We start from the raw sequence: 60,948 nt of genomic DNA on the forward strand, positions 1-60,948 counted from the left end.
TTCTTGAAAAATTGTTTGATTGTTTAGTTACTCCCATTCTAACATATTGTAGTGAAATTTGGGGGGTGGATTAACATTTTAAAGACTCTGATCCATTTGAAAAACTTCATGTTAAATTTATCATAGACATATTAGGGGTTCACTGTAAGGCATCTAATGATGGATGTCGAGCCAAACTTAATAGAATTTCCTTGAAAAATAAAATATTATATTCAATATTCAACTACCTGAACCATATAGTTTCTTCGAAAAATTCTTTGATATATGATATATTCACTAAATCTGTAGATTCAAACCCTTGGGTCATAAAGGTCAAGAGTCTTTTGAATGAACTTGGAATGTCTTATATCATCAATAACTTTAATTATGTTAAAGGCAATTTAAATTCTATTAAACAAAGAATTAATGACCAATGTTTGCAAGTTCAAAATGCAAATATATTAGAATCCAAAAAGTTATACTTTTTCAAGAGTGTCTACATAATGGGCAGAAGACCACCCTATGTTGATATATTGAAAAACAAAAGAGACAAAGCCGCAATATGTAAGATCCGTATAAGCGCCCATATACTGATGATTGAAAGAGGGAGACATCTAAATATTCCCAGAAATGAGAGATACTGCTATGTATGTAATTCTAGTCAAATTGAAAATGAAAAACATTTTCTTTTACATTGTGAAAAATACTCAACTAAAAGGGACATATTTTACCATAAAGTTTCAAATATAATCTTTGATCCGTCAAAATTTCAAAAACATGAAAATAATATAATCTTTTTATTAAATAATAATTCATACACAATCCTAAAATTGACTTCCTCTTTCATCTCAGACAGTTTGAACCTGCATAAAGCAGAACAAACTCTATAAAATTGTCAATATGTCTAATTCATAATCATTGTTTATAATATTACATATTAATATAGTTATTATTTCAATACTTATTTTGTTTGACCAACTATGTAATTGATATACCATGATTGTTGGTGAGTTTGTGCAAATAGAATATTTGTATTTGTATTTGTATTAATAGTAATTCTTTAAAAGTCCTGAAAGTGACTAGTTTTTATATATATATAAATGTCTGGTGTATAGAAACGAGATTTTGGCTTCTTAATTATAACATAATTAAATACTAGTAACTGTATGCTGTATTCATTGTTGTAATGCACTGTAATATGGGCCTTTGCCAATTATTGTAATTGTGTGTGTGCCAATAAAATATTTGTATTTGTATTTGTATAGTATTTCATCCTCAAGTTGTGACTGGCTTTTTTTTCTTATATTTAGATAGTTGTGACTGGCTATTCAGTCATTGCTCAACAGCTGTTCCATTTCATGTTTGTAATTAGAGTATAGTAAAATAAAGTTAAACAGTAAAAGGAAGTATAGATAAAAAAAAATCAACTTTTGTTTTATAATTGTAAGAAGGCATGAATTAAATGAAAAGTTATATTTCAATATGTATTGAAATTCTATTTGTAGTAGATTGATCTTTTTTACCCCAAAAAACGTAAATATAAGGAACAATTTTGAATGGTGACAAAAAAGGGGAAGTAACTCAGTTGAAAAATGTTTGTAAAACGTGACAACAGTAATTTTTTTTTATGTCCATAGCTAAGGTAATTGGTGTTAATTAACAGTGTGTGTTGACACCAAAGCTGTCAAGTGAAGCCATGCACTTGATGGGTCACTTAATTTGACAGTTTACATAGCTAGATAAACTTTCTGTTCATGGAAGAATTACGAATTTGTCGGTATTTCAAAGAAAAATCACTTATGAAAACATTCTCTAGGCTTAGAAATCCAGGTGAAAACGGGTCATTTTCAGAATTCCCGGGTTATTCAGTGACCTGGCGGGTGTCCCGGGTGATCCCTCAGAATTGTGAAAATTTGGGTCACACCCGCAAAATACGGGTCAGTTGACAGGTATGATACTTGAAGATCTTAATCATTAGTCATTTCAAACATTAATTTCTTTAAAAAAAATATCTTGTTTGTGAATTACCGCTTATACAGCATTCATCAAATAAGAAATTCTTTAACTGAAGATTTGTATTAAATATATTGATTAAAGTCAATTAAATCACACCAAAAAGCTTACTTTCTTAAGCTTTGACCTACTTTTTTATAACTAAAATCATACTCATGTTTATCAAAGAATTGTTTATACTCAGAATTTATGTACATTTGATGTTATCAGTTATGTAGCTAGATGGATAACTGCTTTATAGATATTAACTACAAAATTTGTATTTGTATTTCATCATGGTTCTTCAAATAATTCATTGCCTCTCATAATCATTAGACACAAATTTCATAAAACCTATATATATATTAGTGTTGTTTTTATATGATTATCATTGTAATTTTCCTTAATAAAATTTTAGATTTTTTTCTGTCTTATTAGTTTATAGATACATTAAATCACTAGAGAATTAAATGAGATGGAGATCAAGAAATATGACTGACAAGGTGTATTATATTATAAGATCATATATTATAAGATCAAATATTATAAGATTCCACCAAGTTATACCATGTATACATAAAATAATGTCTGTAAAAAGTCAGGGAAATGACAGTTGTTATCCATTCGTTTGATGTCTTTGAGCTTTTGATTTTGTCATTTGATAAAGGGTTTTCCTTTTTGAATTTTCCTTCGTGTTCAGTATTTTTTTTATTTACCTTTTTTTGCCATACAGCATGTACAGAAGTCAGTTGACAAAAGTGAATGAGAGAATAAGAAAAGAGAAGACAGTTGTTTACATCATGCAATAACTATGCCCACCCCAACAGACAAATGCTATGTAACTGTTCAGGGGAAGCAGGTCAAAAGTGTATTTTAAGTCATTAAATGGAATCTAAAAAAGACATCTCACAGCTCTACATGGTTATAGATTAAGACTGTCATTTTGTCATATTTTGAAATGTTATGGCCTTTTATAGCTGACATTACTGTAAAGTTTTTGCTGATTTTTGAAGACCATAAAGTAATCTATTGAAAAACCTGCCTTTTGAACTTTGGTCTATAGTTGCCTCATTGTCAATCATACCACATCTCTTCATTTCATATTGTATAAATCAAACTAGAAATATGTAAAATGCTATAATATCTACATAGAACAGAATATTCTATGCAAAATCTCCTTGGGTACCAGATAATGTTACAACAAGTCCTTTTACACTTAAAGGTGTACTTACAGTTTTGTGATGACCCTCTGATCTTTAATGACTTGAGGAATTCTGGTGTGTTAGGTACAAACTGAGCAGGGGAAGACTGAAACTGAAAATAAAATAAGCCAAATTGTATTTTATGTTATTACATTGGTTGCAATGAATTACATTGATTTCCCAGTTAAATAAAAACCGATAATTTCACATGTGAAATAAACGTGGTTATTTCACTCTCTGACGTCATACAACAAAAGGCGTTGTCAAGACGTCAATAACGACGGATCAAAACAAAATCTCAATGCGTAGGAATAACATATAGTTCCTTACATTTTCTTCATTAATCACATAAAAAAAAGCCATTTGCCAATGTAATAAAAAGAATAACTAATTGCCGTATTTGAATATCAAAAATAAGACAACTTGTGACCGAACGCCGCTGTGGATTAAACGCAGCACTCGGTTAATCCATGCGTCATTTGGTCACGCGTTGTCTTATTTTTTATATTCAAATACGGCGATTAGTTATACTATTATTACCTGTCCTTCAGTGGTCAATAAGTTCATATAATTGGTAAATGGTAAATATGTTTGTAAGTGGTTACTGTGGCCTTTTTGTCTCCCTCACCATGGAGTTATAAGTGATTCTTTAAAACATAAAGCTTTAACCCAATCTTAATGTTATCTGCACAGATATAATGATCATAATATTAAAAGTAACTGTATCAAAAGTATGTCATCTGCAGTCTGATTGATAGGAAAATCATAGGACAGAAGGAGTTAATTAGGGACATGTACTAGCATCATTTTGTTAATGGGTTAGTCATGACAGTGTTTCTCGTTCCTTGTTTTTATATAGATTACACCATTGGTTGTCTAGTTTAATTTCTTGACACTAGTCCCAATTATAGCTTTCTGTTCCTTGTAAGCCAAGGCTTCATGTCAAAAACCATACTTTGACATTATATAAAGGTTTACTTTTTTTATTATTGTGTCTTGGATGGAGAGATGTCTCATTGGCACTGCTACCACATCTTCTTATATCTATTCAATATAAACACTCTATGTTGACAAATGAACTATGGAAATAAGGTTAAGATTAGATGAACATTGTAAGAGGGAAATGTACAACTTTCTATCATTCTATACGTTTTTAACAGTTGACCTATTCTATATAACTTCATGGTTGACTTATTGCTTAAAGACTGAGAAATTGAACTAATTTTTTTCTTAAATATTTGACCAACGAACCATTCAATCTACGTCACAATAGCATCAGAGAAACAGATCTCATAGTAAACTAGAGGATTCAAATCGCGTGAATCATTCATCTTGTAAAAATATGCCATACTGATATTTTTATTGCACATGCTGAAATATATTTCTTATAATTGAGTTTATGTTGAAAATCTTTAATATGAAGGTTTAATACAAGAATCTCATAAACTTGACATAATCAATGCTATATGAAAATGAAGTCACGGTCTGATGAATCACGCCAGAAAGACAATGTACTCATACAACAAATAAAGTGGTTGTTTAGCAAACAGATGAAATCCCAAAATATTACTATTGACCAATGAACCACTAAAATAAGGTTCATATGAACCCTGTCAGTGAGACAAGTACACCTTACAATCATTCCATTCACCAAATATAATTTACCTAGTGCTTATAATATCTGAGAAATAGACCAAACCACAAAATCTATACAGTGTTCAAAGAAACCATGAAATTGATCCTATAACTTCTAAAAACTGTTTTTTTCAAGCTGTCACATAACCATAAAAATGAGGTCAAGTACAATTGATAATGACTATGATGACAGATGGAAACTTTGTACCAAAAGGTATCAGTATACAAGGTATGAAGCATCCAGATATTCTTCCTTCTAAAATATAAAGCATCATACAAATAATTTACATGGTTGCTGTATTTCCTATGTCTTTTGCCGAGACAATAAACATCAGGACAATATTTACATAAAAGCCCATTAATTTTGTATACACCTTATATTCCTGATCATTTGCTGTTGAAAGATTCTGTATAATTATAAATGTTATCAAAAAGATAGATTATAAATAAATGGAATGATTGCCAATGTGACAACTATACGCAAGAGACCAAATGACAGAGAAATAACAACTATAGGTCACCATACAGCGTTCAACAAAAACTCTTACATTAATTAAGTTGTGGTGATTTTGTAGTATAAATGAGTCAACAGATTACAGTATTGTTCTGTAAATACTAACAGACAATTTCCTGGATAATGATTGGATATTAAAGCCTTACCTGGAACATTATTGATGATGATGGTTGACTTTTTAATCTTGGTTTGTCATCGTTCAAATCTATGTAGAAACTTTCATCTTCTGTCATTGTTTCAGTTTCTGTAAAACAAATTGTACTTTAGTAATTATTTCCTAAATTCATGCCTTCATCTTAGCACTTTGACCACTACTAATACCTTAATTTTAATGTATTACACTATCAAGTATAAAAATAAAACAACAGAAATTGTACTAGCCAATACACAGTTACTTTTCTAAAAGTATCACACTGCAAGGTATTATTTTACTTAGTTCATACATACTTTTGAATTTTAGGAAAACACTAGCTACAAATTTTCATTTATTTTATAGAATCATTACCACACATTTCACAGAACTTGATGCAATTTGCCCAGGGGTGTTATTTCTTAATTCAGGAAAACATATTTAATTCAACATTTCATTTCACATTGTGATTGGAAGGTAATAAACTTCTAATGTTGACATTGAAGGCTTGTCTAGCAAATTATATATTGTATCACAATTTGAATTTTTAATTGAAATACCTTGGTGGCTATGGAAAAATCGTTCATAAGCTCTTAAATTCCTGGCAATATCAGGTCAGTTGACAGACCATATGAGTATCACAGAAAAAAAGTTTTATTAATATCTTGGCACATCAAAAAGGGGATTGTTATGCCCTTTACCAACAGACGTCAAAAGGTCATTTTCAGATACTGTTAGCGTCAAACTGGTTTAAATTTTACCTTGATTGGTCAACTGTCCTTATCATATTTTGTCAGAGGTCTCAAACAATTATAGCTACTGTCATTTTGGGGAAAAATTTAATGATTTGTCAAAATCAGTAACTTTTTTATCATCTAAAAGAAAGTGTTCATTTTATCATCATGTACCGAAAATTACTGTTAATGTCATTTGGTAATCTTGAAGGTATCCCTATTACCACCCTCTAAAAAGATTGATGTGTATACCTACCTTGATTGTCTTTCCTTCTGACTGCACCACTTGTTACACTCCCTCTCATTGTATAACTCTCTAGTTTCTCTCTGTCAGGGCTAGGATACCAGGACAGAAGGGGGAGGGGTTTATGTGTATATTTACCTTGATTGTCTTTCCTTCTGACTGCACCACTTGTTACACTCCCTTTCATTGTATAATCCCTAGTGTATGCCAGTCAGTGGAAAGGATACCAGGACAGAAGGGGGAGGGGTTAATGTGTATATTTACCTTGATTGTCTTTCCTTCTGACTGCACCACTTGTTACACTCCCTTTCATTGTATAATCCCTAGTGTATGCCAGTCAGTGGAAAGGATACCAGGACAGAAGGGGGAGGGGTTTATGTGTATATTTACCTTGATTGTCTTTCCTTCTGACTGCACCACTTGTTACACTCCCTTTCATTGTATAATCCCTAGTGTATCCCAGTTAGTGGTAGGATACCAGGACAGAAGGGGGAGGGGTTAATGTGTATATTTACCTTGATTGTCTTTCCTTCTGACTGCACCACTTGTTACACTCCCTTTCATTGTATAACTCTCCTGTGTCTCCCAGTCAGGGGGGGGGGGATACCAGGACAGAAGGGGGAGGGGTTTATGTGTATATTTACCTTGATTGTCTTTTCTTCTGACTGCACCACTTGTTACACTCCCTTTCATTGTATAACTCTCCTGTGTCTCCCAGTCTGGGGTAGGATACCAGGACAGAAGGGGGAGGGGTTTATGTGTATATTTACCTTGATTTTCTTTCCTTCTGACTGCACCACTTGTTACACTCCCTTTCATTGTATAACTCTCCTGTGTCTCCCAGTCTGGGGTAGGATACCAGGACAGAAGGGGGAGGGGTTTATGTGTATATTTACCTTGATTTTCTTTCCTTCTGACTGCACCACTTGTTACACTCCCTTTCATTGTATAACTCTCCTGTGTCTCCCAGTTAGGGGGGGATACCAGGACACAAGGGGGAGGGGTTTATGTGTATATTTACCTTGATTGTCTTTCCTTCTGACTGCACCACTTGTTACACTCCCTTTCATTGTATAACTCTCCTGTGTCTCCCAGTCTGGGGTAGGATACCAGGACAGAAGGGGGAGGGGTTTATGTGTATATTTACCTTGATTTTCTTTCCTTCTGACTGCACCACTTGTTACACTCCCTTTCATTGTATAACTCTCCTGTGTCTCCCAGTTAGGGGGGGATACCAGGACACAAGGGGGAGGGGTTTATGTGTATATTTACCTTGATTGTCTTTCCTTCTGACTGCACCACTTGTTACACTCCCTTTCATTGTATAACTCTCCAGTGTCTCCTAGTCTGGGGTAGGATACCAGAACATATGGGGGAGAGGTTTATGTGTATACTCACCTTGATTGTCTCTCCTTCTGACTGCACCACTTGTTACACTCCCTTTCATTGTATAACTCTCCAGTGTCTCCTAGTCTGGGGTAGGATACCAGAACATATGGGGGAGAGGTTTATGTGTATACTCACCTTGATTGTCTTTCCTTCTGACTGCACCACTTGTTACACTCCCTCTCATTGTATAACTCTCCAGTGTCTCCTAGTCTGGGGTAGGATACCAGGACAGAAGGGGGAGGGGTTTATGTGTATACTCACCTTGATTGTCTTTCCTTCTGACTGCACCACTTGTTACACTCCCTTTCATTGTATAACTCTCCTGTGTCTCCCAGTCTGGGGTAGGATACCAGGACAGAAGGGGGAGGGGTTTATGTGTATACTCACCTTGATTTTCTTTCCTTCTGACTGCACCACTTGTTACACTCCCTCTCATTGTATAACTCTCCAGTGTCTCCTAGTCTGGGGTAGGATACCAGGACACAAGGGGGAGGGGTTTATGTGTATATTTACCTTGATTGTCTCTCCTTCTGACTGCACCACTTGTTACAAGCCCTTTCATTGTATAACTCTCCAGTGTCTCCTAGTCTGGGGTAGGATACCAGGACAGAAGGGGGAGGGGTTTATGTGTATATTTACCTTGATTGTCTCTTCTTCTGACTGCACCACTTGTTACACTCCCTCTCATTGTATAACTCTCCTGTGTCTCCCAGTCTGGGGTAGGATACCAGAACATATGGGGGAGAGGTTTATGTGTATATTTACCTTGATTGTCTTTCCTTCTGACTGCACCACTTGTTACAAGCCCTTTCATTGTATAACTCTCCTGTGTCTCCCAGTCTGGGGGGGATACCAGAACATATGGGGGAGAGGTTTATGTGTATACTCACCTTGATTGTCTTTCCTTCTGACTGCACCACTTGTTACAAGCCCTTTCATTGTATAACTCTCTAGTGTCTCCCAGTCTGGGGTAGGATACCAGAACATATGGGGGAGAGGTTTATGTGTATACTCACCTTGATTGTCTTTCCTTCTGACTGCACCACTTGTTACAAGCCCTTTCATTGTATAACTCTCCTGTGTCTCCCAGTCTGGGGCTAGGATACCAGGACAGAAGGGGGAGGGGTTTATGTGTATATTTACCTTCATTGTCTCTCCTTCTGACTGCACCACTTGTTACACTCCCTCTCATTGTATAACTCTCCTGTGTCTCCTAGTCAGGGGGGGATACCAGGACAGAAGGGGGAGGGGTTTATGTGTATATTTACCTTGATTGTCTCTCCTTCTGACTGCACCACTTGTTACACTCCCTCTCATTGTATAACTCTCCTGTGTCTCCCAGTCTGGGGCTAGGATACTAGGACACAAGGGGGAGGGGTTTATGTGTATATTTACCTTGATTGTCTTTCCTTCTGACTGCACCACTTGTTACACTCCCTTTCATTGTATAACTCTCCTGTGTCTCCCAGTCTGGGGTAGGATACCAGGACAGAAGGGGAAGGGGTTAATGTGTATACTCACCTTGATTGTCTTTCCTTCTGACTGCACCACTTGTTACAAGCCCTTTCATTGTATAACTCTCCTGTGTCTCCCAGTCTGGGGGGGATACCAGAACATATGGGGGAGGGGTTTATGTGTATACTCACCTTCATTGTCTTTCCTTCTGACTGCACCACTTGTTACAAGCCCTTTCATTGTATAACTCTCTAGTGTCTCCCAGTCTGGGGGGGATACCAGAACATATGGGGGAGAGGTTTATGTGTATACTCACCTTCATTGTCTTTCCTTCTGACTGCACCACTTGTTACAAGCCCTTTCATTGTATAACTCTCCTGTGTCTCCTAGTCAGGGCAAGGATACCAGGACAGAAGAGGGAGGGGTTTATGTGTATACTCACCTTGATTGTCTCTCCTTCTGACTGCACCACTTGTTACACTCCCTCTCATTGTATAACTCTCTAGTGTCTCCCAGTCTGGGGCTAGGATACCAGGACAGAAGGGGGAGGGGTTTATGTGTATACTCACCTTGATTGTCTCTCCTTCTGACTGCACCTCTTGTTACATTCCCTTTCATGTATTACTCTCTAGTGTATCCCAGTCAGTGGCAAGGATACCAGGACACAAGGGGGAGGGGTTTATGTGTATACTCACCTTGATTGTCTCTCCTTCTGACTGCACCACTTGTTACAAGCCCTTTCATTGTATAACTCTCTAGTGTCTCCCAGTCTGGGGCTAGGATACCAGGACAGAAGGGGGAGGGGTTTATGTGTATATTTACCTTGATTGTCTCTCCTTCTGACTGCACCACTTGTTACACTCCCTCTCATTGTATAACTCTCTAGTGTCTCCCAGTCTGGGGGGGATACCAGAACATATGGGGGAGAGGTTTATGTGTATATTTACCTTGATTGTCTTTCCTTCTGACTGCACCACTTGTTACACTCCCTTTCATTGTATAACTCTCTAGTGTCTCCCAGTCTGGGGGGGATACAGAACATATGGGGGAGAGGTTTATGTGTATATTTACCTTGATTGTCTTTCCTTCTGACTGCACCACTTGTTACACTCCCTTTCATTGTATAACTCTCCTGTGTCTCCCAGTCTGGGGCTAGGATACCAGGACAGAAGGGGGAGGGGTTTATGTGTATATTTACCTTGATTGTCTCTCCTTCTGACTGCACCACTTGTTACACTCCCTCTCATTGTATAACTCTCTAGTGTCTCCCAGTCAGGGGGGGATACCAGGACAGAAGGGGGAGGGGTTTATGTGTATATTTACCTTGATTGTCTTTCCTTCTGACTGCACCACTTGTTACAAGCCCTTTCATTGTATAACTCTCAAGTTTCTATCAGTCAGGGCTAGAATACCAGGACAGATGGGGAAGGGGTTAATGTGTATACTTACCTTCATTGTCTTTCCTTCTGACTGCACCACTTGTTACACTCCCTTTCATTGTATAACTCTCTAGTGTCTCCCAGTCTGGGGGGGATACAGAACATATGGGGGAGAGGTTTATGTGTATATTTACCTTGATTGTCTTTCCTTCTGACTGCACCACTTGTTACACTCCCTTTCATTGTATAACTCTCCTGTGTCTCCCAGTCTGGGGCTAGGATACCAGGACAGAAGGGGGAGGGGTTTATGTGTATATTTACCTTGATTGTCTCTCCTTCTGACTGCACCACTTGTTACACTCCCTCTCATTGTATAACTCTCTAGTGTCTTCCAGTCAGGGGGGGATACCAGGACAGAAGGGGGAGGGGTTTATGTGTATATTTACCTTGATTGTCTTTCCTTCTGACTGCACCACTTGTTACAAGCCCTTTCATTGTATAACTCTCAAGTTTCTATCAGTCAGGGCTAGAATACCAGGACAGATGGGGAAGGGGTTAATGTGTATACTTACCTTCATTGTCTCTCCTTCTGACTGCACCACTTGTTACACTCCCTCTCATTGTATAACTCTCTAGTGTCTCCCAGTCAGGGGGGATACCAGGACAGAAGGGGGAGGGGTTTATGTGTATATTTACCTTGATTGTCTTTCCTTCTGACTGCACCACTTGTTACAAGCCCTTTCATTGTATAACTCTCAAGTTTCTATCAGTCAGGGCTAGAATACCAGGACAGATGGGGAAGGGGTTAATGTGTATACTTACCTTCATTGTCTCTCCTTCTGACCAGGGATGGGGTAATTGAAAATGTAATGGTAATTAAGTGTAATGCATTACAATTTTCCATGTAATTGAATGTAATGTGTAATTGAGCATTTTTTTAATTACATGTAATGGTAATTTAATTAATTACATTGAAAAAAAGCATGTAATGCTCAATTACTTTTGAATTACATTTCAATTACATATACTTTTATGGTGTTAAAGATAAGGATTTGTGTTTTATAATATAAATTGTAAAATAATACTTTTTTTTCAAATATTGATATCACATACTTTTTCAATATATGAAGTCTATAATTTATACTGAAATCACAATGTATATTAATATTTATTTGACCTACAGATGGGTTTTTTAATAATTATTATTTAATTTTAAATTTAAAACTAGAGGCTCCAAAGAGCCTGTGTCGCTCACCTTGGTCTATGAATATTAAACAAAGGAAGCAGATGGATTCATGACAAAATTGTGTTTTGGTGATGGTGATGTGTTTGTAAATCTTACTTTACTAGTCTTGCTGCTTACATTAACTCTATCTATAATGAACTTGGCCCAGTAGTTTCAGTGGAAAATGTTAATACAAATTTACAAATTTTATGAAAATTGTTAAAAATTGACTATAAAGGACAATAACTCCTTAGGGGGTCAATTGACCATTTCGGTCATGTTGACTTATTTGTAAATCTTACTTTGCTGAACATAATTGCTGTTTACAGTTTATCTCTATCTATAATAAAATTTAAGATAATAACCAAAAACAGCAAAATTTCCTTAAAATTACCGATTCAGGGGCAGCAACCCAACAATGGATTGTCAGATTCATCTGAAAATTATAGGGCAGATAGATCTTGATCTGATTAATAAATTAACCCCATGTTGGATTTGCTCTAAATGCTTTGGTTTTTGAGTTATAAGTCAAAAACTGCATTTAACCCCTATGTTCTATTTTTAGCTGTGGCAGCCATCTTGATTTGATAGTCTGGTCACCGGACACATTTTTAAAACTAGATACCCCAAAGATGATTATTGCCAAGTCTGGATTAATTTGGCCCAGTAGTTTCAGAGGAGAAGATTTTTGTAAAAGATAACTAAGATTTACGAAAAATGGTTAAAAATTGACTATAAAGGGCAATAACTCCTAAACGGGTCAACTGACCATTTCGGTCATGTTGACTTATTTGTAAATCCTACTTTGCTAAACATTATTGCTGTTCACAGTTTATCTCTATCTATAATAATATTCAAGATAATAACCAAAAACTGCAAAATTTCCACAAAATTACCAATTCAGGGGCAGCAACCCAACAATGGGTTGACCGATTCATCTGAAAATTTCAGGGCAGATAGATTTTGACCTGATAAACATTTTTACCCCATGTCAGATTTCCTCTAAATGCTTTGGTTTTTGAGTTATAAGCCAAAAACTGCATTTTACCCCTATGTTCTATTTTTAGCCGTGGCAGCCATCTTGATTGGTTGACCGGGTCACGCCACACATTTTTAAAACTAGATACCCTAATGATGATTGTGGCCAAGTCTGGATTAATTTGGCCCAGTAGTTTCAGAGGAGAAGATTTTTGTAAAAGATAACTAAGATTTACGAAAAATGGTTAAAAATTGACTATAAAGGGCAATAACTCCTAAACGGGTCAACTGACCATTTTGGTCATGTTGACTTATTTGTAAATCCTACTTTGCTAAACATTATTGCTGTTTACAGTTTATCTCTATCTATAATAATATTCAAGATAATAACCAAAAACTGCAAAATTTCCACAAAATTACCAATTCAGGGGCAGCAACCCAACAATGGGTTGACCGATTCATCTGAAAATTTCAGGGCAGATAGATCTTGACCTGATAAACATTTTTACCCCATGTCAGATTTCCTCTAAATGCTTTGGTTTTTGAGTTATAAGCCAAAAACTGCATTTTACCCCTATGTTCTATTTTTAGCCGTGGCGGCCATCTTGGTTGATTGACCGGGTCACGCCACACATTTTTTAAACTAGATACCCCAATGATGATTGTGGCCAAGTTTGGTTCAATTTGGCCCAGTAGTTTCAGAGGAGAAGATTTTTGTAAAAGTTAACGACGACGGACGACAGACGACGGACGACGGACGACGGACGCCGGACGCCGGACGCAAAGTGATGGGAAAAGCTCACTTGGCCCTTCGGGCCAGGTGAGCTAAAAATGTGAGAATCATATATTAGTGTTCAGTTTTTAAGAAGGATCTTTTAACTAATTAGATTGATAAGTAATTAATCACCTTGTTAAACAAAAAACCCCAAAAAGTGTCAGTGTGAAAAATCTTTGTAAGACAGTTCATTTAGAATTTAAAATCACTGCACACAATCATTTTGTCAAATAAGTATACACAAAAGGATGTAAGAAATAAAAATTAACAGCTGTAAAAACAAACAGCAATTAATCAGATTAAAATGTCCAGGGGCAATGCCACAATTACATGTATTTTTATCTAATTAGCAAAATATTGCTAATATTTAGACATTATACATACATTATTTGTATTAAAAATTATTTTCAATATTGTGACAAACACACTTTTTGATATTTTTTAATGTAAAAAAAATTATTTATGATTTATTTATAATATGTTTAATTTAAATGACTTAATTTTTGAGATGTCAAAATACCCCTTGATGTATTGGCAGGAGTTCCCCCTCCTTTCAATATGATGATCTTCTGATCACAGAACTTCCATGTTCTGATCAAGCATTATCTGCCACATTAACTCCTGTCGAAAAGCTATTTAGATTTGATGTCAAAGTGTTCAGACCAGAGAGATTCAGACTAAATGACAAAACATTAAATTAGCTAATGATTATCAAATGCAATGTTTAAACTATGCTTACATGAATATTTTATACATGCATTATTTATACATGTATAATATTGTTAAAAAATACCATGACGAAATGTAATGTGTAATTTAATTAATTACTTTAGTAAAGTAATTGTAATTTAATTAATTACATTTCAAAAACAGTGTAATGTGTAATTGATGTAATAGGTCATTTTTGCAATGTAATGTGTAATTTAATTAATTACATTCCAATGTAATTGACCCCAAGTCTGCTTCTGACTGCACCACTTGTTACACTCCCTCTCATTGTATAACTCTCTAGTGTCTCCCAGTCTGGGGGGGATACCAGAACATATGGGGGAGAGGTTTATGTGTATATTTACCTTGATTGTCTCTCCTTCTGACTGCACCACTTGTTACACTCCCTCTCATTGTATAACTCTCTAGTGTCTCCCAGTCTGGGGGGGATACCAGGACAGAAGGGGGAGGGGTTTATGTGTATACTCACCTTGATTGTCTTTCCTTCTGACTGCACCACTTGTTACACTCCCTCTCATTGTATAACTCTCCTGTGTCTCCCAGTCTGGGGGGGATACCAGGACACAAGGGGGAGGGGTTTATGTGTATATTTACCTTGATTGTCTCTCCTTCTGACTGCACCACTTGTTACACTCCCTCTCATTGTATAACTCTCTAGTGTCTCCCAGTCTGGGGGGGATACCAGAACATATGGGGGAGAGGTTTATGTGTATATTTACCTTGATTGTCTCTCCTTCTGACTGCACCACTTGTTACACTCCCTCTCATTGTATAACTCTCTAGTGTCTCCCAGTCTGGGGGGGATACCAGAACATATGGGGGAGAGGTTTATGTGTATATTTACCTTGATTGTCTCTCCTTCTGACTGCACCACTTGTTACACTCCCTCTCATTGTATAACTCTCTAGTGTCTCCCAGTCTGGGGGGGGATACCAGAACATATGGGGGAGAGGTTTATGTGTATACTCACCTTGATTGTCTTTCCTTCTGACTGCACCACTTGTTACACTCCCTTTCATTGTATAACTCTCTAGTGTCTCCCAGTCTGGGGGGGGGGGGATACCAGGACAGAAGGGGGAGGGGTTTATGTGTATACTCACCTTGATTGTCTTTCCTTCTGACTGCACCACTTGTTACACTCCCTTTCATTGTATAACTCTCCTGTGTCTCCCAGTCTGGGGGGGATACCAGGACAGAAGGGGGAGGGGTTTATGTGTATACTCACCTTGATTGTCTTTCCTTCTGACTGCACCACTTGTTACACTCCCTCTCATTGTATAACTCACTAGTTTCTCCAAGTCTGGGGGGATACCAGAACAGAAGGGGGAGGGGTTTATGTGTATACTCACCTTGATTGTCTCTCCTTCTGACTGCACCACTTGTTACACTCCCTTTCATTGTATAACTCACTAGTTTCTCCAAGTCTGGGGGGATACCAGGACAGAAGGGGGAGGGGTTTATGTGTATACTCACCTTCATTGTCTTTCCTTCTGACTGCACCACTTGTTACACTCCCTTTCATTGTATAACTCACTAGTTTCTCCAAGTCTGGGGGGATACCAGGACAGAAGGGGGAGGGGTTTATGTGTATACTCACCTTCATTGTCTTTCCTTCTGACTGCACCACTTGTTACACTCCCTCTCATTGTATAACTCTCTAGTGTCTCCCAGTCTGGGGGGGATACCAGAACATATGGGGGAGAGGTTTATGTGTATATTTACCTTGATTGTCTTTCCTTCTGACTGCACCACTTGTTACAAGCCCTTTCATTGTATAACTCTCCTGTGTCTCCCAGTCTGGGGTAGGATACCAGGACAGAAGGGGGAGGGGTTTATGTGTATACTCACCTTGATTTTCTTTCCTTCTGACTGCACCACTTGTTACAAGCCCTTTCATTGTATAACTCTCCTGTGTCTCCCAGTCTGGGGTAGGATACCAGGACACAAGGGGGAGGGGTTTATGTGTATACTCACCTTGATTGTCTTTCCTTTTGACTGCACCACTTGTTACACTCCCTTTCATTGTATAACTCACTAGTTTCTCCAAGTCTGGGGGGATACCAGGACAGAAGGGGGAGGGGTTTATGTGTATACTCACCTTCATTGTCTTTCCTTCTGACTGCACCACTTGTTACACTCCCTTTCATTGTATAACTCTCCTGTGTCTCCCAGTCAGGGGGGATACCAGGACACAAGGGGGAGGGGTTTATGTGTATACTCACCTTCATTGTCTTTCCTTCTGACTGCACCACTTGTTACACTCCCTTTCATTGTATAACTCTCCAGTGTCTCCTAGTCTGGGGGGGATACCAGGACACAAGGGGGAGGGGTTTATGTGTATACTCACCTTGATTGTCTTTCCTTCTGACTGCACCACTTGTTACACTCCCTTTCATTGTATAACTCTCCAGTGTCTCCCAGTCTGGGGGGATACCAGAACATATGGGGGAGAGGTTTATGTGTATATTTACCTTGATTGTCTTTCCTTCTGACTGCACCACTTGTTACACTCCCTTTCATTGTATAACTCTCCTGTGTCTCCCAGTCTGGGGTAGGATACCAGGACAGAAGGGGGAGGGGTTTATGTGTATACTCACCTTGATTGTCTCTCCTTCTGACTGCACCACTTGTTACACTCCCTCTCATTGTATAACTCTCCAGTGTCTCCCAGTCTGGGGTAGGATACCAGAACATATGGGGGAGAGGTTTATGTGTATACTCACCTTGATTGTCTTTCCTTCTGACTGCACCACTTGTAACACTCCCTCTCATTGTATAACTCTCCTGTGTCTCCCAGTCTGGGGTAGGATACCAGGACAGAAGGGGGAGGGGTTTATGTGTATATTTACCTTGATTGTCTCTCCTTCTGACTGCACCACTTGTTACACTCCCTCTCATTGTATAACTCTCTAGTGTCTCCCAGTCTGTGGGGGATACAGAACATATGGGGGAGAGGTTTATGTGTATACTTACCTTGATTGTCTCTCCTTCTGACTGCACCACTTGTTACACTCCCTCTCATTGTATAACTCTCTAGTGTCTCCCAGTCTGGGGGGGATACCAGGACAGAAGGGGGAGGGGTTTATGTGTATACTCACCTTGATTGTCTTTCCTTCTGACTGCACCACTTGTTACACTCCCTCTCATTGTATAACTCTCCTGTGTCTCCCAGTCTGGGGGGGATACCAGGACAGAAGGGGGAGGGGTTTATGTGTATACTTACCTTGATTGTCTCTCCTTCTGACTGCACCACTTGTTACACTCCCTCTCATTGTATAACTCTCCTGTGTCTCCCAGTCTGGGGGGATACCAGGACACAAGGGGGAGGGGTTTATGTGTATATTTACCTTGATTGTCTTTCCTTCTGACTGCACCACTTGTTACACTCCCTCTCATTGTATAACTCTCCAGTGTCTCCCAGTCTGGGGTAGGATACCAGGACAGAAGGGGGAGGGGTTTATGTGTATATTTACCTTGATTGTCTCTCCTTCTGACTGCACCACTTGTTACACTCCCTCTCATTGTATAACTCTCTAGTGTCTCCCAGTCTGGGGGGGATACCAGAACATATGGGGGAGGGGTTTATGTGTATATTTACCTTGATTGTCTCTCCTTCTGACTGCACCACTTGTTACACTCCCTTTCATTGTATAACTCTCCTGTGTCTCCCAGTCTGGGGGGGATACCAGAACATATGGGGGAGAGGTTTATGTGTATATTTACCTTGATTGTCTCTCCTTCTGACTGCACCACTTGTTACACTCCCTTTCATTGTATAACTCTCCTGTGTCTCCCAGTCTGGGGGGGATACCAGAACATATGGGGGAGAGGTTTATGTGTATATGTAACAAAAAATTTGTTCCGGCGTGACATTTGTTCCACCGGAACGAATTTCATAGGAAATATGTTCCGTTGGAACTTATGTCACAGAAAATTTGTTCCAGCACTATGAAATTTGTTCCGGAACTAATTTTTTAACCAAGTGTGAAATAAGTTCCGGAACAAAAATCACAGCCCCATGAGTTTTGTTCCAATATTAAAATTTAAAAAAAAATTCTGTCATATTAGTTTTGAACGAAGGTATTTTCTAGAAATTAAATAAAACATTCTCACATATTTCACAGAAAAAAGTACTGTGCTTCCATGGGGTACATTTGCAATTGAAGGCATGACTGTAGGATGAAGATAAGAAATAAAAGTGATGATAATGTATCATAATTTGTATCTATGTTTTATCATTTATGTGGTATTCGAGCTCCTTGTTTCCTGTTGATCTGTCATGGGTGTTCTATTCATACATGCACTTACAAACATGTAGATAAGGTCATGGCACAGTTTCAAAAGAGTTTGTCTTTTGTTTCTTTATGTCTTTTAATATAATTGATCAGTCACTTAGTCCTTTTCAAAAAAGTACAAATGTTCCTCTTTAACTATAATTCTTTTATTTCAGAATGACTTTTATTATTATTTCTTATTCTACTCTTTCCTAGTTCATAAGTGTCATTATTAGTTTTATTAATTAAGTATGTTATTAAACTTTTGCTTTACTCCACATGATCCAAATTTGATGTTTACACTTTTTATTTATTTATACATAATCAAAGATTAATACATGTTTTTATAATGACTTTAAACTCACTGATGACAAGTGCTCAGTATATAAACTAACTTTTTTTTAACCAGTGGGACATATTTCACAGACAAGGAACTTATTTCACCAGGTGAGGAACAAATCTCATAAATCCAGAACTTATTTCACCAGGGAAGGAACAAATCTCACAAACATGGAACTTATTTCACTAGGTAAGGAACAAAGGAGTAGGTCCGGTAAGACCTCTTTTTGGCCCCAAAATATAGCGGTTTTACAAAATTGTTAAAATGTAAACTTTTACTTAGTTATTGGATAGTAGAATGATTCTGCTACATAAATATGGGCTGTTTTTGACAATACAATGCACATATATTGGGTACTGGCATCATGAAGTCGTGCTAAATTACTGAAATCTTCACAATTCCAGCATTTTAGTTAAATTTTAGATGGTTTCCGGGTGAAACGAAAGTGGCCGCATTCGTGTTCATCCAAAATATTGAAATGGAAGTTGTATTTGATGGAAATACATAACATATGTAAAGATTGAAGATGAACACGGATGCGGCCACTTTCGTTTTTGACAAAAACCATCTGAAAAGTGACATTTTTTCGGATATTTGGTAGATTTTTCATATTTGAGCTTGAATCGGATCGTTTTTAATGACTTAATAAGTTAAAATCTTGCACATAAATTAATTGAATCATATGAAATAGACACTTAAGTGTTTAAAAAGTGGTCAAAATATTTCGTCAGATGAAACTGAAATTTGAGGCCAAAATCGGTCCTTACCGTACCTACTCCTTTCACCAACCCAGAACTTATTTCACCAGTTAAAGTGTGGAACTTATTTCATAGAGATGGAACAAATTATATGGAAATTGTCTGTGAAAAAAGTTCTCCCAGAACATATTTCCTGTGAAATTAGTTCCAGTGGAACTTTTTTCACAGGAACAAATTTTGGCTCACATATATTTACCTTGATTGTCTCTCCTTCTGACTGCACCACTTGTTACACTCCCTTTCATTGTATAACTCTCCTGTGTCTCCCAGTCTGTGGCTAGGATACCAGGACAGAAGGGGGAGGGGTTTATGTGTATACTCACCTTGATTGTCTCTCCTTCTGACTGCACCACTTGTTACACTCCCTCTCATTGTATAACTCTCCTGTGTCTCCCAGTCTGGGGTAGGATACCAGGACAGAAGGGGGAGGGGTTTATGTGTATACTCACCTTGATTGTCTCTCCTTCTGACTGCACCACTTGTTACACTCCCTCTCATTGTATAACTCTCCAGTGTCTCCTAGTCTGGGGTAGGATACCAGAACATATGGGGGAGAGGTTTATGTGTATATTTACCTTGATTGTCTCTCCTTCTGACTGCACCACTTGTTACACTCCTTTTCATTGTATAACTCTCCTGTGTCTCCCAGTCAGGGGGGGATACCAGGACAGAAGGGGGAGGGGTTTATGTGTATACTCACCTTGATTGTCTTTCCTTCTGACTGCACCACTTGTTACACTCCCTTTCATTGTATAACTCACTAGTGTCTCCCAGTCTGGGGCTAGGATACCAGGACAGAAGGGGGAGGGGTTTATGTGTATACTCACCTTGATTTTCTTTCCTTCTGACTGCACCACTTGTTACACTCCCTCTCATTGTATAACTCTCTAGTGTCTCCCAGTCTGGGGGGGATACCAGAACATATGGGGGAGAGGTTTATGTGTATACTCACCTTGATTGTCTTTCCTTCTGACTGCACCACTTGTTACACTCCTTTTCATTGTATAACTCTCCTGTGTCTCCCAGTCAGGGGGGGATACCAGGACAGAAGGGGGAGGGGTTTATGTGTATACTCACCTTGATTGTCTTTCCTTCTGACTGCACCACTTGTTACACTCCCTTTCATTGTATAACTCACTAGTTTCTCCAAGTCTGGGGGGATACCAGGACAGAAGGGGGAGGGGTTTATGTGTATACTCACCTTGATTGTCTCTCCTTCTGACTGCACCACTTGTTACACTCCCTTTCATTGTATAACTCACTAGTTTCTCCAAGTCTGGGGGGATACCAGGACAGAAGGGGGAGGGGTTTATGTGTATACTCACCTTCATTGTCTTTCCTTCTGACTGCACCACTTGTTACACTCCCTTTCATTGTATAACTCACTAGTTTCTCCAAGTCTGGGGGGATACCAGGACAGAAGGGGGAGGGGTTTATGTGTATACTCACCTTCATTGTCTTTCCTTCTGACTGCACCACTTGTTACACTCCCTTTCATTGTATAACTCACTAGTTTCTCCAAGTCTGGGGGGATACCAGGACAGAAGGGGGAGGGGTTTATGTGTATATTTACCTTGATTGTCTCTCCTTCTGACTGCACCACTTGTTACACTCCCTTTCATTGTATTACTCTCTAGTGTCTCCCAGTCAGGGGGGGATACCAGGACAGAAGGGGGAGGGGTTTATGGGTATACTCACCTTGATTGTCTCTCCTTCTGACTGCACCACTTGTTACAAGCCCTTTCATTGTATAACTCTCCTGTGTCTCCCAGTTAGGGGGGGATACCAGGACACAAGGGGGAGGGGTTTATGTGTATATTTACCTTGATTGTCTCTCCTTCTGACTGCACCACTTGTTACAATCCCTCTCATTGTATAACTCTCTAGTTTCTCTCAGTCTGGGGCTATGATACTAGGACAGAAGGGGGAGGAGTTAATGTGTATATTTACCTTGATTTTCTTTCCTTCTGACTGCACCACTTGTTACACTCCCTTTCATTGTATTGTAGCGGGGTTGCTTCCACTTAGTACAGGTAGAACATATATAGCCAGTTTTAATCAACTGAGCTAGGGAATCGATTCTTTGGCTCAGTGGGTTAAAGCACTGACTGTCACCCAGACGACCGGGGTTCGAATCCCGGTGGTGACGATATGAATTTGTAGAGTAGATACGTGCTCTCCTGTTACATTTTGGCGCCCAACGTGGGGCCCTGTTGTAAAACATCTAAGGCTGAGAGATAAGGATATTGTATTTTTTTTTTATTATTGAAACTGAAAGCTCGAACATAGAGTTTATTTAAGAATATTTATAATTTCAAAATGGCAGAAGGGGGCAAAAATATTAGTTCTGAAGATTACATACCCGTTGAAATGGCAAATAATAGAGTCATGAGTTTTATTAGCGATATTGAAAGGGATTTAGAGGATATGAGACTCAAGACATTTAAAGATTATGAGGATCATAGGGGTCTGTCTAATCCTGGTCACGGCACCAAGTGTAGCGGGGTTGCTTCCACTTAGTACAGGTAGAACATATATAGCCAGTTTTAATCAACTGAGCTAGGGAATCGATTCTTTGGCTCAGTGGGTTAAAGCACTGACTGTCACCCAGACGACCGGGGTTCGAATCCCGGTGGTGACGATATGAATTTGTAGAGTAGATACGTGCTCTCCGGTTACATTTGGCGCCCAACTAAAAAATCCACGATGGTTATCTGGAGTATAGCCAGGGTTTGTGTTGTTAAGAGTCATATATGAAGATATGATGACTCTTGTGGTGGGGGAATAGTGTAGCGGGGTTGCTTCCACTTAGTACAGGTAGAACATATATAGCCAGTTTTAATCAACTGAGCTAGGGAATCGATTCTTTGGCTCAGTGGGTTAAAGCACTGACTGTCACCCAGACGACCGGGGTTCGAATCCCGGTGGTGACGATATGAATTTGTAGAGTAGATACGTGCTCTCCGGTTACAGTATAACTCTCTAGTGTCTCCCAGTCTGGGGTAGGATACCAGGACACAAGGGGGAGGGGTTTATGTGTATACTCACCTTGATTGTCTCTCCTTCTGACTGCACCACTTGTTACAAGCCCTTTCATTGTATAACTCTCCTGTGTCTCCCAGTTAGGGGGGGATACCAGGACACAAGGGGGAGGGGTTTATGTGTATATTTACCTTGATTGTCTCTCCTTCTGACTGCACCACTTGTTACACTCCCTTTCATTGTATAACTCTCTAGTGTCTCCCAGTCTGGGGTAGGATACCAGGACACAAGGGGGAGGGGTTTATGTGTATACTCACCTTGATTGTCTCTCCTTCTGACTGCACCACTTGTTACAAGCCCTTTCATTGTATAACTCTCCTGTGTCTCCCAGTTAGGGGGGGATACCAGGACACAAGGGGGAGGGGTTTATGTGTATATTTACCTTGATTGTCTCTCCTTCTGACTGCACCACTTGTTACAAGCCCTTTCATTGTATAACTCTCCTGTGTCTCCCAGTTAGGGGGGGATACCAGGACACAAGGGGGAGGGGTTTATGTGTATATTTACCTTGATTTTCTTTCCTTCTGACTGCACCACTTGTTACACTCCCTTTCATTGTATAACTCTCCTGTGTCTCCCAGTCTGGGGTAGGATACCAGGACAGAAGGGGGAGGGGTTTATGTGTATACTCACCTTGATTGTCTCTCCTTCTGACTGCACCACTTGTTACAAGCCCTTTCATTGTATAACTCTCCTGTGTCTCCCAGTCTGGGGTAGGATACCAGGACAGAAGGGGGAGGGGTTTATGTGTATACTCACCTTGATTGTCTCTCCTTCTGACTGCACCACTTGTTACAAGCCCTTTCATTGTATAACTCTCCTGTGTCTCCCAGTCTGGGGTAGGATACCAGGACAGAAGGGGGAGGGGTTTATGTGTATATTTACCTTGATTTTCTTTCCTTCTGACTGCACCACTTGTTACACTCCCTTTCATTGTATAACTCTCTAGTGTCTCCCAGTCTGGGGGGGATACCAGGACAGAAGGGGGAGGGGTTTATGTGTATACTCACCTTGATTGTCTCTCCTTCTGACTGCACCACTTGTTACAAGCCCTTTCATTGTATAACTCTCCTGTGTCTCCCAGTTAGGGGGGGATACCAGGACACAAGGGGGAGGGGTTTATGTGTATATTTACCTTGATTTTCTTTCCTTCTGACTGCACCACTTGTTACACTCCCTTTCATTGTATAACTCTCCTGTGTCTCCCAGTCTGGGGTAGGATACCAGGACAGAAGGGGGAGGGGTTTATGTGTATACTCACCTTGATTGTCTCTCCTTCTGACTGCACCACTTGTTACAAGCCCTTTCATTGTATAACTCTCCTGTGTCTCCCAGTCTGGGGTAGGATACCAGGACAGAAGGGGGAGGGGTTTATGTGTATACTCACCTTGATTGTCTCTCCTTCTGACTGCACCACTTGTTACAAGCCCTTTCATTGTATAACTCTCCTGTGTCTCCCAGTTAGGGGGGGATACCAGGACACAAGGGGGAGGGGTTTATGTGTATATTTACCTTGATTGTCTCTCCTTCTGACTGCACCACTTGTAACACTCCCTCTCATTGTATAACTCTCCTGTGTCTCCCAGTCTGGGGTAGGATACCAGGACACAAGGGGGAGGGGTTTATGTGTATATTTACCTTGATTGTCTCTCCTTCTGACTGCACCACTTGTTACAAGCCCTTTCATTGTATAACTCTCCAGTGTCTCCTAGTCTGGGGGGATACCAGAACATATGGGGGAGGGGTTTATGTGTATATTTACCTTGATTGTCTCTCCTTCTGACTGCACCACTTGTTACACTCCCTCTCATTGTATAACTCTCCTGTGTCTCCCAGTCTGGGGTAGGATACCAGGACAGAAGGGGGAGGGGTTTATGTGTATATTTACCTTGATTTTCTTTCCTTCTGACTGCACCACTTGTTACACTCCCTCTCATTGTATAACTCTCCAGTGTCTCCCAGTCTGGGGTAGGATACCAGAACATATGGGGGAGAGGTTTATGTGTATATTTACCTTGATTGTCTTTCCTTCTGACTGCACCACTTGTTACAAGCCCTTTCATTGTATAACTCTCCTGTGTCTCCCAGTCTGGGGTAGGATACCAGAACATATGGGGGAGAGGTTTATGTGTATATTTACCTTGATTGTCTCTCCTTCTGACTGCACCACTTGTTACACCCCCTTTCATTGTATACATCTCTAGTGTCTCCCAGTCAGGGGGGGATACCAGGACAGAAGGGGGAGGGGTTTATGTGTATACTCACCTTGATTGTCTTTCCTTCTGACTGCACCACTTGTTACACTCCCTTTCATTGTATAACTCTCTAGTGTCTCCCAGTCAGGGGGGGATACCAGGACAGAAGGGGGAGGGGTTTATGTGTATACTCACCTTGATTGTCTTTCCTTCTGACTGCACCACTTGTTACACTCCCTTTCATTGTATTACTCTCTAGTGTCTCCCAGTCAGGGGGGGATACCAGGACAGATGGGGAAGGGGTTAATGTGTATACTCACCTTGATTGTCTTTCCTTCTGACTGCACCACTTGTTACACTCCCTTTCATTGTATAACTCTCCTGTGTCTCCCAGTCTGGGGGGGATACCAGGACACAAGGGGGAGGGGTTTATGTGTATATTTACCTTGATTTTCTTTCCTTCTGACTGCACCACTTGTTACACTCCCTCTCATTGTATAACTCTCTAGTGTCTCCCAGTCTGGGGGGGATACCAGGACAGAAGGGGGAGAGGTTTATGTGTATACTCACCTTGATTGTCTTTCCTTCTGACTGCACCACTTGTTACACTCCCTTTCATTGTATAACTCTCCTGTGTCTCCCAGTCTGGGGGGGATACCAGAACAGAAGGGGGAGGGGTTTATGTGTATATTTACCTTGATTGTCTTTCCTTCTGACTGCACCACTTGTTACACTCCCTTTCATTGTATAACTCTCCTGTGTCTCCCAGTCAGGGGGGGATACCAGGACACAAGGGGGAGGGGTTTATGTGTATACTCACCTTGATTTTCTTTCCTTCTGACTGCACCACTTGTTACACTCCCTTTCATTGTATAACTCTCCTGTGTCTCCCAGTCAGGGGGGGATACCAGGACACAAGGGGGAGGGGTTTATGTGTATACTCACCTTGATTTTCTTTCCTTCTGACTGCACCACTTGTTACACTCCCTCTCATTGTATAACTCTCCTGTGTCTCCCAGTCAGGGGTAGGATACCAGGACACAAGGGGGAGGGGTTTATGTGTATACTCACCTTGATTTTCTTTCCTTCTGACTGCACCACTTGTTACACTCCCTTTCATTGTATAACTCTCCTGTGTCTCCCAGTCAGGGGGGGGATACCAGGACACAAGGGGGAGGGGTTTATGTGTATATTTACCTTGATTTTCTTTCCTTCTGACTGCACCACTTGTTACACTCCCTTTCATTGTATAACTCTCCTGTGTCTCCCAGTCAGGGGTAGGATACCAGGACAGAAGGGGGAGGGGTTTATGTGTATACTCACCTTGATTTTCTTTCCTTCTGACTGCACCACTTGTTACACTCCCTTTCATTGTATAACTCTCTAGTTTCTCTGAGGCCTAACAAAAACAATGATATTGCTCAAATCAAATTACTGTCATAGGTTTATATAAGTAAAGAATTTAAGATGATCTCATTTGCACACGGTAATTGACTATCTAAACTTTAATTAATGTTTTAAATAAGATTTTGTCCATAGCAATTAGATGCCCCACTCACACTATCATTTTCTATGTTCAGCAGACCCTGAAATTTGGGTAAAAAAATCAAATTTGGCATTAAAATTAGAACAATCATATCATAGTGAATATGTGAACTTAATTTCAAGTTGATTGGACTTTAACCTCATCAATAACTACCTTAACCAAAAACTTTAACCTGTACCAGGACAGACAGACAGATGAACAGAGGCACACACCAGAAAATAATGCCCCTGGATGGGGCATAAAAATTCAAGAATAACATTGCTGTAAAAAAAAGTTTTGTGTCCATTGTTTGTTTTTTATTAACTTTACATTATTCATATTTCTACTTACAGTACATCTCAAGTCACTTTGATTCTGGATCTGACAATTTACAGGTACATCTTCACTACCTTCATGGTTTGGTCTTATCATCATTTGGTTTTTCTTGGCAAAAATATCATCTGGATGTTGTAAGGCTAAAATATAAAATTGAAGGATTATTCAGGCTTTTAACAGTTTTTATCATTATACTTTATTATGTATAACTTATTTATTTACAATAAAAGTTAAATCACTAAAATACTGAACTCCATTGAAAATTCAAAACAGAAAGTCCCTAATCAAATTGTAAAATCAAAAGATAAAACACATCCAACAAATGTATAACTGTCTTGCTTGGTACAAACGTTTTCTTTAGTAGAAAATGGTGGATTGAATCTGGTTTTATAGCTAGCTAAACCTCTCAATTGTATGACAGTCCAATCATATTCCCCCCCCAAAAAAAAATATATCAACTGTCTCTGGAATTGGTTTTACAAAAAACTTATGATTAAGATTGATTGCAAGCTTAAGAAATGAACAATTAGGTATACTTACGATAAATCTTAGTATTTCTGTGAAATTCACTCCTGCTTATTATCCCATACCTAACGTGGCTTTTCGGATAATATATATTGAGGGTCATACCCGTAGCCAGGGGGGTCAAATAAGCACTGTTAAAGTCAATGTTCTGTTCGAATTGTGACTGTTAAAGTCGAGTTTGTGAGCCCAACGAACCCCCCTTTGGAAATTCCTGGCTACGGGCCTGAGGGTACATTTGTAACATTAAATTAAGTCTTATTTTTTAGGTAAATCAATTGATCAACCATGAACTTACATTTACTTATACTTACTATTGTCACTTTGACCTTGAACTAAAGGTTCCATCTTGTTCATTTTATTTCTGGAAAAAGTTTCTTCTAAGGAGAAATCTTTCCTTTTAAAGTTGCAGTCCGCAAAGTAATGTCCTCTTGCAGAGCTTTCCATATAATCATCATTTATAGAGTTCTTACTATAATCTGGAGTGTATTCTTCATTCATAAAGTTTTTCGATTCTGAAGTGAAATTTTCCCTTACAAAGTTATTCCTACAGGTTTGTGAGTTATCTCCCCTTTCTAAGTTCTCACTCCCCAACATCTCATATTTTCCTTGTTTTCTCCAGTCCCTTGAATGATTTAATTGGTTTTTATTTTCAAACTGACTCCCAAATTCTGATTCATTATTATAATTGTCTGACTGGCACTGACTGTCTGTTAAAGCTGTGACAAGTGTACTACTTTTTGACAAATTATCTCCCTTGTCACTTGTTTGTGAGATATTATCAGTGATGTAATATTCTTTTTCACTACACTCCTGTACACTTCTGTTCTGATCTACTGATTCCCATGTATCATTTAACATGTATATATTGTCCTGTACATATAGATTCTGTTGTTGAAAAGTCCCAACATTATCTGATGATTTTAAACTGCTTGCAGATTCTGAAGTCAAATTAATTTTCCCACAAATCTGTTGACAATTTTTTGTTGCAAGATTTATATTATCATTGGAATGGTTAAAGTTATTCTTATTTTCAGTAATCTTTTCTTGATACGGCTGATTTTCCGGAAATGAATTCCTTTCACTGATATTTTGTGATAAATATAATGCAGAATCTCTGATAAAACTTTTTTGTGTACATGTATTCTGACTTGTACGTATACTTTCATCTGATAAATGAAATGAATCAGGAGAAAAATTCAAATCATTTAAAGATTTAACAGGAAAGTGTCTGTCTAATGGTGTATCTTTTTGTCCAAATTCACATTCTTTGTCTGTCTGTAAATCTTTAGCAGAATTACAATTTATCCTTTGACTTTCCTTCCCAACAGAACCATTGGTTTGTTCTCCAAAAGATTGTACACTGAGATCATTCTGAGAAAGACTGACTTCATTTGGAATATTAGATGGATAAACTGAAGAAGACTGATCTTGAATGTATTTTTCTGTTGTTTCACTATTTTCTGTCAGAATGTCACAATCACTCATACTTTTGAAATCCTCTTCCTGGGAGAAGGTATCTGTTTGAATGTTCTGTTTACATGTAATTTCATTGTTGACAGGATCTTTCTCATTTACACTTTTAGATAGATCCTGTTCCGTAGGTGATAGTTCAGAATTATCCTCCACTTTTGTAATGTTTATGCTACTTTTTGCTTCATCCTCATTTATTGTGGCACATTTATTTTCTTCCTGCTTCATATCTGAATCAACACTGTGATGCAAAGATGAATTATCCTCAACTGATTTGGAAAATTCCTGTATATCAGTATTGTCATGGTGTATATTATTGGTCACTGCTGATACTAAATGAAATTTTGGTTGGTCATCAATGTTTATGTCTGTGTTTTCAGTATATTTAGGACAACACCCATTTGGAATCATGTTTGTGTTTTCTCTGCTTTCAGTAGGATTACTATTTTTATAAGAATCATCAAAGATGTTTTTCGTTAAGTTACTTAAAGTTTCATCCATTTTACCAATAAACTGTTCTTTCATAATAATTTCATTGAGGTTGTTAACTTTACAAAAATTTGTACTATTATTTTCCAGTTTAGAATATTTACCATCGTCAAATACCACTGCAGTTTCTGGCTGAGACAAGTCTGTTGTATTACCTACAGTTGACTGTCCCCCAGCAGTATCAATCATAGAGTCAGAATCAGACACATAAGAAAGGGGAGAGAAATTAATATCAAAGCTCACAGCAAGATCATCATTTTCATCCGACATATGTTCATCCTCCATTGTAAAAAGATCATTCTTATCAAGTTCAGAACTACCATGTAAAATATCATTTCTTTTGTCTTGTTCACCTTGACTTGACTTTGTTTTATTACAACCTTGCAATGTAGTTTTAGATGGTAGCTTATTATAAAGTGGAACTTCAGAGCTTTCATGGAATGAGGACAATACCTCAGAACTATTATTTGATAAATTCCCCGTCTTACAGCCATCTTGTGCCACTTGTTTAGCACAAGTGGAAAAGTCCATATTATTTAGATCAATTTCATCTTTCAACCCAAATCCTATTTCTTTTTCTGTTCTCTCTTGATTTTCTAAAATAACATTAGGTGTAAGTGGAGATAACTCTATTTTTATAGAACTCCATTCCTGACTTGATCTGACAGAATCATTCAGTGTGTTGTCCTGATCTTCTATAGATACTTGTTCATTATAATTAGGTGACATTTTACTTATTGTAATTTCTGAATGATTAAATTCCAATCCTTCTTTCTCATTTTTATTATGTTTCTGATGAATGATGTCACTAATAACTGTATTTTCTTCAATGTACATGTTATTACTCTGAATTTTCATGCTATTTGAGTTGGAATATTCCACTTTCTCTTTGTTTGGTTCCATTACATGTGACAAATTTGATATAGTAGATCTGTTATTTCCATTGTTAATTTCCATATCATGTGACAAAGTTGAAGGTAAAGACTTATTCTTTCCAAGCAATGCCATTATTTGTGTCATCGATCTTTTAGAATTTTGCTCCTCTAACGTAGTTTCATCACATGACTTTGTTCCTCCACTTGCTGACATCTTGCATTTGTTTATATCAGTACTACCCCTAATATCATTTTGTATGAAGTTTGTATTTTCTGATATTATATTTTTTGTTGGCAAACAAACATTTTTATGGTCAGGAGATTGTGAGCATTTTTCATTGTCATCCATAGAAGGAGACAACTCTTTTCTAAATTTTTCCTCATTTGTTTTGGAGCAAATCTGTTGCTTTGTTCCTGGACTATTGAGGTACTTTCCAGGACTAAGGAATGACTTTCCTGGACTATGGAGGGATTTAAGTTTATTTCCGTATGATGACCATGGTGTAAACTGATTACTTTGAGGAGAAGAATTTTCATCAGACAAGATTTTGCAATCTAATGTTTGCTCTGAAATTTTTGGTATAGAATTAAAGTTTTCTGAGAATGATTGCTGTCTTGATGGTGCTTGAAATAAAGGTGTTTCTGTGTTATGTGGTGCTGAATTGAAACAATATTTATCTTGATTGTTTGCTGATCCATTTTGAAAGCTTGCTCTTTTCTTCCTTAGAAGTTCCAAATAAGTTTCACCAGAACTAGGTTCTTGGGGTACCAGTTGGTTCCCTTCATTTTCTGGTTGTTTTACAAGTCTGGGAGGAACAAACCCCTGAAAATATCATGTAAACTCTTAAATGGTATAAATCAAATGTCATACATAGTTTTTAGAGTGAAGAAAAACTTTACTATTTTTTAAACATGAACATTGAACTTCATCATGATTTCCTTTTAGCTTTGGAGATTGGATATTGAAGTTGGTTGCACCAACATCAGTTTACTTTAAGCATCAGTAAATTTTTCAGTTTTTGTCAAGCCTTCGACTTTAATTGAAAAAGCAAGATTAAGCGATCCTACATTCAGTCCGCGGCGGCAGCCACAAATATTCACTCTGTGGTTAAAGTTTTTGAAATTTTAATAACTTTCTTAAACTATACTGTATTTCTACCAAACTTGGACAGAAGCTTGTCATAAGATAGTATCAAGAAGTAAATTTTGTAAAAATAAAATTCCATTTTTTCTGTACTTTATTTATAAATGGACCTAGGTTTTCTGCGGGAAACATTACATTCACTCTGTGGTTAAAAGTTTTTAAAATTTGATTATCTTTCCTCAACTATACTGGATTTCTACCAAACTTAGACAGAAGCTTGTTTATGATCATAAGATAGTATCCAGAAGTAAAGTTTGCAAAAATAAAATTCCATTTTTTCTGTATTTTATTTATAAATGGACTTAATTATTTTTTCAGCGGAGAAACATAACATTTACTCTGTGGTTAAATTTTTTTTTTTAATTATTAACTTTCTAATACTATTTTTAATTTGTACCAAACTTGGACAGAAGTTTGTGTATGATCAAAAGCTAGTATCTAGAAGGAAATTTTGTTAATATTTTTTACCTGAGTATCTGTATTTTACTTAAAAATGGACTTAGTTTTTCTTCCAGTTAACATTACATACAGTCTGCAGTTAAAGTTTTTAAATCATTTATTAGATTCATAAAGTATCCCGGATTTTTACCAAACTTGGACAGACTTCTTAAAATCAAAAGATAGTATTTTAATTGATTTTTTTTACTCAATTTTTGTTGAGCTCCTATTTACAGCAAAAGTAGGCTAGACACTGGGTTCCATGGAACCCTTACAAATATTTATACATTAATTGTATATAATATGCTAATGATTTAATCATGTAAATTAACATTTACTATCAAAATCATGAGAATCTGGACTGCTAATGACTGAATGTGTGTAAAACAGACAATTTTATATTGATTATAATATTAAAAGTTCTGAGTGTTTTAACTCTAGATATCTTGTCTTACTGTTCTTTTTCTCTTCAGACCAGCCCTTACTGGTACCCTGACAGGACAGGTAACAGGTTTTACTGGTTCCACAATAGTTTGTACTGTTGTTTTCTCCTCCTCTATCAGTATAAAATATCTGTCACTCTCTAGTTGTTCTCCCTTTACTATAGCCTCAGGTTTAATGTACATAGAATCTAACTTGGTCTTCTTATCATCGTATAGAACAGCCTAAAATAGTCAAACTTCATCATATAGAACAGCCTAAAATAGTCAAACTTTTATCTCTAGTGATGCTCATCATATAGAACAGCCTAAAATAGTCAAACTTTTATCTCTAGTGATGATCATCCATGTAACCTTATCATCATATAGAAAAGCTTAAAATAGTCAAACTTCATCATATAGAACAGCCTAAAATAGTCTAATGTCATCATATAGAACAGCCTAAAATAGTCAAGCGTCATCATATAGAACAGCCTAAAATAGCCAAACGTCATCATATGGAACAGCCTAAAATAGCCAAACGTCATCATATAGAACAGCCTAAAATAGCCAAACGTCATCATATAGAACAGCCTAAAATAGTCAAACGTCATCATATAGAACAGCCTAAAATAGTCAAACGTCATCATATAGAACAGCCTAAAATAGTCAAACGTCATCATATAGAACAGCCTAAAATAGTCAAACGTCATCATATAGAACAGCCTAAAATAGTCAAACGTCAACATAGAGAACAGCCTCAAATAGTCAAACGTCATCATATAGAACATAGAACAGCCTAAAATAGTCAAATGTCATCATATAAAACAGCCTCAAATAGTCAAATGTCATCATATAGAACAGCCTAAAATAGTCAAACGTCATCATATAGAACAGCCTAAAATAGTCTAATGTCATCATATAGAAATCTTAAAATAGTCTAATGTCATCATATAGAACAGCCTAAAATAGTCTAATGTCATCATATAGAAAAGCTTAAAATAGTCAAACTTCATCATATAGAACAGCCTAAAATAGTCAAACCTCATCATATAGAACAGCCTAAAATAGTCAAACCTCATCATATAGAACAGCCTCAAATAGTCAAACGTCATCATATAGAACAGCCTAAAATAGTCAAACGTCATCATATAGAACAGCCTCAAATAGTCAAACGTCATCATATAGAAAAGCCTAAAATAGTCAAGCGTCATCATATAGAACAGCCTAAAATAGTCAAACGTTGTCATATAGAACAGCCTAAAATAGTCAAATATCATCATATAGAAAAGCCTAAAATAGTCAAACGTCATCATATAGAACAGCCTAAAATAGTCAAACGTCATCATATAGAACAGCCTCAAATAGTCAAACTTTTCATCATATAGAACAGCCTAAAATAGTCTAATGTCATCATATAGAAAAGCTTAAAATAGTCAAACTTTTCATCATATAGAACAGCCTAAAATAGTCAAACGTCATCATATAGAACAGCCTCAAATAGTCAAACGTCATCATATAGAACAGCCTCAAATAGTCAAACGTCATCATATAGAATAGCCTAAAATAGTCTAATGTCATCATATAGAACAGCCTAAAATAGTCAAACTTATCATCATATATAACAGCTTAAAATAGTCAAACTTATCATCATATAGAACAGCCTTAAATAGTCAAACTTATCATCAAATAGAACAGCCTAAAATAGCTTAAATAGTCAAACTTATCATCATATAGAACAGCCTAAAATAGCCAAACGTCATCATATAGAACAGCCTAAAATAGTCAAACGTCATCATATAGAACAGCCTAAAATAGTCAAATGTCATCATATAGAACAGCCTAAAATAGTCAAACGCATCATATAGAACAGCCTAAAATAGTCTAATGTCATCATATAGAAAAGCTTAAAATAGTCAAACTTTTCATCATATAGAACAGCCTAAAATAGTCAAACGCCATCATATAGAACAGCCTAAAATAGTCTAATGTCATCATATAGAACAGCCTAAAATAGTCAAACGTCATCATATAGAACAGCCTAAAATAGTCAAACGTCATCATATAGAACAGCCTCAAATAGTCAAACGTCATTATATAGAACAGCCTAAAATAGTCTAATGTCATCATATAGAACAGCCTAAAATAGTCAAACTTATCATCATATATAACAGCCTAAAATAGTCAAACTTATCATCATATAGAACAGCCTTAAATAGTTAAACTTATCATCAAATAGAACAGCCTAAAATAGTCAAACGTCATCATATAGAACAGCCTAAAATAGTCAAACGTCATCATATAGAACAGCCTCAAATAGTCAAACGTCATCATATAGAACAGCCTCAAATAGTCAAACGTCATCATATAGAACAGCCTCAAATAGTCAAACGTCATCATATAGAAAAGCTTAAAATAGTCTAATGTCATCATATAGAACAGCCTAAAATAGTCAAACGTCATCATATAGAACAGCCTAAAATAGTCTAATGTCATCATATAGAACAGCCTAAAATAGTCAAACGTCATCATATAGAACAGCCTAAAATAGTCAAACGTCATCATATAGAACAGCCTAAAATAGTCAAACGTTATCATATAGCAAAGCTTAAAATAGTCAAACGTCATCATATAGAACAGCCTAAATTAGTCAAACGTATCATCATATAGAACAGTCTAAAAAAGTCAAACGTCATCATATAGAACAGCCTAAAATAGTCAAACGTATCATCATATAGAATAGCCTAAAAAAGTCAAATGTCATCATATAGAACAGCCTAAAATAGTCAAACGTATCATCATATAGAACAGCCTAAAATAGTCAAACTTATCATCAAATAGAACAGCCTAAAATAGCTTAAATAGTCAAACTTATCATCATATAGAACAGCCTAAAATAGCCAAACGTCATCATATAGAACAGCCTAAAATAGTCAAACGTCATCATATAGAACAGCCTAAAATAGTTAAATGTCATCATATAGAACAGCCTAAAATAGTCAAACGTCATCATATAGAACAGCCTAAAATAGTCTAATGTCATCATATAGAAAAGCTTAAAATAGTCAAACTTTTCATCATATAGAACAGCCTAAAATAGTCAAACGCCATCATATAGAACAGCCTAAAATAGTCTAATGTCATCATATAGGACAGCCTCAAATAGTCAAACGTCATCATATAGAACAGCCTCAAATAGTCAAACGTCATTATATAGAACAGCCTAAAATAGTCTAATGTCATCATATAGAACAGCCTAAAATAGTCAAACTTATCATCATATATAACAGCCTAAAATAGTCAAACTTATCATCATATAGAACAGCCTTAAATAGTCAAACTTATCATCAAATAGAACAGCCTAAAATAGTCAAACGTCATCATATAGAACAGCCTAAAATAGTCAAACGTCATCATATAGAACAGCCTAAAATAGTCAAACGTCATCATATAGAACAGCCTCAAATAGTCAAACGTCATCATATAGAACAGCCTCAAATAGTCAAACGTCATCATATAGAAAAGCTTAAAATAGTCTAATGTCATCATATAGAACAGCCTAAAATAGTCAAACGTCATCATATAGAACAGCCTAAAATAGTCTAATGTCATCATATAGAACAGCCTAAAATAGTCAAACGTCATCATATAGAACAGCCTAAAATAGTCAAATGTCATCATATAGAACAGCCTAAAATAGTCAAGCGTCATCATATAGAACAGCCTAAAATAGTCAAACGTCATCATATAGAACAGCCTAAAATAGTCAAATGTTATCATATAGCAAAGCTTAAAATAGTCAAACGTCATCATATAGAACAGCCTAAAATAGTCAAACCTCATCATATAGAACAGCCTAAAATAGTCAAACCTCATCATATAGAACAGCCTCAAATAGTCAAACCTCATCATATAGAACAGCCTCAAATAGTCAAACGTCATCATATAGAACAGCCTAAAATAGTCAAACGTCATCATATAGAACAGCCTCAAATAGTCAAACGTCATCATATAGAAAAGCCTAAAATAGTCAAGCGTCATCATATAGAACAGCCTAAAATAGTCAAACGTTGTCATATAGAACAGCCTAAAATAGTCAAATATCATCATATAGAAAAGCCTAAAATAGTCAAACGTCATCATATAGAACAGCCTAAAATAGTCAAACGTCATCATATAGAACAGCCTCAAATAGTCAAACGTCATCATATAGAACAGCCTCAAATAGTCAAACGTCATCATATAGAAAAGCTTAAAATAGTCTAATGTCATCATATAGAACAGCCTAAAATAGTCAAACGTCATCATATAGAACAGCCTAAAATAGTCTAATGTCATCATATAGAACAGCCTAAAATAGTCAAACGTCATCATATAGAACAGCCTAAAATAGTCAAATGTCATCATATAGAACAGCCTAAAATAGTCAAGCGTCATCATATAGAACAGCCTAAAATAGTCAAACGTCATCATATAGAACAGCCTAAAATAGTCAAATGTTATCATATAGCAAAGCTTAAAATAGTCAAACGTCATCATATAGAACAGCCTAAAATAGTCAAACCTCATCATATAGAACAGCCTAAAATAGTCAAACCTCATCATATAGAACAGCCTCAAATAGTCAAACCTCATCATATAGAACAGCCTCAAATAGTCAAACGTCATCATATAGAACAGCCTAAAATAGTCAAACGTCATCATATAGAACAGCCTCAAATAGTCAAACGTCATCATATAGAAAAGCCTAAAATAGTCAAGCGTCATCATATAGAACAGCCTAAAATAGTCAAACGTTGTCATATAGAACAGCCTAAAATAGTCAAATATCATCATATAGAAAAGCCTAAAATAGTCAAACGTCATCATATAGAACAGCCTAAAATAGTCAAACGTCATCATATAGAACAGCCTCAAATAGTCAAACTTTTCATCATATAGAACAGCCTAAAATAGTCTAATGTCATCATATAGAAAAGCTTAAAATAGTCAAACTTTTCATCATATAGAACAGCCTAAAATAGTCAAACGTCATCATATAGAACAGCCTCAAATAGTCAAACGTCATCATATAGAACAGCCTCAAATAGTCAAACGTCATCATATAGAATAGCCTAAAATAGTCTAATGTCATCATATAGAACAGCCTAAAATAGTCAAACTTATCATCATATATAACAGCTTAAAATAGTCAAACTTATCATCATATAGAACAGCCTTAAATAGTCAAACTTATCATCAAATAGAACAGCCTAAAATAGCTTAAATAGTCAAACTTATCATCATATAGAACAGCCTAAAATAGCCAAACGTCATCATATAGAACAGCCTAAAATAGTCAAACGTCATCATATAGAACAGCCTAAAATAGTCAAATGTCATCATATAGAACAGCCTAAAATAGTCAAACGTCATCATATAGAACAGCCTAAAATAGTCTAATGTCATCATATAGAAAAGCTTAAAATAGTCAAACTTTTCATCATATAGAACAGCCTAAAATAGTCAAACGCCATCATATAGAACAGCCTAAAATAGTCTAATGTCATCATATAGAACAGCCTAAAATAGTCAAACGTCATCATATAGAACAGCCTCAAATAGTCAAACGTCATCATATAGAACAGCCTCAAATAGTCAAACGTCATTATATAGAACAGCCTAAAATAGTCTAATGTCATCATATAGAACAGCCTAAAATAGTCAAACTTATCATCATATATAACAGCCTAAAATAGTCAAACTTATCATCATATAGAACAGCCTTAAATAGTCAAACTTATCATCAAATAGAACAGCCTAAAATAGTCAAACGTCATCATATAGAACAGCCTAAAATAGTCAAACGTCATCATATAGAACAGCCTAAAATAGTCAAACGTCATCATATAGAACAGCCTCAAATAGTCAAACGTCATCATATAGAACAGCCTCAAATAGTCAAACGTCATCATATAGAAAAGCTTAAAATAGTCTAATGTCATCATATAGAACAGCCTAAAATAGTCAAACGTCATCATATAGAACAGCCTAAAATAGTCTAATGTCATCATATAGAACAGCCTAAAATAGTCAAACGTCATCATATAGAACAGCCTAAAATAGTCAAATGTCATCATATAGAACAGCCTAAAATAGTCAAGCGTCATCATATAGAACAGCCTAAAATAGTCAAACGTCATCATATAGAACAGCCTAAAATAGTCAAACGTTATCATATAGCAAAGCTTAAAATAGTCAAACGTCATCATATAGAACAGCCTAAAATAGTCAAACGTATCATCATATAGAACAGTCTAAAAAAGTCAAACGTCATCATATAGAACAGCCTAAAATAGTCAAACGTATCATCATATAGAACAGCCTAAAAAAGTCAAATGTCATCATATAGAACAGCCTAAAATAGTCAAGCGTCATCATATAGAACAGCCTAAAATAGTCAAACGTCATCATATAGAACAGCCTAAAATAGTCAAACGTATCATCATATAGAACAGCCTAAAAAAGTCAAACGTCATCATATAGAACAGCCTAAAATAGTCAAACGTATCATCATATAGAACAGCCTAAAAAAGTCAAACGTCATCATATAGAACAGCCTAAAATAGTCAAGTGTCATCATATAGAACAGCCTAAAATAGTCAAACCTCATCATATAGAACAGCCTAAAATAGTCAAACGTCATCATATAGAACAGCCTTAAATAGTCAAACGTCATCATATAGAAAAGCTTAAAATAGTCAAAAGTCATCATATAGAACAGCCTAAAATAGTCAAACATACAGCCTAAAATAGTCAATTGTCATCATATTAAACAGCTTAAAATAGTCAAACGTCATCATATAGAACAGCATAAAATAGTCAAACGTACAGCCTAAAATAGTCAAATATCATCATATAGAACAGCCTGAAATAGTCAAACGTCATCATATAGAACAGCCTAAAATAGTCAAACATCATCATATAGAACAGCCTAAAATAGTCAAACGTCATCATATAGAACAGCCTAAAATAGTCAAACGTCATCATATAGAACAGCCTAAAATAGTCAAGCGTCATCATATAGAACAGCCTAAAATAGTCAAACGTCATCATATAGAACAGCCTAAAATAGTCAAATGTCATCATATAGAACAGCCTAAAATAGTCAAGCGTCATCATATAGAACAGCCTAAAATAGTCAAACGTCATCATATAGAACAGCCTAAAATAGTCAAACGTTATCATATAGCAAAGCTTAAAATAGTCAAACGTCATCATATAGAACAGCCTAAAATAGTCAAACGTATCATCATATAGAACAGTCTAAAAAAGTCAAACGTCATCATATAGAACAGCCTAAAATAGTCAAACGTATCATCATATAGAACAGCCTAAAAAAGTCAAACGTCATCATATAGAACAGCCTAAAATAGTCAAGCGTCATCATATAGAACAGCCTAAAATAGTCAAACGTCATCATATAGAACAGCCTAAAATAGTCAAACGTATCATCATATAGAACAGCCTAAAAAAGTCAAACGTCATCATATAGAACAGCCTAAAATAGTCAAACGTATCATCATATAGAACAGCCTAAAAAAGTCAAACGTCATCATATAGAACAGCCTAAAATAGTCAAGCGTCATCATATAGAACAGCCTAAAATAGTCAAACGTCATCATATAGAACAGCCTAAAATAGTCAAACGTCATCATATAGAACAGCCTTAAATAGTCAAACGTCATCATATAGAAAAGCTTAAAATAGTCAAACGTCATCATATAGAACAGCCTAAAATAGTCAAACATACAGCCTAAAATAGTCAATTGTCATCATATTAAACAGCTTAAAATAGTCAAACGTCATCATATAGAACAGCATAAAATAGTCAAACGTACAGCCTAAAATAGTCAAATATCATCATATAGAACAGCCTGAAATAGTCAAACGTCATCATATAGAACAGCCTAAAATAGTCAAACATCATCATATAGAACAGCCTAAAATAGTCAAACGTCATCATATAGAACAGCCTAAAATAGTCAAACGTCATCATATAGAACAGCCTAAAATAGTCAAACGTCATCATATAGAACAGCCTAAAATAGTCAAACGTCATCATATAGAACAGCCTAAAATAGTCAAATGTCATCATATAGAACAGCCTAAAATAGTCAAGCGTCATCATATAGAACAGCCTAAAATAGTCAAACGTCATCATATAGAACAGCCTAAAATAGTCAAACGTTATCATATAGCAAAGCTTAAAATAGTCAAATGTCATCATATAGAACAGCCTAAAATAGTCAAACGTATCATCATATAGAACAGTCTAAAAAAGTCAAACGTCATCATATAGAACAGCCTAAAATAGTCAAACGTATCATCATATTGAACAGCCTAAAAAAGTCAAACGTCATCATATAGAACAGCCTAAAATAGTCAAGCGCCATCATATAGAACAGCCTAAAATAGTCAAACGTCATCATATAGAACAGCCTAAAATAGTCAAACGTATCATCATATAGAACAGCCTAAAAAAGTCAAACGTCATCATATAGAACAGCCTAAAATAGTCAAACGTATCATCATATAGAACAGCCTAAAAAAGTCAAACGTCATCATATAGAACAGCCTAAAATAGTCAAGCGTCATCATATAGAACAGCCTAAAATAGTCAAACGTCATCATATAGAACAGCCTAAAATAGTCAAACGTCATCATATAGAACAGCCTTAAATAGTCAAACGTCATCATATAGAAAAGCTTAAAATAGTCAAACGTCATCATATAGAACAGCCTAAAATAGTCAAACATACAGCCTAAAATAGTCAATTGTCATCATATTAAACAGCTTAAAATAGTCAAACGTCATCATATAGAACAGCATAAAATAGTCAAACGTACAGCCTAAAATAGTCAAATATCATCATATAGAACAGCCTGAAATAGTCAAACGTCATCATATAGAACAGCCTAAAATAGTCAAACATCATCATATAGAACAGCCTAAAATAGTCAAACGTCATCATATAGAACATCCTAAAATAGTCAAACGTCATCATATAGAACAACCTAAAATAGTCAAACATCATCATATAGAACAGCCTAAAATAGTCAAACTTTTCATCATATGGAACAGCCTAAAATAGTCAAATGTCATCATATAGAACAGCCTAAAATAGTCAAGCGTCATCATATAGAACAGCCTAAAATAGTCAAACTTTTCATCATATAGAACAGCCTAAAATAGTCAAATGTCATCATATAGAACAGCCTAAAATAGTCAAACTTTTCATCATATAGAACAGCCTAAAATAGTCAAACTTTTCATCATATAGAACAGCCTAAAATAGTCAAACTTTTATCTCTAGTGATGATCATCCTTGTAACCTTCCATTGATTATGTGCTATGTTTACAATGCTTCAAGATTTTACAAAATTCTGATTAGGTTAAAAAAAATTGTGGTTGTGAAACTCTAAACCAAATAAGGACAATGGAGAGTTTTTTTCAAACAGAATTATATAACTGAAAAACTCTCTTCAGAGATTGTCCTTTAAAGTTTAGTGATTCTAAATTTTTGTCCCAATGCTCTTTTACTTTGTAGCTAATTTAGCCTGTAAACCTTTTTTATATCCACAATCATTGATGAGACTTTTGTAGACGAAAAGTGCCTTTGGCGAACAAAATTATAAGACTGGTAAGGTGTTTTTAATTGTTAATGAACTTTAATTACTTTTGACATGTTTGATAGAAAACTGTTTAACCATTCTTAATATTAGTACATTGAAATAGGTATGGGTTTTAAATAATTCCTTGTTTGTAAATCAGTTGAAGTTTGATTCTGTTTTATAAGATTTAATAAACATTTTCTGCTGTATAAAAACTGTAAAATTAGAATTAGTTCATACCTTGTTGGCAGTGGTCACTGACAGAACTCCATCATGCCAAGTCTTAGCTTTTTTAGTTTTCTGATGTGTATATAGTACCTATTAAATAAAAGGAATTATAATTAAATTAGTCAGATGTTTATAAAATTGAGATTGGAAATAGCTGACAACAGCTGAAGGCCACCAATGGGTCTTCAATGCAGCGAGAAACTCCTGCAACCAAAGGCGTGCAACAGCTATTATTAGTTGAGTCAGATATTTATGTATACATCAATTTTATTATCTGTTGAAATATATATGTGACTTTTTCAACAGTTACTTAAAATTAACAAATTCATTCCACAGAATGAATTAAACAAATTTGAACTTTAAAATCAGTTTCAAATAATACCTATTATATGCTCCATACAATGTATGTAATTAAAATAACATTCTTAGTTGTAAGAACTGCAACAGAATTTCAATGAGATTACAAAATGTTTCAATATTCCTATCTAATCATTAAAGGTTTTATGAGTGAGAATTAGATTTGGCTTGATAGATCAACTTTAGGTTAGTTGATAATAAACAATCCTTCAACAATTTAAATCAACTCATAACAAGAGTTGATATCAAGTGATATTCAATTCTCACAAGTTAAATCTATTTCTCTTAAAGTCAACCCTTCATTTTGTTAATACATAAACATTTTGTTAATTGTTGATGTTGTTTTTTACACATACCAGTAGGACATTGTGTACGACATATGTCTTTATCCAGCATCAAACTGTAACATCAGATCTTTGTAAACATTATTTGACAAAAAGATTTTAAGGCAAAACGTGTGAGCCTTTTGTAGATTAATGAAGAAATTACATACATGATATATAGATATAGGAAGATGTGGTGTGAGTGCCAATGAGACAACTCTCCATCCAAATAACAATATACATGTATATATATATATATTCCTTGCAACGGACGAAATGTACAATGTACATAGTCTTAATCTTCGAAAGTCATCAATGACATAACAAATATTGAAACCTCCTAATATCATCTCATCGTGCTAGATAAACCAATCATATCAATGTAAGAAATATATATCAGGCCACAACCATAAGAGAAAGTATATGTAACATTTAAATTTCATTAAAAGTATAAATTCAAGGAACCAAACTATAAAGCTAAGACATTGAACTCTAGCTATATATTTATCTAAGGAATGACTGTAATATTTTTTCTGTCTATGAAGAAATAACATAAAAATATGGTGTGCTGCACACACTGAATAACGTGTGTAGCAGGTTATTTAACAGTGTGCACCACATTTTTATGTTATTTCTTATAATTTAATTCTAAATTTCATTTTCAACCATAAACAACCATGAAAAAACATTGATGACTTCACAGTCACATGAATAAATTATGTCTATGGGCTCATAACAAAATAATGTCAGCCAATCACTTGTTACATTCAAAATTAAATTATAACAATATACATACCAAATATTCCATTCTAACATTAGGTGACCATCAAAGCATTTCAGTCATCTGTAAAATAAAATAAACAATTATATAACTTTGACAACAATGATCTTCTGTAGCTCTTTTTTGTATAAATACATTGAGAAACATGTATATATTGCAACCTTCGTAAGTTTCAGTTGGACAGGATACATGTATCATGCATATAATGGCCTGGGTTGAGTACTGAAGTCCAAACAATTATGGCACCTTGAAAGGCTATAATATATATTTTTTCAAAAGGCACCTAGGCCAGAAAAAATAAATAAAATAACCTTCTTAAACATCATCATTTGGACTAGGCTTGTATTTTCATGAATTACAACTTACAAGACAGGTGTTATGAAATAAAACTGCTTTCATAATATCAGACACAGTTTAATAGCTGAATAGATCTTTTGGCTTTATCATGTTAATTGTTTACAGCAAACTTTCTATAAACCTAAAGAGGCTACTATCACTATTTGTCTGCCATAACTGGACATCACAAAAAATCCTAAAAACAATTTTGATGTCTAATCTTTAACATACATGACATAGGTACAGAAAACCATCTACATTTTCATGATTTTGTTTTTAAGTTTTTTAAGTTTTTATTAAATTTTGGCAACGTCACATAGAAAATCATATGACCCCACAATGAATAAGTTATTTAAGGAATGACTGTTATATGTTTTCTGTCTATGACATGTATGTAGAAATAACATAAAAAATTTGATGCACACTGAATAATGCGCATAGCAACAGTGTGCACCACATTTTTTATGTTATTTCGAATAGACAGAAAAAATATTGCAGTCTTTTCTTATATACATGTTATAATTTAATTTTAATTTCCATTTTAAACAGTAGAAACCATGAAAAAACGTTGATGACGTCCCAGTCGCATGACTAAATTATGTCTATGGGCTGATAACAAAATTACGTCAGCAAATCAGAAGATGTGTTACATCCAAAATTTAAGTATTGTTGTATGACATCATAAGTTTAAATGGCATAGATTAACCGGACAAGCATCACAGATTTCTAAATTTATAGCAATAAAGTGTATTGTCAATGAAACTTCTGATACGCACCACAACTCACGGGCATTGTTTTGTTTATAAACACTGAGTTTTAAATGTTAAGGTTCATCATAACCTTTTGGCTAAAATGGCCGTATTTACACCCCAAATTTTACTCTGAGTACAGACTAACCTATACATCTGCAACAGTTATAAGGGATGGCAGGAACTAGATATATAAATTTTAAATGCATTTTATGTTTCAGAAAATTATTAACTTTTCTAGATTTTGCTATCCATTTTTTTTCGTTCCTGCAGAAGGTGCAAAAATTAACTAAGTAGTGAAAACGATTGAGAAGCTCCCCTCATATAATCAATGTTGTGAGTAGTATTGATTTAAATGGACAAAAGATGGACAATAGACACCTATAAACAATAGGTGATTTAACAGGTTTAAACTGTGTAACTGAGTGGACCGTATCAAATGAAACTCGGGTGTTTGTTTATTTTGCTATCTTCTGCAGACTGGAAAAAAATTCACATCAAAATGCAGGTAAGTTTTTCATTTTCTGAAACGTAGACTTCATATAACTTTTATATATCTAGTTCCTGCCATGCCTTAAAACTTTCCTGAATGTACCAGTTAGTTTGGATGTGTGTGCGCATGTGCTAGGAAATGGACGTCTAAATTGCAGCTCTCAAAAATATTTGGAACTTACAGCTTTTCTAGAGTAATAAATCCCGGAACTTGCTATTACATCAACTTTTGGCTTACATTTGTCATTGTGTGTATGAAAATTACCAAAATATTTGATATTTCCTTGTAAATAAAATTATTTGTATACGTAAATTTTTGATTCACATTTGTACAGTGGCGGGAAAATTTATTTTCCATAAATGTAAACATTGTAAACCACTTCCGGTTTACTTTTTTTTGTTTTTGTTTTGATCGGCAAACAGAGTCTCTGTGATTAAATAGGTAATAATATCCTATCTATCTATCCTTACACCTTATATAATATGGCTTCCTAGTGTGTTTATCCTGTGTCCTTGAGTCGCCCAAGGAACGAAGATCTAATTTGTCATCAACTACTAACTGTCTTATTAAACATGTTATGAATGTGTATGAGAGTCACCATCCTTCTCTTCACTGATTATATTTTTATGACACTTAGACTCTGTCAAAATGTTTAAACATAGCTTAGTCGTGATTTGCTCAACATTTTTTATTTTTCTGAGCACCGTCAATGAGTTTAATATACAAAATAATATACTAGACTCCAACAAATATGAGGGTATCACTATCAGCCTTCAATGTGACACAACAATTGAGGTATCTACTCAGATTTATTACTGGCACTTACATGTGTCCAATTTTAAAAGAAAATGTGTTTTTGGCAAATCAGATCGCCACATTCATCTTTTGATCAGAATTCTTTTAAGCAACCAGGTTGAAACCAACCCTGGCCCATCAAACTTGAATGACTCCAGTTACCCATGCTCTATTTGCTCGCATGAGTGTACCTGGGACAGTGATGCCATTGTTTGTGATAATTGCGATAAATGGTGTCATATTGGATGTGTAAATATAAGTCCATCAATGTATGAAAAGTTTGGAAATTCATCAGCACTTTGGATATGCCCGATATGTGATACTCCTAATCACTCTAGAACCATTTTTCAATCATACCTCTCATCAGGTAATTCTATTTTGAACCCTAACTCATATTCAGTACTTTCAGATAGTTCAGCTTTTTCCTTAAGCTTTAATATAAATGATAGTCATGAAAACTTTGGAGACCCAGTTGCTACATCATCACCTAAACCACCCGTGACGAAGCAATTAAGAAATAAGAATATTAATAGACAAAACTCATTAAGAGTTCTTCAGATTAATTTTAGAAGTTGTAAAAATAAAGTTCCTCAAATTGAAAATTTATTAACATCATCTAAACCAGATATTATTATTGGTAATGAAACTTGGTTAAACAAAGATGTATTATCTTCTGAAATTTTTCCAAACACAATATTTGAAGATGTATTCCGAAACGACAGGGTCGGAAAAGAAGGTGGAGGTGTATTAATCGCCATTAAAAAAGGTATTATTTGCCAGGAAGTATATAAAAGCAAAAATGTAGAACTTATTGCTGCCCAAATTAATATAACTGATACTAAATCCTTAGTTATTATTTCTGCATATAGACCACCAAATAAAAATGATATAGACTATCTCAAACAAATGATCATTGAAATTAATGAACTTGTTAAAATTTAAAAATTCCACCTTCTGGCTTGGTGGTGACTTTAACCTTCCAGACATAAAATGGCCTGAGCAAAATATATCTGGCTCAATGTATCCTAAGGAGCTGAATGAAGCATTTATAGATATGCTTAACAACTTAGGCATTGAACAAATGGTTGATTTTCCAACTAGGAAAGATAATATACTTGACCTTTTCTGCACAAACCAACCTGCATTAATAACAAAAATAAAATCTATACCAGGTATATCTGACCATGATATTGTTTTAGTGGATGCAATCTGCAAGCCCCAAAGATCTAAACAATCACAACATAAAATTTATTTATGGAAAAAGGTAGACATTAAAAAGATAAAAGACGTAACATCTCATTTTATATCTGAACTTATATCTCAGACTAATGAAAATTTAAATATTGACCAATTATGGAATAAATTCAAAGAAGGTAGTAATAAAATAATAGATGATAATGTACCAAGCAAAATCACTAAATCTAAATACACCAACCCTTGGGCAAATAGGGATATAGACCATTTATGTAAAAAGCAACGTAAAGCTTACAACAAAGCTAAAAAAACTGGTAAACAAGAACATAAAGATAAATATAAAAAGTTAAAAGCTACTGCTCAAAGAGAAATAAGAAGAGCCCAGAGCACATATATGCAAGAAATAATTAGCCCCCAGTTAGAAGAAAAACCTAAATCTTTCTGGCAATTTATTAAAAGCAAAAAAACAGAAACATCTGGAGTGTCACCATTAAGAGGAAAGGATGGCTTATTGTATAGTGAGCTGAATACACAAGCTAACATCCTAAACGAACAATTTAAAAAGGCTTTTACAACCGAAGATACATCCTCTATGCCAAATAAAGGTACAAGTCCCCACCCCACTATGCCAGACATATTTATTAGTAATAATGGCTTATTAAAATTACTTAAAAACTTAAATCCACATAAAGCCACTGGCCCTGATAATCTGCCAGCATATTTTTTACATAATTTTGCAGAAGAATTGTCTCCATTTTTGACATTCTTTTTCCAAAAATCTATTGATACTGGTAAAATCCCAAATGATTGGAAGCAGGCTAATGTTGTACCTATATTTAAAAAAGGTGACAAGCATAACGCTATTAATTATAGACCAGTTTCATTAACTGCAATATGTTGCAAAATTTTAGAACATATCTTAACAAGCAACATAAGGAAACACCTTACAATTAATAACATATTAAATGATAGTCAGCATGGGTTTAGAAGCAAAAGGTCTTGTGAGACCCAACTTATCATCAGCATACAAGATCTTGCTAAATCATTGGGATATGGTAACCAAATACATGTAGATGTCATACTTTTAGATTTTTCCAAAGCTTTCGATAAAGTCCCCCATAAAAGATTAGCCCAGAATTTAGAATTTTATGGTATTAGAAATCAAAATTTAAATTGGATAAATGACTTTTTAGCTGACAGGCAACAGCAAGTACTATTAAACGGTGTAAAATCTTCAAAATTAGCAGTTGATTCTGGTGTCCCTCAGGGAACAGTTTTAGGCCCAACATTATTTTTACTCTTTATAAATGACCTACCCGAACATGTAACTTGCAATGCAAGACTTTTTGCAGATGACTGTTTATTATATAGAAATGTAAATAATAGTTCTGATGCACAATTACTTCAAAAAGATTTGTCTAGTTTAGTAAAATGGGAAGAGGATTGGCAAATGAATTTTAATCCTGAGAAGTGTTATGTAATTCATATTTCTAAAAAAAGTAAACCTTCAACTTTTGATTATATATTACATAATCATATTTTAGAAGCAGTAAAAGACAGCAAATATTTAGGCGTAACTATAAGCCATGATCTTGATTGGGGAACGCATATTGACAATATTACTTGTAAGGCAAATAAGACCTTAGGTTTTCTTCGTAGGAACTTAAAAAACTGCACACGTAAGGTTAAAAACCTTACGTACACATCACTTGTCCGTCCGGTCGTCGAATACTCTTCCCCTGTCTGGGATCCGTACAAAAAACAACACATCACTCAGGTTGAGCAGGTACAGCGTAAGGCAGCCAGGTTTGTCTTTAATGATTATAAAGACAGATCACCTGGAGCAGTTTCAAATTTAATAAAATCATTGGAATGGGAAAATTTAGAATCTAGAAGGAAGAAGGCTAGATTAACTATGCTGTATAAAATAAATTGGGGGTTAGTGGAAGTTCCTATGGACAACTTAACAATTTCTGATAGACGCACTAGGGGGAAACATAAATTTAGGCAAATATCCACAAATAAAGATTTCTATAAATTTTCATTTTATCCTCGCACTATTTCGGACTGGAACTCACTACCTGAAGCAATAGGTATGTCTGACACCCTGGAATCCTTCAAAAGTGGCATATCCACTCTAACACTTGAAGGATCCACAGCAACTTATTAAACTTTAAAGCCACTGTACATAATGTATATATGTTATTGATAACGATTTTTCTTTGTCATATTGTTTTTAAATTAAGTCCATATGTACATAGCACACAAGTTCCGGGAAGTTTTACACTCCTACCTAGGAGTCTACTCCCGTATTCGGAAGAAGAAGAAGAAGAAGAAGAAGTACTCATAGTAATTTTTGAGGTGTAAACACTGCCATATTTTTCAATTCCTTATGATGAACCTTAACTTGCAAGACATAATTTATTTAGGTTGCCGAAATAATCTGGTCTCGATTTGAAGACGGTGCCGATGTGACATGGGCAGGTGCCGAAGTGACAAGAGTTCTTGGGCTTGTGGTCACAACATTGAATTGAAGATAGGGGCAACATAATCAGTTTTACCAATAAAAATAAAACACATATATTCTTTTCGTCCTGATGTTGATTGGATAAAGTCTGTGAGCACTCACTCAAATTCAGTTCAGACGATACGCGCTCTTTTCAACGTAAACAAAAAAGTTACTTCCCCTGTGCAATCGTTTCCGAAAAGAAAACCGAGGACGTCACTCGAGGTCGTGCAAATGTTTTATAAAACGTAAATAAACAAACAGACAAATCACATTGAAAATACAAATCAAAGAATATCGATATGAAGACGTGGTTGATTTTAGTTATATTTCTTGTTCTCAAACTCAATGAATGTAGAGAAATTATCAAGGAAGAGAATGGTAATGATATGAAAAAAACAAAAGAATAAAAGGGTGTATATTCTAATGAGTATTGATGAGACACCAACCCAACGAGTCTGAATGACCCAAAAAAAAACGTCTGTGACAATGACTCATATCACGACATATGAGGACAACTGTACATACATGTATACACCTTATCGCTATTTGGAAAACTGTCCAGCATAACCAGAGAATCTGTTCCGCTTGAACTTTTTACTTCATATATGACAATCTTTTTGCCATTGTGCAGTCAGATATTTTATTGGAACTTTATGATGTCCAGTTATACACCTTATCATATTCCCAGCTGACTCAAGAATCTGTCCCTGTTGAACTATTGTCGTCATACAACAATCACTTTTCCTTAATGAAGTCAGATATTTTATTGTCAAAATTTTACAGGACCTAGAGTGGGGTGCTCATTTTTGCCATATCTTTCCATGTTTTCTTCAGTTTATGTTTAGGTCTTTATGTTTTTGAAGTATACTGATATTTCTGTACGAAGATAACTTCAAATGCAAAATATTTTTAGCTTGAAAACGTGTTTGTTTTGAGTAAAATCTTCTGAAAAGTTGGATTAAAGGGTGTTTGAAATTACCTATTTTTTTGTCAACGGGGGACACATATTCGCCGGTTTTACATGTCTATATAAAACCAAATAACTGCATCTTTAAACAATATTTATTGAATAAATTTCATTACAGACAAATAGCAGACATTTGAAAGGGTTTAAAAAAAAACTGAAATTTAGGGCATTCAGTCAAAGAATTACTAAGGAATGCTTCTTTGAAGTCGTTTTTGTCATTCAGAAAATTGGCTGAAAATCGTTGTCCATTTTTCGGTCCTTTGCCGTAAGTGCCGAAATTTAGTCTCATTTTCAAAAATAATCATATTTGTTATAAAAATATAATTCATGTAATTTAACGGTATATTTCTTCCATTTCAACCATCCGTTGACGATTTTACACCTCAAAATCTTAAAACGGCGAAATTGTGTCCACGGCGAATATGAGCGCCCCACTCTACATGTAATGTCCAGTAATGGTGGACTAATAGCGATTAGGTGTATGCAGAGGAATAGTGATAATGTGTAAACTGATACATGCACAGTCTAAACTTAATCAGATGAATGAGTGGGGGTAGGAGGGGTACTGATCCCGAAATCCGGGTTTAAAAACATGTATCCTGAAATTCCTGGCGTAAATTTAAGAAATCCCATTGTCACGAAATTCAAAATAAAGAATTTCAGGATCCAGAAAGGGTCAATCCAGAAATCCTGAGCTTAAAAACACCTGATCTGTGCGTCCCGATAATGGTCCTATCCCCCCTCATAAATCAAACAAACTTAATTACTTTGTGGTAGGACATCTGGTACTCTATCATTGTCTATGAAGTAAGAGCATAATTTTATGTTAAGTAGTATATTGAAGCCATTCAATTAGTAATAGTTTTCTAATATTACAGATTGCCTGACTGATGCTAACATTTATTTTAGAGGATTTTGGCAAAAAAATAGGGTTATTTCAGATAATACATTTTGACTTATCTTTTTAAAAACCACAGTCTTCAATTATGCGCTTCTCTTCCCGACCGCCAGAAATGAGATCATGTGCAATGCATTTGCTGGATTGTCTTGGAAGCTGCACTGGCCATGTGCAGTTTTGTCAATGTTTATGTTGTGTGTTTAAAAGTTTTATGGTTTAAAGCAAAAAGTAGGAGGTAGGTACACACTAATGTGCATGTAAGACTGATATACAATACTTATTTTAACAACCAAATTAGGTTCTGCATAATATAATATAAGAATATCTTGACTTTGTGTTGATTGTTGTCTGTTGTATGTCTTTGTTTGAAATTTATGTCTTGATTTTTAGCTTTTAGGTATTGACCTTTGTTGGTAGAATAAAATAGAAACTGATTGCTATTTATATATATATCTAAAATGGTCTGTGGATGATGTGGTCTTTTTTATTTGTTAGTTTTTAAAGTAATTGTTAAATAGCATTAAAATTTTATGTTATAGAGGTCAGCAGTCTCCAAGGTGAAAAACAAACTGGAGGAGATCAATTAGAAGCTGAAAAGCAACAAAATCTTCAGATTATACAACCAGTCCCAAATACAGACATCAGAAATGTACATAACAATCAGACTATTACTCATAAAGAGGTGAATTTGTCAGAGCAGCATGGAGCACAGCAACAACCAAATCAGGCCCAGACAAAAGTAAACCCAGTACAGCAACTTGATATTCCTAAGCAACAGGATACTCAGTTTCAACCACAAGATAAATCTCTGCAGACAAGCTACTCACAAGGAGCTCAACCTCAACAAATGTTGACTAGTCAGCATCAAAATGTGTTAGATCAAAAGCTAGGAAATCAGTCTGAACAACCAACCAAATCTCTTAAAGAAGTGACCCCTTCTCAAAAAGTGGCCCCTTTACAAAAACAGACAACTCTTTCACAACAGCAGGCAACTGCCAAGCAAAAGCAGACAACTTCGTCACAACAGCAGTCAACTACTGTACAAAAACAGGAAACCCCTTCACTGCAACAGGCAACTCCCTCTCTTAAACCAATAGTTCCTTCACAAAAACAGGAAACCCCTCCACTACAACAGACAACTCCATCACAAAAACAAGCAGTTCCTTCTCAAAAACAGGAAACCCCTTCACTACAAAAGGCAACACCATCACTTAAACCAGCAGTTCCTTCACAAAAACAGGAAAAACCTTCAAAACAAGAGGCAACTCCATCACTAAAACCGTCAGTTCCTTCACTAAAAGAGGAAACACCTTCGCTAAAACAGAAAGTTCCTTCACAAAGACAGGAAACCCCTTCACTACAACAGGCAACACCATCACTAAAACCGGAAGTTCCTTCACAACAACATGAAACCCCTTCACAACAACTGGTGTCTCATTCTCTTCAGCATGAAAGTCAGTTTCAGCAGCAGGTTGCTCCAGCAATAGATCAATCTCAACAAGTATTTCTATCCCAACAGGAGGGGTCGCAGCATATACCTCAATCTCAACAAGAGACAGGCAAATTACAAACATCAAATGTCAATACACAAAATACATCAATATTGACACAGATAGATGTACAGCCAGTTAATCAGGAAACTAACCAGGAAGTAAAATCTTTGTATCATGAACAATCACAGAACTTTGATCAAGAAATGAAACAAAATGAAAATAATATTGAACAAAAAGAAACAAAACAGCAATTAATTCCAGTCACAACACCAAAACAGGATACGAGTGTGACACCAATACAGCTGGACTCCAGACAACAAGAATCTAATCATAGAACAACACAACTGCAGATATTGAATAGATCAGAGTTTAGCTACAGAACTACAGTACAACCAATAATCAGTACAACAGGTAATATGTACAGTAAGACAAAATGTAACAAATTACAAAACCCTATTTTATGCTATGCATAAAATACTCTCTGTTTGACTTAATTTAGTCTGGAAATAGATTATATTATAATCAATGTTAAATTAGCACAAAACAAAAGCTTTAAGCTGATAATTAATTTCAAACAAATGCTATCTAGAAAATGATCACTTATATGTCTAACAAATGGTTTTTAAAACTACATAATAAAAAAAAACAATCAGAATAAAATTGAGAAAGGAAATGGTGAATATGTCAAATCGACAACCACTCGACCATAGAGCAAACAACAGCCGAAGGCAACCAATGGGTCTTCAATGTAGCGAGAATTCCCGCACCCGTAGGTGTCCTTCAGCTGGCCCCCCTAAAAATATGTATAATAGTTAGTTAGCTTAAGTTATGAATTTAGGAACATGTATATGAACTTTAACTGTTGCTCATTTTAAATGCCATTATGACATGTATGAGCCTGCTGCAATCAGTCTTGCAACTGTGTGGGTAAATTATACATTAGGTTTTGTCCCCTGAAGTTTTAACAAGTGTTACAAACAGATTATTGCTTTATTAGATTTTGTCAATGTCAAAAGTAAACCTGGTTAGTACTGTAGTACTAAATATGTCTAATGAAACACATAAGAAACATTGATATAACAAAACAACATTAATTTGTAGTGTAATTTAGGAAGTATTTACATATTGGATATTATCCATGCTCTCTGAATTACAATTGAGTTTAATTTTTATCAATTATTCATAATCATGGTTAGAAATTTTTACAAGAAGTAAAATTCCAAATGAAAATGATACCCCCCTTCAACCTGAACATTATCTTCATAATCTTTGTCTTCTTTTTTTTTACAGGAAATACAATTGATAATGATGATTATTTAGTAGAGTGGGATAAAGATCAAGATTCTGATCCATCTAATGACCAAAAAACTGATGAGGATAGTTTGGTTGATGAAAATAAAGATGTTTGGGATGACACAGATCCAGACCCATGGGAGAAAACTATAGATCTCAATGTAGATAACAATGAGGAAGAGCTAGAAAGTATGTATCGAAGTTACTGAAAATTGCTGCATGTAGTAGAATTACATCTAGTTTCCCCAACCCTCCTGCTGTAATACTGGTTGATTGATTGTTATATGACCTGGATGTCTAGGAGCAAAAATTTCAATATCAAAATAAGAAGTTGTGGTTTGATTGTCAGTGAGAGAACTATCCACAAGAAATCAAATGACACGACACAGAAATTAACAACTAAAGGTCACCATTCAACTTGCAACATGAACAAACCACATATTCAGTTATAAAATCAACCAAGAGAACTAATCACTTTATTTATATACCACTGAATTTAATCAAGCTCCTGACTTGGGAAAGGTATATAAAAAATGTAGCAGGGTTAAACTGGTTTGTTAGCATCAAACCCTTCCCCTAATTTTGTACAGTGGTGTAATAGCACAACATACAAACAAACTATGCAAAACAATAATTCCAAAAACAAGAAACAGCAAAAAACAACAACCACTCAATGTCTGCCATGATTCTGTATTGAATACACTGAATCAGTCAATATTTATTTTTTATATTATAGTATAAATGTAGTCATTTTCATACAAAATTTGTGAAACTCAAATTAGCTAAAATGATATTTAGCTTACAGTATTAGCAAACATTTGTATATTATTCAAAATTGAAAACATGATCTAAACCACTTGAACCTAATATTTTTCTTTGAATTGATATCGCAGATGAAAAGGACGATTTTATAGAGGATACTAAGAAAGTCATTGATGGTCCGGATGATGGTGGATATTTTGATGAAGATGATTTTAACAGTGTGGCTGATAAAACAGGAGACTTCTGGGATGGTAATAATTCTAATATAGTAATGGCAGCTCTCAGGGAAACTTATATATTATCTGTGTCTGTCTTGCATATTAGACAACTTAGCATAAATCATAGTATACAATTAATGTAAACCAGCAAAAATTTGAATTAAAACTATAGGGTTTATTTTTTATTCATGACTGAAGTGAGATTTGAGACTCCGTTAGTTGAAGATATTGAAGTGAAACATATTAGATGATAAATAACTATGTACAACTAATCCAACAAACAATCTATCTAAATATTCCATAAATTGTTCCATCAATAGTTAATTGTTTACATCTTTATCTTCTTTCAGAACCAATGTTTAACAAGCATCCTTTGATAAAAGACAAGTTTGTAACAAAGAATTATAGAAGTCCTGTAGCAGACGACACCAACCTAATGGGATTTTATAGCTGGGTCCTCTTTGTCACACTTCTGTTTCTTATTTTGTTTGTCCTGTTTACACAACATCGACCAAGGGTAAGTCTATATAGTAATCACATGATATCTTCTCTCCCAATTTGTAAAAATTTGTAAAAATTTCGATTTATTTAACAATATATTTTTATGAACAGACAATGCATTTTCCCAAAATACCCTGAAAATCCCTGATCTTATATTTGATAAGCCTTAAGTTGGTACCTTACACTACAGGGAGATAACTCTTTAAAGTCAGCTAAAACTTTTTAATTACATTGTGTTGTAAAAGAATATTAAGCTTCTCAATGATAAAAATAGTGTTTTTCAAACTGCTATATAACCAGTGTAATTTTTCTGACAAAATGGTTTGTTCAAAATTTTAGAAATTTTTATATTTAGTTGAAGGATCAAAGTAAGTACTTAGACAAATTTTATGAAAATTAAACTAGCCAAATTAATTTTAGTGAAAGCGTTGGGTACAACCATACCTGCCAACTTTTGAAAATGCCCATGGGGGTTTTAGCGCGCACCAACAATTTCAAAGGTTACAGTTCTTTGCGACGACTATTTTGGGCGTGCTGTTTTGTAGTCTGGAAAAAGTGTCATATTTGTAAGATGAGCTTACATGCCTTTTTCTTAGTTTATTTGCATGATTCTAGTCATTATATCAGCAGAAAATATGAACATGTAGCTGTAAGACCAGGAATTATTTTCATGTGTTAGGATACTAAATAGTTGTGACTTTTCCAATTTAAAATTATACACAAAGAAGGATCTTTATCAGGTTGGGAACAACACCTGGGGATTCCCCCTCAATGTTAGGACATTAAAAAACACTTTTTAAGTACAAATGAGCACACATTCATATTATTTGAAGAAACTTTTCCCAAAGAACTATACATCTTATGATCTATCTGGTATTATATGGTCAACAGTCATGTCCAAGAATTTTGATATGTTCTTGGCCTGATATCTTCTTTATTTTTCAAAATAATAGGACTCTTCATTTAGAAAAGCTGTTCCAAATATAATGTCAGAATTTCCCATATCTAAGTTAATAAATCTACATTTTTCTGTTTTATTTTTTACAAGAGTGACCCCTTGACTAAGGGTAGTCCCTCATTTTAGGTATTCTTCATGTTGATGTGGGGGGGGGGGGGGGTCCATGTGCAAAATAATGAATAGTACATTATACTTCAAATGATTGAATACATAAATAAAAATAAGTTACAGCAAGTGTAATGTCAATAAATTAGTGAATAAACTACTATTTATTATCTTCATGGTAGTACTGCATCATTGAACTTTGTCAATCAGCAATACTTTTATTCTTATTCTGTGTAAGAACCTCCTTGCAGTTGAAAAATCATTTGCCATGTTCACGTTTTTACAATTCTGACCAACAAACAGATGAATACAACACAAGTTCAATATCTAGCATGTTAAAATAATCTTGAGAGAAAACGTTTTTGATTGGCTGATTAATTTGATCATGAGAAACACACAATTTCATTGGCTGAACACGATTTTCCTCCATTGGACACAGTTCAAAATCGGGAACAACAATATTTTTCGTGTATATTTTCACCAAATCGTGTTTTAGAGGGTTTTTCAGGAACACGATCGTGCAATCGTGACAAAGGGTCAAAATCATGTAGTACACGCCTAAATCGTGAAAGTTGGCAGGTATGTACAACCTTTATATGGTTTTCTGTCTTATTAAATAAGATAAAAAGTTATGAAACAAAACATTTGCTGTAATACCATGAATACAGTAGGAGCTGTTTAATGTTTAGATCAGTTTGGTTCAGACGTTTATTTTATACTTTTCAGTCGAGATGGTTTGGACTTGGAAGACGATATCGATCATCATCAAAATCTGTAGCGTATTGATGTTGGTCGGAGTATTAATCACCATATTGTTTATGATTTCAGTGTGGACTTCTATATGGATCAAGAACCAGACACAGAAGACCATCTGTTTCTGTTGAAGAAGGAAAAAGTCTCATGAAAAATATGTATACTTAATTTATTATTCTTCTGTCCAAAAAAATTAGGAACTACTTAATTTTGATATTTTTTCTGTATACTTGTTTATCTAGGTGATAGAGTAAAACAATCTGTGCAATTATATTATTGTATGCTAGTTATTTCTTTAGGACTTCTTTCCTGAGAGTAGTAGTTTTTTGACTGAGATAAACAATACATTTTGTACTTAAAACTAATTAAATTAAACAAAATTAACAACGAAAGTTTAAAATCACAGTTGATCTCATATTTTATTTGTTATATGTGTACATTTTAAGGTCTCCAAGTATCACATGGGTTCCTTTATACTGTAAATTCAGAAATTATTGGGTGCATTTATTATATGTATATTAATTGTGATGAAATTTCAATAAACCAGAGGTTGTCTTTATCAAAATCACTTCTTACTGGAATTAAAAATAACATTGGAAGATGCAGTTGAAGGGTTAGTGATATGTTTGTACTTATAATGTTTTACAATATTGTTAGTGTTTGTTAGTCAGGCTTGATTGAGTATCTTTACATGAACTTATCACAAAGCGACAGAATCATATATAAATTTCATGAATAATAGCACTCCACCATTCACCAAAAAATTGTGTTTATTAATAATGAATGTAAGTGATTGATTTATCTTAAATTATTCACTAATGATAGAATTTAAGTACATTGTTTTAGGGATCATAGATTGTGATGTACACATTGTATTTTAGTTGGTACATTATTTTGGGATCATACACGTTGTATTTCAGTAGAAATATAGTAGCTTATAGTAGCTCTTGTTTTACCCCAATATATTACTCAGGTGATTAATGATATAAATTGCACAATAATAAAGAAATTATGCCATTTTGAACAATTTCAGTTGAAGATGATAAGGTCCTTCTTTAATCTATTGTTGTGATATTTAAATTTGCAAACCGTAGGACTTATTTTATATTTACACTGATTACTTTTGGGTTTACATGGAAGGGCCTGTCAAACTTATCCTGTTTTAGTAAACAAGGGTAGGTGGCTGATAATACATTTTGTTTATGACTAAGCTACTATAATTCTACCGTTGAGTAATGTATTTAATAACTTATTTTTTTGTTGTTGTTTATTGAAAGAGTTTAGCACTTGTTTTATTATTCACTTATTTTATGTTTTTATTTTGATGACATTTATTACACATATGTGAGGGGATAATCTGTAGATGGTATCATTAATTAATTCATTCTTTATTATTATACAGTATATTTCACCAATGTGTTTTTGTGATATTTTATGACCAAGGTTTAAGGAAATCTACAATTTAAAAATATTTATCTTCTTGTGACACATTAAAATATGCACATATAAGCTTTCATCATATAATACTCATTTTTATAAAACATTTATATATCTTTTAGTTGTTTTATTTTAATTGATTATGTTCTTTGTTAAAAAGAAATTAAGACTAGGAGTGAAAAATTAAATATTTTCGACACAATGATAGCTTTCAATGGAAAAGGATCGGGATTTGGTTCTTTAGCTATATAACTCAATGTTTTTTGTCAATTGTGTTTGTAAGGGCATTATTTCTCATTTAAACATAAATTTTATGGGCCCTTTATAGCTTGCTGTCTGGTGTGAGCCAAGGCTCTGTGTATCTGTTTTATACATTGTGACTTGAATGGAGAGTTGTCTCATTTGCACTCATACCACATCTTCCTATATCTATGAAATGTATCAAACATCCGTATAAATGTGTCATTTTCTAAGATTTGCAGCCTTCTTTAAATGTGCCATTATATATATATATATTACACACAAGAGTTGTAGTTGTTATATATTAAATTACTAGTCCCTTTTTATAGAGAGAAGTTTATTTAAATATCAACAAATGTTTCAAATTGAATGAAATGTTGTTTCAGTAATAATATTTTCTATTATAAGTTGATACACTATATGTTAATATCATAGTCAAAGTAAATTCTTAAGAATCATTTCCTTTGTTGAAATTTTTACAAAATCTTTTTTTTTATTATATTTTACAGCATGAATATATATAGCAGGCCAGGGTGCTTTTCATTGAATTTATCTATGCAAAAGGGCAGTATTATCTATATATTAAGGTGTGTGGTCTAATCTTGTGAATATATTTATACCATTCAAATGTTTTTTAAGAAGGTTAATTGTATATGACATTTTATGGAACATTTTTCTTTTTTTTTACGGAGGGCAAACAAAATTTCAAGCTAAACAGTTTATAAGTTTTGAGTCAACCTATGTGACATTGTTTGATTATAAATTAGAATATTAATCAAGATTTATGAATATTTTATTCATGATTTATGAACGCAATAGTTTTTATTTTTATCTAATGAAATATTTCCATTGTTTTGTTCAAGGTTTATCCAGATTATTGTTTTGACACATTTATTCTGAAATTAGACATTGTATACTATACAAATGTCAATGTACACTTATATATACTATACACATACTGCTTTTGGTTTCCTTATTCTAAGCTGAGTGTCATCTTTAACATGCATGACATATTTGCCACTGGACATTAAGCAACCAACAATCATTAATCAATCTATTCTGAGTGAACTGTAGTATTTAAATAAATGGCACAGTTCATTCTAGTGCACTTCTTAAATATCAAATAACAATAACTATGTCACATTAATGAAGATTTAGAAGTACAAATAAGTTTTATATTGTGTAAAAGTCTACTTTCTATGAAACAGTTTGCATTGAACATGTATTTTGCTTTAAAAAAAAACATCAGCAAAAACATGTCAAGGCAAATCTGTTACAAATTCAAGTGTTTAAAATTTTTAAAATAAAAACAAATCCTTAATAGTGTTCTTGAAAAAAAATAACCCCAACTGTGACATACATGAATTGTTTCCAAAATAGACTTATATTTTACTGTCTTACTGGTACTTATGAATAATGCAATGTGAAGGGATGAATATAAGAGAGAGAGACAGAAGAAGTGTGTCATAACCTCTGTGACCTGCTGGATCACAAAGGTCTTTTGTTAACAGCCAAATGAGGTGCAATAAAATTATTTTTTTTTAAAATCGTTTGTTAATTTGTTTATGATCACTGTTTACATAAATTTAAAATGGTAAATTTGAGTTAGCTGATAGTATACACAAGCAAATAGTCCTTAAAAGCATGATCTTTTTGGATAATCATGAAAGTCCTCTTTTGAAGTGTCTCTTCCTTAGAAGTCGTTGTTTAGTTT

At 35.0% G+C, this 60,948-nt stretch overlaps 2 protein-coding genes across 3 annotated transcripts; one reads left to right on the forward strand and one right to left on the reverse strand.

Annotated features, from left to right (window-relative positions):
* Positions 1-25,272: 25,272 nt before the first annotated feature.
* On the reverse strand, positions 25,273-49,797 carry LOC134726719 (putative uncharacterized protein DDB_G0277255). The gene is made up of 8 exons (XM_063591136.1): positions 49,730-49,797; positions 43,549-43,596; positions 42,085-42,162; positions 32,227-32,436; positions 27,667-31,012; positions 26,846-26,970; positions 25,915-26,368; positions 25,273-25,364 (listed from the first exon to the last, which is right to left on the reverse strand). The coding sequence occupies exons 2-8, from the start codon at positions 43,558-43,560 to the stop codon at positions 25,273-25,275; spliced, it is 4,317 nt and encodes a 1,438-aa protein (XP_063447206.1). The 5' UTR covers positions 43,561-43,596; positions 49,730-49,797.
* Positions 49,798-49,805: 8 nt separating this feature from the next.
* On the forward strand, positions 49,806-60,112 carry LOC134725988 (zonadhesin-like). 2 transcript variants are annotated; one of them, XM_063590337.1, is made up of 6 exons: positions 49,806-49,987; positions 52,014-53,378; positions 54,258-54,449; positions 55,154-55,273; positions 55,591-55,757; positions 57,531-60,112. In XM_063590337.1, the coding sequence occupies exons 1-6, from the start codon at positions 49,909-49,911 to the stop codon at positions 57,588-57,590; spliced, it is 1,983 nt and encodes a 660-aa protein (XP_063446407.1). In that variant the 5' UTR covers positions 49,806-49,908; the 3' UTR covers positions 57,591-60,112. The 2 variants fall into 2 exon arrangements, with proteins under 2 accessions (XP_063446407.1, XP_063446406.1); XM_063590336.1 differs by having other exon boundaries at positions 49,807-49,987; positions 57,633-60,112.
* Positions 60,113-60,948: the final 836 nt, after the last annotated feature.

This window comes from Mytilus trossulus, chromosome 7 (genome assembly GCF_036588685.1).
Source record: "Mytilus trossulus isolate FHL-02 chromosome 7, PNRI_Mtr1.1.1.hap1, whole genome shotgun sequence".
NCBI lineage: Eukaryota > Metazoa > Mollusca > Bivalvia > Mytilida > Mytilidae > Mytilus > Mytilus trossulus.

What these genes read in the sequence shown, in the direction of transcription:
- LOC134725988 (XM_063590336.1), top strand. Translation starts at nt 49,909, where the DNA reads ATGAAGACGTGGTTGATTTTAGTTATATTTCTTGTTCTCAAACTCAAT. An exon ending in AACAGGAGACTTCTGGGATG is followed by an intron (nt 55,274 to 55,590) that starts GTAATAATTCTA and finishes ATCTTCTTTCAG; the next exon opens with AACCAATGTTTAACAAGCAT. An exon ending in TTACACAACATCGACCAAGG is followed by an intron (nt 55,758 to 57,632) that starts GTAAGTCTATAT and finishes TTATGATTTCAG; the next exon opens with TGTGGACTTCTATATGGATC.
- LOC134726719 (XM_063591136.1), bottom strand. An exon ending in AAAGTGACTTGAGATGTACT is followed by an intron (nt 26,369 to 26,845) that starts GTAAGTAGAAAT and finishes TGTTTTTGTTAG; the next exon opens with GCCTCAGAGAAACTAGAGAG. An exon ending in CAGAAGGAAAGAAAATCAAG is followed by an intron (nt 25,365 to 25,914) that starts GTGAGTATACAC and finishes TATCCCCCCCAG; the next exon opens with ACTGGGAGACACAGGAGAGT.